Here is a 71,269-nt window from a genome sequence, read left to right on the forward strand (position 1 = left end):
ACCACACTCCATCAAAGTTCCTTCCCTAAGCTTTTCCCTTAACGACTCACACCTTGAACATTTTTCCAAAGTTGCACCTAGTAGTGAACAACCTTTACCTCAAAAGTCAAATCTCTCGTGCCATGCAACATTCACACTTACTCAAACCACTCTATACAAGAGTCAAGACTTACCTTTCCTTTGTGAATCACATGCCCTCACATCACACAAGAGAGTAGTTCCACATATGATGATAATTAGGAACTTAGATAGACAAAATTTGCTCACTCTCAAAAAGAACATTCACATGCTACAAAGATGCACCATGATTCACATTTGATGCCTAGAACTTGCCTGTAGTGTAATACTCTACTAATCGAGCCCACTCAGTCTAAGATCAATAGGATTTCACTTGGTTGTAATGTAGGCTAAAGGACGGGTAGAATATATTTGGATATAGTGACTAACCTCCCTAAGCACTTTTAATACAATTACACTAACCTTCAAGACCATACTTATGTCAACCAAACACTCCACCACTTTTAGTTAAAAACAACCCCATCCATTAGGTGCAGTTGTAACAAATCACCACTTATCAATTACTACATGTTACTCTTTTTTTTTTCTATGGTTCTCATTCTTTTACTCTTCAACACTCTTCACTTTTTCTCTATTTCAATGGTTCCACTCAAAAACCAAATCACCACCCCACACTTGTACTTTTTTCAATATCATTCAAGTGCTTATGGGAGGTAAAAAGGTTCAAACAACAAGCTATTCAAATAATTGGGTAAGGCTCGCAATGTGGTTGCCAAAGAAACAGGCTAATAGGCTCAACGAGGTTGACTAAGATGTATTACATTCAGGTGGGTTTACTTTATATGTCTGGCTCGACAAAGAAATGCCTATATCACTTCTAAAATTGAATGAAACTGCTACTTCGCTTTGCAAACATACAGGGCAAGTTCTAGGCATCAAATGTGAATCATGGAATATAGTAAAATTCACACACACATGGCACATGACTCACTCCGGATTGATTTATCAAGACATTCCCTTTTGAGTGTTCAAGTTAGATACAAACATACAATTTTAAGGCACTTTAGCAAGATTCAACCATTGAGACTAAGCGTTACACTCTAGTGTCTATTGTGTTTAGGTGTATCAATGCTAAGGGTTTCTCCTTCGATTTTAGCTCATAGCTCATTAATCCTAATCTAAAAATTAAAAAGAAACAAAATGAACAAAAACTACCTACACCCGGTTCAATCTAAACCCTTGGAAAAGAACCGTGGCCCAAAGAAAAACCAAGGGGGAGTTACTACACTACCTAAAAATAAAATAAAAATTCTTTTTGGGATTTTCTCTAGACCAACTTCCCTCAAGAACTGTCTCAAATATCCGTCATCAGGAAGAGTCCTTATATATATATTTCAACTTATGTCTTTTTGTTTTTTTCAACTTAGTCCCTCAAGAACCCCATCGAAAGAGATCCGTCGTCGGGACAAGTCACTTACCTACTTTAACTTACCTAATGAGACTATTTCTCAAAACACCAAAAACTATCAAAGAAAAATACAAAAAAAATTAAACAGCCAAATTGTTACAAATATATACATATATTGAAGTATCCCCCACCCCACACTTAAAATGTAGACATGTCCTCATGGCTTAAAAATTTAAAGAACAGTGAGGTAAAGGAAGTTCCCTGGAGGATCACTCCTGATCGGAGACGGTGTCTGGGTTCACATTACAAGCACGACCCAGAGCTCTCAGCCAGCCTAAGAATTTCTTCTCTGACATCACCTGCCGGTCAGCCAACGCATCTACGTGGGCACCCAAATCAGTGACTGAGGTACGCAACCAGCTATATCCTGCTCCAAAGATGTCATGTGGGTACTCCGGCGGGGCTGTGATGGGCCTGCCTCTTCAATTCTCGGAGGTGATGGAACCTCAGCTGCCTCAGCATCATCATCATCATCAGATTCATCATCTGATTCATCAACATTCACTACCGGCTCCATCCCAGTTCTGATTTTTCTTGCCAAGAACGAGGCTTTTAGTGATAATTTCCCATCAATTCTAAGGTCTTCAGGGACTCTAGCAAGGCGGCACAGCCTGGTGACTAGAGAAGGGAAGTAGAAGCCTTTGAGAAACTCAGGTGATCTAATGAGCGTCTCGTCATGGAGGAGCCGGGCCACATCAAAATCCCTATGAGCTATGAAACAGTAGATTGCTACACCCGTGGTAGATTGACATCAGTCGTGTTGCTGGAAGGCAATAGCCGACTGTTGATAATAGTTAGCCAACACCTAGCCTCCTAATTTAGAGACTGGGAGTTAAGTGTGATCCTGGGCTTTATCCATATGTATTCTCTGTCTGGCACACAGATAGTTTTAAGAAGAGTTCCCTACAAGGCACTTGTTCGGCTAAAAGTACGATAATCATCAGCTTCTCCCCTGAACACTGGCAGCCGATAAACCCTGTGGATGGCCTCGATAGATGCATTTACCGGAGTATTGCGCACAGTAACAACCCCATTCTCACGCTCCGGGCAGTTCGCATAGAACTCCCTGACCATCTGAACATTGGCCACCTCCGGTACCTCGAAGAAGATGTCCAGCTGACACCTTCTCAATTCATTAAAGATGTTCGGGCATTCCACCTCTAAGGCCTGTCTGTTAATATGTACCTCATGTAGCAATTTCTTTCCTGCCTTTGCATTGTATCTGTCCTCCGCTGGTTTGGAGACAAACCTAGTGATGTCAAACTGTGGTGCACTGGCCTGACTCCTAGCTCTCGAGGAGCTTCCCGGTCCACTAGCAGAGGACCCGGTGTTGCGTCTCTTCCTAGATGAACTCATTGTACCTGTCAAATAGAGGAACACCTATTAGTGAGTGTGTGAAATGTGTGACTATGGGTGATTACTCAGACTTTACCACAACCATGTCACATTAGCCCTTATAACTCCATTGGGTCAATTTCCCAATCACCTTGTGGGCAAGGCACTTAACCTAACACATATAACCCTCATGGGTACATCAAAACTCCCCCCAAATCAAAGATACTACGACACCATCACACCCCACAATACTTCATTCAACACCCACCAACATACACCTTTTCACCACATCAAACACACAACCCCTTCACCAATCAATCTCAAAAACGAAATTCAAAAGAAAAAAACAAGAAGAAACTAACAAAAATCTACTAACAATTACTACACCATTATAACATTAAACTAGCATAAACTACAACAAAATACAAAAATAAAAGAGAAGGAATACATGAGTATTACATACTCGGAAGGGTGAAGGAGTAAGAGGAATGAAGATGGGGGAAGTGGGATGAGTAAAGAAGAAGAAAAGAGGGATTTGAGATTTTTTTTTTGGGGGGGTTAGGGTTTAGAGAGAGGGGGATTGAGAGTTAGAGAGGGTGGTTAGTTGTTTATGGGGGGGAGATTGTTTAAGTGGGGGTTATAAAATTAAAAGAAGAAGAAAAAGAAAGAAAAACATAGAAAAAAATAAAAGAAATTAAAAATATCTGGTACCCACCGCGGTCCCACCGCGGCCACGGTGGGTTTAAAATCAGAGGCAGAAAGGTCATGTCTCACCGCGGTTCTACCGCGATCGCGGTGGGTTCGACGATGTTGAGGCAGAATGCCTGGCCTCTACCGCGGTCGCGCCGCGGTCGCGGTGCTGACGCTCATTTTTTTTTATATAGGAAGTTACAAGAAAACACTAATAACAACATTAGTAAGTTTCCTCCCACGCATCACCTGATTTAACGTCGCGGCACGACGCAGACAAGCGCATTTAAGGCTCGCTCGACCTCTGAGGTTCCATCAGGTGGATCTCTGACACTTCCTTTGGTTCTTTCATGCCTATGTATAGCTTCAATCTCTGCCCATTTACTCTAAATGTGTGAAAGTCTTTCTCCGAGGCAATCTACACAGCTCCTGAAGGGAAGACTTCTACCACTCGAAATGGACCAGACCATCGTGATTTAAGCTTACTAGGGAATAACCGTAATCTTGAGTTATAGAGCAATACCATGTCCTCGGGTTTGAAATGTCGCTCAACAATGTTCTGGTCATGAAACCTCTTCATTCTTTCCTTGTACAACCTTGTGCTCTCAAAAGCAAGATGTTGGAACTCGTCAAGCTCATGAAATTCAGCGATTCTCGTTGTGCCCGCAGCCTCAATGTCTAGGTTCATCTGTTTCAGTGCCCACCAAGCTTTATGTTCAAGTTCCACTGACAAGTGACAGGCCTTCCCAAACACCAACTTATATGGAGACATACCAATTGGTATTTTAAAAGCAGTTTTATAAGCCAGAGTGCATCATCTAGCTTTTTCGCCCAATCAGTTCTTGTGGCGTTCACAGTCTTGGTTAGCACACTCTTTATCTCTTTGTTGGACACTTTAACCTGTCCATTAGTCTGGGGATGATATGGGGTAGCCACCTTGTGGCATACATCATACTTTGCTAGCAACTTCTCGAAGGCTCTATTACAGAAGTGGGTGCCTCTGTCACTGATAATCGCTCTTGGTGTCCCAAAGCGGGTGAATATTCTTCTTTAAAAATCTCATTACCACTCTTGCATCATTAGTGGGCAAGCTACAGCTTCTACCCATTTGGACACGTAATCCAGAGCAACAAGTATGTACTTATTGCCAAAGGAGCTGACAAAGGGTCCCATGAAGTCAATTCCCCAGACATCAAACACTTCCACATCTTGAATCGGGTTCATGGGCATCTCATGGTGACAGGAAATGTTCCCGATCGACTGACATTCATTGCAGCCCTTCACCCATTGGTACGCATTTTTAAACACTGTTGGCCAAAAGAAGCCGTCCTCTAGCACTTTCGCAGCTGTCCTGACTCCTCCAAAATGTCCTCCATACGCCGATGCATGACATGCTTGCAAAAAGAAAAGATTGTTCTATCTCGGGGACGCACCTCCGTATCATATTATCAACACATATTCGAAACACGTAAGGTTCATCCCAATAATATATGCGGCAGTCACGATAAAACCTTTTCTCTTGTACAGAGGAAAGGTCATATGGAACTATACCGCTGGCCAGGTAACTTGCAAAGTCTGCTTACCATGGCACTTCCTCAAGACTAGTAGCGAGCAGCTGCTCGTCTGGAAAGGTTTCCAGAATATCCTCAACCTCAATTGAGTTTTCAGCTACCTCAAGTCAGATGATCAGCAGCTTGGTTTTCTGTGGCCTTACGGTCACGAATTTCGAGGTCGAATTCTTGTAATAGCAACACCCAACAAATCAGGCGTGGCTTAGACTCCTTCTGCTCAATCAAGTACCTGAGAGCTGCATGATCAGTGTATACAATTACCTTAGAGCCAATCAGGTATGATCTGAACTTGTCGAAAGCAAACACCACAGCCAACATCTCCTTCTTAATCACAGTGTAGTTCAGTTGGGCTCCACTCAGCGTTCTACTAGCATAGTAGATTGGATGCATTAGCTTGTCTTTCTGCTGTCCCAGCACTGCCCCCACTGCGTAGTCACTAGCGTCACACATGAGTTCTAAAGGTTGCTCCCAATCGGAGGCAACAATGATGGGTATGACTAGCCTCTTCTTCAGCTCCTTGAATGCTACCATGCAATCATCAGAAAACAAGAAGGGGTGATCTTTTTCTAACAACTTACAGAGAGGGTTGGCAATTTTTGAGAAGTCTCTTATGAATCTCCGGTAGAAACCGGCATGCCCGAGAAAGCTCCTGATTTCTTTGACTGAAGTTGGAGGGGGCAGCTTTGCTATCACATCCACTTTAGCACGATCCACCTCAATTCTTTTGTTTGACACCCGGTGCTCCAAGACTATGCCCTCTTGTACCATGAAATGGCACTTCTCCCAATTAAGAACCAGGTTAGTCTCAATACACCTTTTTAGCACACACGTCATATTTATTAGGCACTCATCGAATTAATTTCCCACCACTGAGAAATCATCCATGAATACCTCCATTATGTCTTCTACCATGTTAGTGAATATGGCCATCATGCACCTTTGTAATGTGGCGGGTGCATTGCATAGGACAAATGGCATCCTCCGGAAGTCATTAATGCCATATGGGCAAGTGAAAGAGGTCTTTTCTCTATCCTCAAGTGCAATGGAGATATGATTGTAACATGAATACACATCCAGAAAACAGAAGTGTGACCTCCCTACCAGTCTGTCTATCATCTGACCAATGAAGGGAAATGGGAAGTGGTCCTTCTGGGTGGCCAAATTTAACTTTATGTAGTCCATGCAAATTCTCCAGCCCGTGACGGTTCTCGTCAAGATCAGTTCATTATTATAATTTTTGACTACCGTTATGCCACCCTTTTTAGGCACACATTGAACCAGACTAACCTAGCTGATATCAGAGATTGGGAAAATGATTCCCGCATCTAACCACTTTATCACTTCTTTCTTCACCACTTCCTTCATGTTGGGGTTGAGCCTTCTTTGGTGTTCCTTGGAAGGTTTGTGGCTCTTTTCCAGCAGAATTTTATGCATACAGTAGGCAGGGCTAATCCCCTTTATGTCTGACATGGTCCACCTAATGGTAGTCTTACACTCCTTGAGTACCAGCAAGAGTTGTTGTGCCTGCACATCTAACAAACTAGATGAGATAATAACAGGTAATGTAGATTCAGGTCCAAGGAACTCATACCTGAGATGGGCGGGCAGTGGCTTCAACTCCAGCTTTGGGGGTTCTTCGATGGATGGCTTGGCTGGAGGAGTTTCTCTATTTTCTAAGTGCAAGGGCTCAAATTCAAGAGTTCTGTCCCAGAACCCTCTGCCCTCTAGTGCCAACACCCATTATGTCAGTTCTTCTCCATTCACCTCATCTAAATTCATCAGGCATGTAGCAAGAGGGTCCTCAATAGTCAGCATCTCATCATCAGTTTCGACAATTACATCCACGGCATCAATAAGAGAGCAATTGGCAAATTCACTTGGTCGCCTCATAGATTTCTGCACATTGAATGTTATCTCTTCGTCGTTCAATCTCATCTTGAGCTCCCCAGTCTTACAATCAATGAGAGCTCTCCCAGTGGCCAAGAACGGCCTTCCCAAAATTATGAGAATTTCTTCATCCACCTTGTAGTCCAAGATCACAAAATCTGCAAGGAACACAAATTTCCCCACCTGAATCAACACATAATCCAGGATACCAGAGGGTCTTTTTACAGTCCTGTCAGCTAGCTGCAACAACATAGAGGTGGGTCTAGCTCTTCCAATCCCCAGCCTCTTATAAATCGCCAGGGGCATAAGGTTAATGCTAGCCCTTGTCACACCTCTTTTTTCCGTCCCCGCGAGGGGTGAAGGAGTTTTTCCAATTAAAGGACAATCGAAACGGGATTTGTTTGTTTATTTTAGAGTCGCCACTTGGGATATTTAGGGTGTCCCAAGTCACCATTTTAATCCCGAATCGAGGAAAAGAATGACTCTGTATTACAGTCCGCGAACCAGAAATCCGGATAAGGAATTCTGTTAACCCGGGAGAAGGTGTTAGGCATTCCCGAGTTCCGTGGTTCTAGCACGGTCGCTCAACTGTTATATTCGACTTGATTATATGATATAATACATATTATAAACTTATGTGCTAATTTTATCCTTTAGCCGCTTTTATTGTTATTATTTTACGGAGAATTGCAACATTGTGAAAACGTATTTCAAACCACGTCGCAATCAATGCACTCGTGGTTATCAAAATATTTCGACTCCGTTGAGATTTGAATTTGGGTTACATAAATTCACACCCATATTTAAGAAAATAATTTGTTAAAGACGCGCCTAGAGCGACTAGCGTATTGTTGTTTTGGGAAAGGCCGTAAAAGTTCACTAGACGGCCAACTCCGATGTTCTAAATAATTAATGCATACATTTGTGAGGGCCCCGCAATCTACATATTTTACTAGGCGAGACTAGTCTCATTTATTTTAAATGGACAAATCTTAAAGCGGACTACATTTTTCTATTAAAATTAGTCTCTAAAATAAAGAAGAAAATCCTAATTAATTACGAGCTTTTTTTTATTTATTTATTTAAGAAAGCATGGCATACTAATTGCTAGATTAATACAAATATTGATGAAAAGGAATTTTACTCAAAAATTCGAAATTATAAATAAAATAAAAATTCGACAACTAATATTCAAAAGAATCAAATATAGCTAGATTAAAACTCGCATTGTTATAAAAAAAACTATTGAGATTAATTATTCACAACCATTTGAAACTAGATTTAACCATAATTACTAATACTTATTAGAAAGTTTATTAAACTTAAACGTTCTTCTAATCTTGTTTAAACTCAAATCGTGCCTTAATGCCTAATTCATGAAATTCAGTTTAAATTCATACCTTAGCTAAATTTAGCTACTTGTTCACGATTAACCTACTGTTGATAATCTTAAAACCTTCATAACTAGTGAATTAACCCGTTTTGCCAAACTGATTCATTAAAGACTAACTTATGTTATTTTCTCTTATTCCAATTATTATTCAGTAATACATGAAACAGCCTAAATACAATCAATAAAAGGAACAAAGAAAAGCGACATTAAAACTTCAAAATTCAATTCTTCATATGTATTCATGCTTCCACATTATTAGCTTGCAATAACTAGTGTTACAGTCGTGTACCTGATATTGGAAGCAAAAGAAAAGGGAGATCAGCAGAAATTCAGTAGCATACAACAACAGCAACACCCAGCAACCAGCAATGAGAAACCAGTGACGGATTTTAAAACTCAAGATAAAAATCCAGAAACACCAACAACAATCAACGGACAGAAGCCAAGGGAATCTTTTCAGAGTTGAAAGACTAATTAATGTTCAACCCTTAATTTCTGAATACGTATATCAGAATATTTAAATTGTATATCAGGTGTATACTATTCTTCTTTTGAATTTCCAGAATGTTTTTCTTTTTATTTTTGGAGTCTTAGTATTTTCGGAATTTTTCTCTCTATCTTTTTTCTTCTTTCTGTCCTCTTTTTTCTGTCTCTCCTTCTTCTTTTTTCCTCTCCCTTTCTCTCTCTTCCCCCCTTAAAATCTGATCAAGTCTCCCTTATTTATCTTTCATCCCAAACCATTTAATCCATTAATAAAACAACTCACTTTCTCCTACCAAACCCACTACTACATAAAAAATACAATTATTACTTATTTAAACAACTTTTCTTGAGCCCCGCAATCCCACTATGTCTTGTTCCCCACTTTTGATTAAACAAGTACATTATCCTCCCCTCCCCCCCCCCCATTATATCTTGTTCCTCATGCTTATATTAAACAATTGCATTATTCCCCATCATTATATCTTGTCCCCCCATTATTGATTATTTTAATATTATTTTAATCTTAATGTACAAAGCACTCAAAATAAATAATTGTTCAGAATTTTAATTCCAAAAATACCCCTCTGACCTTACTGAAATTACCATTTTGACCCTGAAAACATTGTAATTTACCAATCTACCCCGTCAGCTATAACAAGTTCAACTAATCAATTCTAACCAAAATATAGCAGCTATAACCAATTCCTAATCAGATTTTATGAACAAACTCAAACTATATGATGAACAACAAAGAAACAACTTGAATTATTTTGACTGAACAATGTTTTTACACAACAAACTTATTTTCAGATTCACCAACAATAACAAACAAATATATTCAAAGCATGAGCTCAAATTCAAATTAAACTTTAAACAAAATAAATAAACAGATTCAAATCACTAAACTCAAATAATCAATTGATCTTTAAATTAAATCCAACAAATTATAACAAAGATACATGATTCAAACTAAATCAAAAAATTAAAAACTAAAACATAAACTCACATTAAATCACTGAATTAACATGAACTTTAAACAAAAAATGAACATGAATTATATCTAAATTAAATAACAAAGAACGGATTCAAGCGATTTAAACTAACATTGTTCTATATTAAAATTAAATCCTTTTAAATTAATAAAACAAACTGAAAAATAATTAATTGAATCTTCAACTCAAATCTAACAACATTATAATTAAACTAATCAATTTCTACCTAAAAATAAACAAGAAAAATGAATGAAAACAAACTGAAAGATAAAAAAAACGATGAACATGAAATTAATATCAAACTATTTGATTTCAAATCCGAAAAATATCCAACAAAAATACGGAAGAAATAAAACTTAGAACAACTGACCATAAATGACCAACGACGAACTCGAACGAACTTAAACGAAACCAACGAAACCTTGACATAAACGGACTTGAAGACAACGAAGCAATAGCTGCGACAACAACCATGGTGAAAGAAAAAGAAGATGAAGCATCAGCAGCGACAGCAGCCATGGCGAACAGTGAAAACGCAGCAGCAACGATCTTGAAGAAGAAGAAACACGGGCAGCGACGAAACAATGAAGCAGCAGCGCAGCAGTGCGACGAAACTCTCGTGGTTGTTTGGACGAGCTTGAAGATGCAGCCATGGCGGACAGTGAAGAATGCAGCAAAGATCTTGAAGAAAAAGCAACCAACGTGATCTTGGAGAAGAAGAAGCACGGGCAGCAACAGTGGTGGCGGAAGAAGCAGCAAAAACAGCAGCCATGGGGTTCGTTTGGACGTGAACTGAGTGGTCGTTTGGTTGGTTATGGCGACGTGGGGTTCGACGGAGGGTTGACTGCGTTTTTATTAAAGACAGAAGATGAAGGAGCTGTGCGTGTGTGAGTGTGTTGGAGGTGTGAGGGACAGGGGGAAGGGCAGCAGCCATGGCTGCCATGGGAGGGGAGCTTGGGGTGTTTTTGGAGAAGAAGAAGAAGGAGAGGGGGCGGGTAGTTTTAGGGTTTCTTATGTTTGGGTTTCAACAAAAAATGAAAAATGGGAGGGGGTTGGGCGGATAGTTTAGTTATGGGGCAGACCGGGTCGACCTGTGTTGTAATGGACCGGGTCATCGGGAAGGTTGGGTATTTTTTTGGGCCTGTGGTTTGAAATTTGGAGAAGAGGCCCAATTCCGATTTTCTTTATATTTTTTGCTCTATTTTCTTCTACTTTCTAATTAATAAAACTAAAATTATAAATTAAGTTATAAACTAAATTAACTTATCAAAAAATACTAATTAATTCCAAATAACTATTATCGCATATTTAAATAGCAATTAACGATAAAATCGCACAATTTAGACGTTAAATGCTAAAATGCAACGTACATTATTTTTTTTTTATGATTTTCTCATTTTTGTAAAACAAACTTAAATAAATACTAAACGAAAATGCGACATATTTTATTTTTTTATAGTTTTTTAAACAAATAAACATGCACAGACAAAAAACACAAATAATTATACAAAAATACCACAAAAATTCAAAAATTGCACACCAAGGAAAAATCGTTTTATTTTGAATTTTTTGGGAGTAATTCTTTCATAAGGAAAAAATCACGTGCTTACTAGATTACAAAGTGCCTTAGCAAAAGCAAAATTACCAATAGTGCATGGAATTGTAAAGCTCCCTGGGTCAGACAGCTTTTCCGCAATTGGGCTAGTCACCATTGCACTACAGGTCTGAGTAAGAGTAACTGTGGCCAAGTCTTGGAAATCAAATTTTCTTGACATCAAGTCCTTCATCATTTTTGCATACCTAGGCATCTCTTTCAAATCATCAATCAATGAAATATTTACCTGGATTTGTTTCAGCATCTCTAAGAATTTCTTATACTGCTCCTCTTTCTGGTGCTTAGCCAGCCTCTGAGGGAATGGTGCAGGAGGTCTCTTCTTCTAAATGATTTTGGACTGCTATTTATCAGCTGCCACCTTAACTACTTGTTCCTGAGCTGTCTCAGCTTCTTTCTTAGTCTCAATCTAAATGTTGTGTTCTTTCTGAGCAGGTTGGACTATCACCTCTGTCAGTTTCATTGACTCATCTAGCTCAATGGGCACTGGTATGAGAGTCTCAGCCTGTCTGATTTCTCGAGCCCTTTCTTTCTCTGTGTCTAAATCTCTGCCATTCCATAGACTCACTGCCATCAACTGCTTCGGACCTTGATCTTTGGGGTTTATTTGAGTGTCTGCAGGTAATGTCCCATGAGGATGATTGTTTAGAGACATTGAAATTTGGCCCATTTGCACTTCAATATTCTTGATAGATGAATCGTGTGCATCTACTTTCTCACTAATTTTTGCATTATACCCAATAACCTGCTGCATCATTGCCTCAAGTCTAGCAAACCCATCTTCCTGTCGTCCACCATGTTGCTGCTGAGGAGGGTAATACCCATGCTGCTGATTTTTATTGTTATATCCCTGTGACCGTGGATAAGGTGTCATATTATTAGGAGGTCTCATACCTCCCATGTTCCCATTATTGAACTGTGGTTGGCCTGGCCTGTACGGCTGATTTTGCTGGCCCCAATTCTGACCACCCTGTCTCTGGCCTCTATAATTAGACACATAGTTCATGTCTTCAAGGTAGTGATGATGATCATGTTCTGCATTCCACTGGTTACCAATTGGTTGAATAATGCAAGATGTGCACAAGCCCCCATTGGTAGTATCTATAATGTGTACCTGCTGTTTTTGCCCTGACTCTTCCACCTTTTTAGTGAGTATACTCATCTGTGTCAATAAGGTGGCCATATTTTCAGCCATAGAGTTGGATGGATCTAAGGGCACTAAGTGAACCACTGGAGTGATAGGTGCATTCCTGGTTGTCCATCCCGAATTTTGCGCCATCTTATCAAGCAGACTGTGACCTTCTCTCTATGTTTTGCTAAAAAATGCTCTACCAGCTGAAGCATCAACAATGTTCTTCACGCTATCTGACAATCCCATGTAAAACTGCTGCCCCAACATCAGATCTGGAATACCATGGTGCGGACATATAAATAGCATCCATTTGAAACGTTCCCATGTTTCATGCAGTGTCTCCATTGGTCTCTGTTTAAAACTCAAAATTTCATCAATTTGTTGAGCAGTCTTGTTCGGTGGGTGAAACTTGTTATGGAATTGCTTGACTAACTCCTCCCAAGTGGTTATGGAATTTATGGGGAGTGAGTTTAGCCAGGTCTGGGCAGCTCATGTTACTGAGAATGGAAACAATAACAGCTTGATTGCTTCCGGAGTTACGTTGGGCTGCCTTTGGGTTTTGCAGATTGACAGGAAATTCTTCAAGTGCTGTTGAGGATCTTCGACTTGTGACCCCGAAAATAGTCCCTTGTTTTGCAACAAATGCAGCATGTTATTCGTGATTTGGAATGATTCAGCTTGTATCTACGAGACTACAATCGCAGTGGCCGGATTTTTAGTTGTGGGTTGTGCCCAGTCATAGAGAGCAGCCCCTGTCACAAGAGGTGCCACAGGTGCTATTGGCACTGCTGGGTCTACCACGTTGTCCCCCATGTCTGGTTCGATTTGTTCAGTTACTTGTTGTTGTTTGCTTTTATGGTTAGCCCGATTCAAGGGCTTGAAAACTTTCTCGGGATCTGATAATGCTTCAAATACTTCACCAGTTCTCGATGCATTTCTAGGCATGCACCTGTACAACCAAGTCAACAAACGTCAAAATTTCAATGTAAAGATTGGGTATAGAGAAAACTGACTACACTAAGAATTTTGTACTTCTTTCAATTGTAATTGATAACACCGTTAATTCCCCGGCAACGACGCCAAAATTTGATCACGTCCAACAATACCTTATAAACAGGACACGCGGACGTTGCAAATATAATCTAAGTATTTAGCCCAGAGTCGAACCCACAAGAAATTAACCTATCAATTATTTTCGTTAGACTTACTAAATTCTCCGGAATCAACTTCCCAAATGTTGTCAATAACAATTGATGGTATTTCTATTAACTAAGAATGAAAGTAAATAAGCAACTGAAAACTAACTATGATTAAGTTGTAAACAATTAAGAGAAGGTTCTAAGGTTATGATTTCCCTTATTGATGGAATCCCTTCCGGTTATGTTTCATATAGATTCACCAAATCATCTCTATCAATCATGAGCACTCCTATTACCGTAAATTTCTCCCGAGTAATCACAATAATTTACTAGACGCACTCTCCCGAGATATGCTAGTTGGCTTTGTTTATTACAGCTCACTTTAGATTGCACCCAAGGCGTCGTTATCCCTAATCCCGCCTTTAAACCCGCAGTTATTGATCCCTCATATACTTTGGGAGTGGTGTTGTTCAATAATTACCTAAATATGCACTCTCTCTCGAGTTATGCACACTAAATAGGCACAACTAATTGAGGATCTTGTCAATTAACTACAACAAACACGTAGTTGAACAAATAGAGATTAAACTGGCAAACTATATTAACATCATAAGAAGTTCATCCTTTAATAGGTTTCATCAAAACCTTAGACTAAGGAATTAGCTACTCATGACAAAACAAGATGAAACTACTAAATTATTCATAATGTGTAATTGCAAGAAAATAAAAGATATAGAAAAACTCTAATGTTTGGTTGATCTTCTCACACTTGTTCTTGCCTCCAAAGTAGTCTAAAAATAAGCTTAATCCAATCTTGGGCGAGTTTCTATAGCTTATAAGGGTTTGGAACAAGTTTTCCCGAATTTACACTTTGGTCCAAAAAATTTCTGACGCGTGAACAGTGCACCGCGGTCGCGGCTCGACCACGACTCGACCGCGGTGGGAGCTGATCATTCTGCCTCGAGATTTAGTCTGTCGCGGTCGCGGTGGAATTTGCTCAGGCCATTTTCTCGCTTCTTTGTGCTCGGGTACTTCTCGAGTGGGCATTTTCTTTACATTATTACCTCCAAAACACTCTGTGGTGCTTCCTCACTTAGAATATTCCTTGTATAACAAAAGAACACCATTTAGAGCATTTTGTTGGCAATTTACCTATAAAACAACAATAAAGCATAGTAGTATTAAGGTGTAAATATCATCTATATATCCTAATATCACTTGGTAGGTTGTTAATGAAACGTTAACCCTTTCCTTTAATGAATTGAAATTATTCTTATTACGCGTTAACCAAATGTTCCACAAGCTTATAGGCAAGTATGTTTTCGGGCTTAAATTGTAAGGAAGGATTAGTCCTTTAGAGTTAATAAGGGTATATAGCCAATTTTTAGTACTTTGTATGCCTCGTATATATAGAAGAAGATTTTAAAGCCCTAATTCCTCCCAATAGGCAGTAGCATTTTCGCAAAGAAGAAAGATATGTTTAATATTTTCTTCAGCACCTTGGCAGTAAGTGCAGGTGTTAGTTTGTGTTAAATGAATATTGATAAGATAAGCTTTAGTGGGTAGTCTATCGTGGTCTAGAAGCCAAATAAAAGTTTTTATCTTGGGCTGGATTGGAAGCTTCCATATCCACAAAAAGTTAGAAGGATCGGCTAGTGATGTTGTGATTTTGTTTGCCAAATTATGGTACATAGAATGAGATGTGAAAGTACCTGTTTGTGTTAACCCCCAGTACGGAGTGTCCTGATTGTTATGAACTTGTGAAATGTAAATATGTTGTATTGGATGAGTAATGTCCTTAGGTAATTCAAAAGGTATTTTTTTTCAATCCCAACCATCTTTGTTTAGAAAAGAGGATACTTTAATGTTCTTCTGATTTGAAGGCAGTGGCCCTTGTATTAAGGAACGAATGGTAATTCCAGCATGTAACCAAGGGTCATCCCAAAAATTAATGTGTTGGCCTATTCCAATTTTCCATTTTAAACCATTTTGGCATTGTTCCCATCCTTGTAATATATTTGACCAAATCCTAGAGTATTTAAAGGCCTTTTTTCTAGTTAAATATTTATTAAGGAGCAGCTGAGCCCATAATGCCTTAGGTGATTTAAAGATTCTCCAAGCTAACTTAGCAAGGAGTGCTGCGCTTTTAATTTCAAGGTTTTGAATACCTAATCCTCCCAACTCTTTTGAAGGAGTGATGATATCCCATTTTAAAAGGTGAATTTTTTTCCTTGTAGTAGTGGTACCCCATAGAAAATTCCGCTGGTATTGATTAATTTTAGTAATAATCGTAGTTGAAATGTTAATATATTGCATAATATGGTTGGGTAAGTTATTTAAAGTTGATTTGATGAGCGTAGCTCTCCCTGCTATCGTCAGGAAGTTAGTTTTCCATCCTGTAAGTCTATTTTTGAAGTTATCCAGAAGGAATTAAAAATCCTCTTTTTTTGGTTTTCCTTGGAACATTGGGAAACCTAAATATTTTCCAAATGATCTACCCTCTTTGATACTGAAGGAATCCACGACAAATTGTTTATCTATTGGCTTGCAATTTTTGGAGAAGTAAATTTTTGATTTATCAAAGTTAATTTGTTGTCCCGAATGATGCATAAATTGATTTAATACATCAACAATTGCATGACAGCTTTTAGTAGTAACTTTTGAGAACAGGATAATATCATCCGCGAAGAATAAATGTGAAAGTATTGGTCCCTGTTTAGAAATCTTGATAGGTTGCCATTGAAGATAGTCTGCAACTATTGAAATCTTATGTGATAACATTTCCATACATATTATAAATAAGTAGGGCGATAATGGGTCGCCTTGCCTTATTCCTCTAGTTGGTGAGAAATATTGAGTTCTGGATCCATTAATGATGATTGATATAGAAGATGTAGTAATGCACGACATAATTAAAGAAATCATAGGAGTTGGTATATTAAAATAGTGAAGAGTTTGTTTAATGAAAGATCATTCCAGTCGATCAAACGCCTTTTCCAAATCCAACTTTAGGATCATGGCTGAAGACTTACCTTGCATTTTTGCAAGATAATTTAAAGTTTCTTGCACGATTATGGCATTATCTCAAGCCCTTTTTCCTTGTTAAAAACTAGTTTGTGTAGGTCCAATTATTTTAGTGACAATAGGCTTAAGATGATTAACAATAATTTTGATGATAAGCTTATACAAAGTATTACAAAGACTAATAGGTCGAAATTGTTGTATTGTTGAGAGATGTTTAATTTTTGGTATTAAACAAACTAGGGTTTTATTCAATTCTTCAGGAATAATATTAGTGTTGAAAATTTCTTCACAAAAATGACTAACTTTCCCTCTAAGTTCTGGCCAATACCTTTGATAAAAATAAGGGTGCAGACCATCCGGACCCGGTGCTTTATAAGGTTTAAAGTTAAACATAGCTTCCTTTATCTCCTCACGACTAACTGGTGCCCCAACCAATTGAATGTCAGTATGAGATAATTTACAAGTGCCAGGGTCCCAACGAGAATTAGTAGTGCTTAAATCTTTAGTATTGAACAAAGATTTGTAGTAATCTAGAATCAAATTATGTAACCTACTTTAGGGATTCACCTAGCAGCTTTTAATAGGAAAGCTCGTTCCACCACTTCGACAAATTCTTTCGCAGAACTCTTGGACTGGCTGAAAGGGAAAGGGGAAACTGTACAAGGTATTTTTCACTCGTTTACGGGACCAGTGTCAAAGGAAAGGATTGTTGCACTCTCTTGCTTGAATGAATCGACATTTGTGGATGCTTGTTCATTCGGGATTCTTCTATCTATATTTAGAACTACTGGATCAACTACTCCGGCTTTTAGCCTTTGGAACCTGTGGAACCCTAAAGTCACTCGCCCGTTCAAACTCTTCTGTCCATCCCATCTAAAACCCTTGAATCAGTGAATCCGGGGACAGAGACCTAGCCCCTGCTTTATTTAAACAGCTAAGATAAGGTCTAAGACCGTCTCTTCTTTTCCACATCCTCATTCCTCCTTCTTTCCGGATACTTAAGCTTCTAATGGCAATTCTAAATTTTGGAGGAATAGACTAGTGGGGTAATGAACTGATGCTTGTATGACTGCTAGTCTAGCTAGAATTTTTCTTTTTTCGTGGAATATATAACCAAAAGTTTGCTTATTCCATCTAGTTGCTACTAACTGAAATTTTCGAATAGTGTCAAACAAAGGTTGATCTTCTAACCAAACATTATGAACTAATTGTTGAAAATATGGGTGTGAAGCCCACATAGTTTCAAAACGGAAAATGTTATGATGTATAGTTGTTGGGGGGTCTAAAGTAATTAAAAGAGGGCAGTGATCGGAATGAGTACGAGGTAAATGGTTAACTAATACTTCATGATATAGGTTTAACCAGTCATCGTTGGCTAAAAAACGATCAAGCCGCTTTAGGATTGTGTAGCCATGTCTACATTTATTTGTCCAAGTATATCTACTACTTTGAAACCCTAAATCTATTAACTTGCAAGTATTAATAAATTTACCAAAATTATCAGATCTTTTATTATTGATAGGGAGGCCACCAAACTTTTCTTTTGGTTCTAAAATTTCATTAAAATCACCCCCAATTAACCAAGGCATAGAAACAGTGTTATGCAAATTTAGTAGATTATACCAAAGTATATTACGTAATTGATAATAAGGGCTAGCATATATCGCAGATAAAAGCCAAGGTGGTTTATTTGGACTTACCTGGACCACATAGTGGATCTCTTGTTCCGAAAGCCTCCTTTCTGTAACATTGATACTAGCTTCATTCCATAACACAAGTAATCCACCTATGAGACCATTTGCTGGCACTTGTGACATATTTGTAAAATTGAAGTCATCACGCAGCCTAGTGTGATCTTGCATGTGAGTTTCAAGTAAAATGGCTAACACTGGCCTGTGATTATCTAAGAGAGATCTAAAATGCCTGCGGAACTCTGAATTGTGTGACCCCCTACAATTCTACACTAGGAATTCATATAAGAGTTAGGAGAGGTTATCTACTTCATGGGAGGTGGAACCATCGGACTGACTGCCTAGGTCCTCGTCAGATCTAGACTCAGAGTGAGAGGTAGCTGTAGAAGTGTGGGAATGATCACCATCGCATACTTTCCTACTTCTGGATTTGTTGTTTGACGAAAATTTAGGTTGCATGCTATCATTTCTGGCGGGCATTTGAGAATGAACTTTTTTTTGAACTGTTCTTCTAGGTTGTAGAGTTGAATTCCCTTTAGCCACTAAAATTCCATCTTTATTGCCCTCATTTCTGCTAGTATCTCTGCTAATTCCTGTCTTGTTTGAGCATCTAGTGCGGGAGGAGATAGATGAGGTGTGTGCTGTGAACTGTCCTGTGGTGTGAGGCTCTCTAATGTACTAAGAGGGCTCGTATAGGGAGAGAGAGGGTTGAAAGTGTCTAGTGCCTGATTGCCCCATATGATGAAGAGGATAAAATGGGAGAAATTGGAAGTTCTGGTGCCCTAATGGACTCATAGGAGTCAGAGGATATTGCCATGGAGGTTATGTTGAGGAGGATGCCTGACTCTCTAAGAACAGTAGGGTCTGTGTCGAGTACCATTGGTTTTGGTTGTAAGACTCCATTCCTATCTTCATTCCCTCGGTCATTATCTCCGCTAGGTGAGTGGGATTTTGAATTAGCAACACAACTTTCTGGTTGTTCAACTCCATAGTGAACACTAGGGCATAACCTTGCAGGCCCATCTCTAGCCAGGATTGAAGAGGTTGATCCATGGACATCTGTTGAGATGTATAGATCATTGGTGTAGAGATGTGTGGAACCTGGGGGCCCTACATGATCAGCCTTGGTAGATGGAAGAAGTGATTGTTCACCTGCATGTTCTCCCTAAAAAATTGGTTTCGACTGTTATTGATAAAAGTTGGTCTCTGCATTGGGAGTGTTTTCAGAAGAGGGAGGTATTGGTGTAATATTTGTTAAAGGGGCTATGGTATTATTATCAAGTGAATTAAGAGGCGGATCTAACAAGGAAGGTTGTAGTGGGATAGATTGAGAATAGGTAAGAGCGGAGAACTCACGTGAACTGTAATCATTATGTTTGCATGGAATAGTAACTTCATTGCTATCCGAAATTACTGTGGCGTGCAGATTGATTAGTGAACTATTTGGTAATGAGGAGGACATGTCTGAGGATGATAAAACCATAGGTGATAAGGCTGTATGTGATAGGTCCATATGAGGAGGTGTAATGTTACGTGGAAAATCTATCCTATGTAGATTTTGTTGCTGAGGAAACATGGTACAGTCATTAAAAAGATTTAGAGGCTTAGGTTGTGTATAAGATAAGTTAGAGTTGGGTTAGGTAATCTTCTGATTGGGTAAGTAGGGTGGCTGTAATGATTTAATGTCGAAATGGTTTAAGGTGGGCTCTGGTTGTGTTTTTGCTACTTTGTCATGTGAGCCGGCCTGGTTTGGGTTACTAGTCGATGGGCTAAAGTCCATGTGGTCATCTTTTGGTCCATATTGCCTATTAAGTGGACTAAATTTATTAGATAATTCCTTAATGGGCTTAGATAGCCCATCTACATTTAGCGGAAAAGAGCAGCCCAAAGATGGGCTTTTAGGGTTTGAAGACTTACTTGGTAGTAGGTGTGCCGGCGTTACTTCCAGCGGTGGAGTATTGATGGTGATGTTGCTTTGTCGTTGTTTATATGAAGAGTTGAATTTTTTTGGAAAAGTAACTGTTTTCCATTCTGTTTCAGGTTTGGCAGAAGTAGATGGTTGGCTTTATTGATGATTTTGTATAGTTTCAGTGTTATTCGGACAGCTCTAAATAAGATGACCTAAATGGCCACAACTAGTGCAAAGTATACTTATACCCTTGTATAGGAGGCTTTGCCTGTGATTTCCTATGTTTCTATGTGTTTTTAGGGGTCTCTCCAAGAGTACTTCAATGCAAATACGTGCATAGCGTCCCCTTGTAGTTGTTGAAGTACATGTATCAATCTTTAAGAGTTGTCCTAACTTAGATCCAACATCGTTGTAATATTTCCACATCATTAAACTCCGTTGGTAGCTCAGGGAGCCTTACCCAGATTGCCGAGTAGGTTAGCTGTGTTGACGATACAATAAATTTGGGTTCCCACTTACGTACTGATAAGAAATGGTTTAGAATGAACCATGGAGCTCCCTGTAGAGCTTTTAGCATGTTTTCTTCCCGTTGAAATTTGATAAGAAAGAAATCTGACCCCAAGTCAATAATAGGGAGTTCTTCTGTGGGTTTCCAGATCTGTATGAGCTTATTCTTTAGCAAGTGGTGTGCGATTCTTCGTCCAAAAAGCCTGATAATTACTGAGTATTTCCAAGGCTCGTATAATCGCGCCTTATCGGTTGTGGAAATAGGTATAAAAGTATCATCTTCATCTGTATTTTGGATGAATTCATCAGACAGGTCAGGCTTAGGTAGTGGTTGTTGGTGGTTGCTAAGAGATGTAGAGAGGTATTTGTTAGCCAGAAGTGTTTGCAGGAAGGTTGCTGGCTTGTGTTTAGTGAGGTTGTCATCTATCTGCGTAGAAGTGAGATCGGGTGGTTCTTCAAGTTGGTTATAAGATAAAAGAGAGTTATTAGGAGTAGTCATGTTTAGGGATAGGTTGTGGTTGCTAGCAGCAAAAGTTGTGATTGTTGGTGGAGTATCTATGGCAGAAAGTTAAACGGAAGAAGAAGGGAGTTTACATGAGAGCGTTTTTTCTTCCCTATTAGAACATTGATTCGAATCCAATACATTTTATGTTGGAGATAACGTTCATATATTTATTTGGATAACAAAACTTAGAAGTTGACGAAATTTACATTGCCCCTGGTAATGTGAAAAAGAACACACTAGGAGACTAAACTATGAGAAAAAGGAAAGGTATGTATTATTTGGAAATATGAAAGGTTTAGTTCTTGCCTCAGAAACATAAAATAAAAAAGAAAAGAAAATTTCTCATGCAATAAAAAGTTTAGTGGTAGTTCATCTTTTTTTTGGGTCCAAGAACTTTTAGATAATTACATAATATATATAATTTTTTCGGAAACACAATTTATAATCTACAAAGTGATATCATTAGCTTCTTAGAAACGCTTGAAATTTTTCTAAACAAATTATGTACATGATTAACAACTTCAAATGACCTATGTATAGTGCAACTGAAAAATACAAACACAAATATCAATGATAAAAGACTATAAAATTAGTCCTCTAGGAGCCTTATTATCTTTTCTAAACTCAATTATTATTTTCAGACAATAGTGACATGAATTAATATGTGAAAATATAATTAAATTCTAAAATAAATGTAAGAAAAAAATTATGTGAAAGTAGAATTTAAGCCTAAAAAATATGTAAGAATATTACAATTGGAAAACAAAGGTATTCAAAACTAATAAAGTATGTTATAGGCAAATGAAAAGAAACAACATGGGCAATGATATGAAAAAATTCAACAACTCTTTATATTCGTTAAATATTTTAGCTCAGTGCTAGCTCACACTTCAGTTTTCACCCTTTTTGCTTTTGGGGTCCACAGTACTCCTCATTTTCTCAGGTCCTCAGGCTCAGCTAAGCTCAACATCTCATTTGTTTACATAAATAAATAAATAAATTAATATACATTTGAGGCCTGTTCTAATAAGTAAATTGGAGAAAGCCGGTTCTGGAATCGAAAGCGAATAGACTTAGAGGATGGGTTCGGCGGGGAAAGCAATCTACACGGTTGGTTTCTGGATCCGAGAGACAGGCCAAGCCCTTGATCGATTGGGCTGCCGCCTCCAAGGCAACTATTACTTCCATGAACAACGTAAGTATCACCTTCATCTCCATTTATTCAATAGAATAAACTAGGGCTTAGGTATTTGATTATTTCACACATCTGTTCAAGTCGGAGAACGCACGCTTTCAATTTTATAAATTTTGTTTGGTTGCTGCATTTGCTGTGGTATGTTGTCTGAACAACAACAAATTATGTTGTTATGTTGATACATCATGTACAACTGCTTCGTAGAACGCTAAAGTATAAGCGATATGCATTTGATCGGTGTTAATATTTTCCTCCATTCAGAATAGACATTCAATGCGGTCTAACTTTGAAACTGTAGTTTCCAATGTATTTTACTGGTTATCATTCCCAAGAAGATGGTTTAGTGGTTGAGGCATAGGTATAAAGGATAAAAACCTGGAGCTTAGGTTGGAATTCCCTCTATAACACTCAGTATGAGCCTATTGTGTAGCCTTGGTAGACAGGATTGCCTGACACTTGTGCTTGCGGGCTGTAGTAGGCTGTCTGATGAATTAGTTGGGCTGTATGCGAAGCTACAATTTTTGTACAAGAAAAAAGGTTCATTACAAGTATTTGCTGATCCAAGCATATCGAGAATGATCATATAGAGTAGCTATTCTGAAGGCTGCTCATTATACAAGTACTTATCATATATCTTACTATATGTCTAACAATAATCTGAAGAGCTAGATTTAAACTTTGTATCTAACCTAGTTCTACATAGTTCCGCTTACAATGTTGTGATTAGCATAACTACCTCAAGCCAATTGTGATAAACTAAACTGTCTATAAATATCTTCGTCAAATATGGAAGAAGCTGTTCGCTTAGAATCTCAGACAAACATTGCCATTGTTGACTGTGATGATCTTATTTGTGCTCATATTTGCTCACAATCAGCCAATCCCACTATCTGAGTTTTGCATTCTATTTTATATATTTTGGCTATACTTCTAGAATTATTTCCTCTTCCAACTTTCTTTCCTCTGTTCTGTTATGATATGTTTTTCCTCTTTAGTCAAACCACATATTTTCATATTTCATCTTGATGTGCTATGTACAATATGGAGTACATCTTCCTTTAAAGTTTTTGAATCTCTACCTCCTTTTGTTTTCCAGTGTCGAGGCATAGAACTTTGATGAACCTGTTTGACAAAGTACCAGTTGTCGAAAAGGATGCATTTGTGGCCCCAAGTGCCTCTATAGTTGGTGATGTTCACATTGGTCGTAGTGCTTCTATTTGGTATGGATGTGTTCTGCGAGGTATGTTCTGCTTCTACATACCATGTTAGTTTCAGTGCTTAAAATATCTCTTGTAGACTTAGTGGTGCAAATATGCCGCCATTACTGATCGTTTTTGAAGCATCCTTTTTTCTACATTGTAAAATTTTCCTGGAGGTATTTGAGGAGGGGTGAGCAAATCATTTTTCCTTGTCTCATGAAGGCTTTGTTCTTGAATTATGTGAACGCGTAAACTTTTAGAAGACAACTACATCATGGGGTCCTCTAGATGGTTGAACCAACAGAATGTCCTATACCAAATCTTTATTTATAAAATGTTGTTTGTTGAAGGTTAATTAGCTTAGCAAAGAGAAATTGCTTATTTCCTGAAAAAAATCTTTAACGATGTCCGATAACCTTCTAAAAAAAAATCAATTTCAAGAAATAAGTATTGTATCATATTGAGACAAGAAATTCGTCTCAAGAAATCATCATTTATGTACCAAGAAGTCATTAAGTTCTGAAAAACTCCAGTACAGTCTCAATTTTAAAATTGGGATGCTGATTTTCATATCAATAGATAACTATTTTGTATTCAAATTTTTCTTTTTCTTGTGTTGGATACTGGATTGTTGATTTATCTTTTTTAGATTCTTGGATTGAGCATTTCCATTGATCTTACTCTTTTCAAGGCTATTCTCGTAGATCCATATGTTGTTATTGTTTTTCTGGAAAAATAATCTGCAAAGTTTACCCTTCCCCTACAAATCTACTAAGCTTGATGACTCTATGTTGGGCAAATTTTGGTTTATACACACTCATTGCGGTTACTCTATAAAATGCTTTGGAATTGTGTGTCGTGTTTAATGCATGCTGCTAACAATGAATGAGTGAGTATGCTCACAGGTCTTACATTATTGAATAAGATTTTGTTCCTTTTCAGTTTTTAACTTTTCTTTTTGGTTATTATGAACCTACATCTACCTCCTCATATATTATCACTTCGTCTTTTCAGAGCACCTTAAGGAGAAGAATATATACTCTTTTTTTTTTTTGATGGGTAAATAATATATTATGTAAATATTTATAATATATGCTCTGCCTTGGGCTCTAATTCTGTTAAAAAGTTTGGGCTTCAATCAATTATAATTACATGGTGTTTTTTTTTTTTTTTTTTTGGTGTGTGTGTGTGTGTGTGTGTGTGTGTGGAGTGCCCTGGACATCTGTGGTCTTTGGTATGCTTGTTCTTGCTCAACATGAGATTCCATGCAGGTGATGTGAACAATGTTAGCATTGGAGCCGGAACCAATGTCCAGGATAATTCTCTAATTCATGTAGCTAAATCAAATATTAGTGGAAGGGTTTTGCCCACGACTATTGGGAAAAATGTTACCATAGGTGAGAATTAGCTGGCAATTTAGGGCATAATATACATTCAACCATGAATTTTTTTGTAAGCTTGATGTTTGACTTTTGACATCACACTGTAAAGGTCATAGTGCTGTATTACATGGATGTACTGTTGAAGATGAGGCATTTATCGGCACGGGTGCAACTGTGCTTGATGGGGCGGTTGTAGAGAAAAATTCTATGGTTGCTGCTGGTGCCCTTGTCAGGCAGAATACAAGGATTCCATGTGGAGAGGTATGTGGCTGCCTTTATGCGACTCATTTTGCCATTATCTTGGGTAGCTTGCATGCGTAAAGGTTTCTGCATGGGTATTTACCAATAGGTGTAGAAGTAAAATTCTGTACATACTGATTCTAGAGAATAGGCGAAGATGAGTTAAGATGCTGGACTGGTACAAGGGAATTCCTAGGGCAAAATCCTTTCCATGTTTTGTCTTGCTCTCTCTGCTATTATGAAATATATAATTCTCTTTTGTCGCAAATTTAACTTGCTAACACGTGTAATTATGACACTAAAAAACACAGGTCTGGGGAGGAAATCCAGCAAGGTTCTTGAGGAAGCTCACAGAAGAAGAAATAATGTTTATCTCCCAGTCAGCCATGAACTATTCCAATTTAGCGCAGGCCCATGCAGCCGAAAATGCAAAGAAGTTGGATGACATTGAATTTGAGAAGGTTCTGCGGAAGAAATTCACTCGTAAGGAAGAAGAGTATGACTCTATGTTGGGTGGTGTTCGTGATACACCTCCAGAGTTTGTCCTGCCTGATAATGTCCTACCAGACAAGGCACCAAAGGCCTCCTAAGTGTGGGTTCCGACTGGAGTTCCCCCTGGGTTTTCTGATGTTACCGGGCAACTCCTTTTGTTTTGGGCGGATTAAGGTGCAGATGCCTGCGTTTAGTTTCCAATAATTGAGGCCAGGCTGAAATATCAAAGATCAATATTGGTATGCAGCTCTAGCATTTTTTTACTTACCATGTCTGGCTAACCAGAGCCTATTGAATGTTCATGAGAAACCAAAGCTACAGTCGAGCTTAAATTTTTGACTGTTTAAGCAATATGAGAAACTCCACCGGTTATCCTCCTCGACCTCAATTTCTTAATTGCATTTCCTTTCTAAGAAGCTTTAAAAGACACATATAGTGTCACACACCGGGTCATTGCCAATGGAGGTGGCAGCCAATTAAAAAAATCATAATCCGATTTATGTTATGCTATATCCACAATAAGTGAAAACCTGAAAGAGATTTTAACACTGTTAGTCCCTTTGTACATTTGTGCACCCCTCAAAGCTTTATACATTTGTGCACACAGCGTGAAATTTTTTCTTTTAAGTTTGCTTACAACAAAACATTAAAGTTCGTACATGAGAGTAGAGTAGTCAAACTAGTTAAGGCCCGCAATATAAATTCTCTATCTATTTGGGTTTCTCCTATTACAACATTCTCTTGTTAGTTAGATTGCCTAGTAAATTTTTGTACGTGGGAGGCAATAGGCATTATCCTTGTATTAAATTCTTTATGTAGATAGTTTGAATTGCATATAATTTTGTAAAGTGGTAAGATAAAATAATATATACTCTTCTTAATGACTTCACTTTTTGGTTAGCAAGATATAAGAAGGGTTTTACGTCAAATTCCTAACCACACCTAAGGCAGAATTCTGCTCAAAAGAACATGGACATGGTCCAATGGAAGGGAATGCTAAGCTAATAATGCTAACTATCCGAATTCGAAGGGGCATAATTTCTCTGTGATTGCAAAATGCATTCTCTTTCAAATTTTTTTTAAAGCATTGTTATTGATTGGACATTGCTAGTCTTGACTTTTTTGATTGCCATATCTTGTTACTGTATTTTTGGTCTACGAAGGATCTACTCCCATGATGCCATCAGTGAAAATTTTGAAGAGTTAGAAATAGCAATTTGATTTGACATGAGAAAATATTAAAAATAAATACCTAAGTGATAAAAATCATGAGAAGAGGGACTAGAGAGTGGACAGTGGTGATTTGTATGTTGAGGACAAAGGGCTGCACGCTTGTGTTTATCTGCAGTTCCTGTCCATGCAATCATGTTATCTTCCAGCAACTTAATTAAATGTATATCTAGACGCTTAATCTACAAGATTAAACTAATAAGTACACACTGTTTCTATACATGATTAAGTTTACAGACAATGATTGGAATGAGTGTTTGGCTTTAGCAAGATGTGACTTTGAATAAAGTTAGCCAACATATCGGACCCCAGAACCACTCCCCCTTTAGCCTTTAGGAGCCTTTTCTTCTTCATAGCCTCTTGCAAATTGCTATTATTCACATTTGCCCTCCTTTTACTATATCTTTTCCAACATAAGGAAATGCAAAAGCATTCATCATTTGCCCTCTTGGCAATTCATAATTGGTCGGTTGATGCAAAGAGTAACCAAGAAGAAGAGCCTATTTCTTCTTTTTTAGACATATTAAAGTAGTAGAATAATGACATGTTTGGATCTAAATCTTGTCTTTCCTATGCTACAATTCTTTGAATCTTTGAACAAAAATGCTGAAAAAGAGAAAAAATCTTTCTCTTTGTATTTAGCTAATTGCGTACTGTTAGAGGATGAAATGTAAAGTAATCCAAAGTAGAGATCCTTATTGTCCTTGTAACAGCACTAAAAGAATACCAAATAATAAGGCTTGCCTTTATTTTCTAACATTTTAACTTATTTTTTTACATAGATTTCTTTCTCCTAGTTGCTTAATGACGTGGTAGGTAAATCGGTTCTTACTTTTGGCATATCTTGAGTTCTTCCAAGTTTGTCACATCTATGTTTTGGTTTATATATCCAACATAGTTGTTGACCTTTATGAATAATTTTAATTGCATCATGTTAATGTTATCTGTTTCACCCAATTTACTTCGCTTCCCTATATGGACACACACATAGTAAACACACATAACAACTGAAAAATACCCTTATATACTCTTAGTAATTGCTATAAAGAAACAATGGAATTGCTTATGTATATATATCGCACACAATATTTATTTCATGTGTTCTATATCTACGACCCCAGTCTATATCTTATCCGATTTGTGAGATTTTGCTATTAAGAATACACCACATATATATATATATATATATATATATATATATATATATATATATATATATATATATATGATAATAATGCCCTGGCAAAGAGCACAAAATATTCATTTGCAATTATTATGACGGTTGAGTTGATTCCGACGTTGTTTGATAAGAAAATCTGTGGTTTTAGTTGAATAACAGAGTTGGCAATAAGAGTTGTTGGTCCCATATATGACCAATTCTATCAAGTTTTATTATAGAGCATATTAGTTGGTGTTATTAGTACAATAGGTTTTTGTTGAAGCATATTTTAGTAATTATAAGGTACAAAGCGTAACCTAATTAGTACCATCATTGCAATTTCCTCGATTTATTTTGTTGTAAATGGTCATATTTCTACATCAAGAAGAGTTGTGAGGGGGCCATCAGAATCCCATCCCAAAAATATTTAAAGCACTTAAACGAGAAACCGCTTAGGTTCACACCTCATGTATCTTTGTCTATCTAATTAATGTGACCCACGTTAGCCATCTACCAAAACAGGTAATACTCTCTTAATTATCTGGATTTCAGTAGTCTCATTATTAGGAAAAATACTCTCATGTATCCTCAATATATAGTGGGGAGACGACAATGTAAAAATACTTTCATCTTCAATTTCTTCCTTCTTTCCAATATCTTTTTGCGTATTTTAGCTTCTCTTGATGTTAGAATTTTAGAGGAAAATTGTTGTCCAATTATGTCTTTTTTATTTGTTTAATTTGTTGACTAGGTGAAAAAAAGAATACTTTGTGCTTGTCATGATAAACAACTTTGACTTGTTTTTTTTGTGTGCTTCTTTACAAGAAAAAAGGAAAGAAATACAACAATCTAAAGTTATTTTATCATGACAAGCACACATTCTTTTTCTTAAGGAATGACAAAGTTTAAAGAGATAAATATACACAGAAGTCAAAAAAAATTAACACGTAATATATACATATAAATAATAAATTATACATATTTAAACGGTGTAATTTTTCGACATACAAGTCTCAGTGAACACTACTGGGAGCTATGTCTCTCTCTATATAGAGTAGAGACTAAAAAAAAATTGACAAGAAAAACGTGTATTTTTATGTGTATATTCTTGTCTGTATTGGGTGACATTGTTTCACAAGTGAGGCCAAGGCCTGGCCGGAAATTTTTATTTTGTGTCTCATACAACTGACACTAGTTGTATGAGATAACTTTTTTGTCTCACAGTTTTGTGGACCCAGAATTTTATGGACCCAGAATTGTAAGATTGAGGTCCACAAATTTGTGAGACAAAAAGGAGCCTCATACAACTAATGTAAGTTGTATGAGATACAAAATAAAACTTCTCGTTGTTTGAAAAATTGAAATACATGGAATGGGGCCAAGTCTACGTGCAATCCACAATGATTAATAAGTCTGACCCTGACAGTTGCTTATTTTAATCTCGGGCTCGTTTGATACGAGGGACAAAGAATAATTAATCTCGAGACTACATTTAAGAAGAGTTTATCTCATGTTTGGTTGGGAGAAAATTATGGTATAATTAATCCCAAAATTAATTATCACAGAATTATAGTATTTTTTTATCCCCATGAAAAGATGGAATAACTATCCTGGGATAACATCTTTCCAAACGATCCCTTAATACTTTATCTTTTCACTTATAAATATCTGTATTATACTCCATTTATCTTCTTAAAAGATACTACGTAATAACCTTAATTATAAGAGTATTTTTCTAATTTATCCTAACGTTTCATTTAGTTAATACTCATTCAATAAAGGTGTTTGACTCAAAAGACGTTTGACTCTTTTGGACAAATCAATCAAAGATGAAGGGTAAATCGTAGTCAAACTTAATTGATTACAGACCAAGAGATTTCATAATAATAAATGTCTAGGGGATGACGAAAATATTACAATCCCGTTAAGATTTAATATTGCCTTCTTCCTCAGTCCCTGAGGAAAGAATATTACAATTGCTTTTTTTTTGTACAAGATACAAGAATGGAGCTTTGTTCTTATTTTCCTTCTGTGGGAAAAAAATGGAGAAGCCCCTCCCTTAAAATATATATATATATATATATATATATATATATATATATATATATATATATATATATATATATATATATATATATATATATATATATATATATATATATAATTGAAATCCTTCACCCTCAGCGTGACTTGACGCGCTCGGGCCAGTGGTGCGTTCTGGTCGTGATTCTAGGCGTTGCTCTTTTTGATTTGTCGAATATTGTGGAGGAGAAATGAAGTGGACTCTATTGACTTTCATTACCCGATTGTTAAAAAGGGGGTCGTGGGCAACCTGGTCGGGGTGGTCAGATTTTGACCAATACAGTTAGTCCCCCCGTCTATCGGGGCCGTCCTTTGTCGGGCTCGACGGACGGATCATGTTTGCAGTGTAGTCGAGAGGAATCTGACCCCCGACTTTCTGTTCCTTAGTCGCGTTTTGTGGACTTTTTGGCGGAGTGGAGGTGTTGTTTCGATACTCGTGGACCGTTGCGATGGTCTTGGGATCGAAACGTCGGTTGGCAATGAAGCGTTAGTTCGTGGATGCCACCATTATGACACCTGTACCTAGGAAACTGAAACGTATCGTGCCCTATCAGATTCAAATGGCGACTCTTAGATTTCGTGCTAGGGGAATTTATGTCTCTTATAAATAGGGGAACTTGTCATTTGAGTATTTCACTTCATCATTCATTTGAAAGAGTTCTTCAGATATTGTTTTTTCTGATACCCTGAATTCTTGCTTACCTTCTTGCTCACTGCGACCTTTAATCTTTTCTTCGTATCACTTCTTTCGGAGAGTTTTCTTCTAAAAATGGCTGGCGATTCTTCTCGTGATAATCTTCCTGTCGTTGATCCGGTAACAGAGAGCTCTGTTCAGGCCACCGGAGAAGTGGATGCGGTAGAGGATGAGGAGATTCCCCCGGTAGATGAAATTCTGCCTTGCCCAGGTAGGGACGCAACTGACTTCAGTTTCGGCAGTGGAGCGGAGCCGGAACACGTCACTTCCATTGTGAGGGAAAGGGTAATTGTAGAGTTGAGGGAACAGTGGGGAATCCCCAGTTTCGTCGAGCGACCGACAGAGGGGGACGACAGAATTCACTTCGACCGCCCCGGATATTGTGTGTTCTACGCCTACTATTTCATTGTAGGGTACTCACTTCCTCCCCCATGTCGGTGGTAGATTTCTGCCGCTACTACGAGGTGTGTCCTGCTCAGCTTTCTCCTTATTTGTACAAGTTGTTTCTCATGCTGCTCAAATATGCGGAACTTGCCGGTCGTGAGGTCACTTTGGGCCATATGCTTAGCATTTTTACTCCACAACTGATTCGAGGTACGATGATTCATGCGCGTCCTCGGGGATCAAAGGGTCTAGTAGTGAAGATGGACGATAGAACCAATCGTCGTTTCTATGAAAATTACTTTTATGTGCGGACCGAGCATATTGTGGCGGACCCGACGGGATTCCCCGAGAGATGGAACTTTGCCCGTAAGTTTGCGTCTTTAATTAATGAAATGTTCGACCATTTTCCGTGGATGCTAAACTGCTTTGTTTTTCTGCAACTGAGAAAATGCCCCAGCCGCCTGTTGAAGGGATTCGCGAATGGGTGGAGGCCATTCTTTGTTTCCATGAGAGGTTTGGACGCATGTCTCTTACAGGTGAGATGACATCCTTATCTACTGTCTTTCCCCCCCTTTTTTGTTGTTTAGCCTCTTATGTATCATTCGTCATTGTCAGGGAGGGTTCGGAGAGCAAGGGCCCCTCAGCTAGCCTTTCGCCAGTCGGCTGCATCCGCTCGTCTTGTCGATGTACCTGTTGCACGCCCTTCGTCGAGGGCTGCTTCGGTTGAATCCGCGGCCTTGGTTACTCCAGTGAGGGCCGCTTCTCAGGACGAGGTCGCGACTAGTGTCATCCGTTCTACGAACGAGTCACCGTCGACTGGGGAGGAGGAAGGGCCATCGAAGAGACGGAGAGTAGAGTTTGAGATAACGCCTCCGACAGTGATTCACCTGGATGATTCTCCCCCGACGGGTTCAGCAGAAGGTATTACTGCAGCGTCTCCCACAAAGGCGGAGCGGATTGTTGAAATTGGCGTCGGTGGTCAGCGCTCAGAAACTCCGGCTGCCGCCGTGGCTCAGCGAAAAGTCTCTGCTGTTACTGGCAATCAACGCCTGGTCATGGTAGAGAACCATACCTCTGGCGCCGCTGTTGTGATTTCAGACGTGCCCTCCTCTTCTGCAGCGGATCGTGCTCCTTCTTCGGCAACGGAAAGGGGAAAAGGCATGATGGTTGACAAGTATGAGTCCGAGTCAGACCTGGATCCTGATGATGTCAGGATGTACGAGGAGGGCCTTACTCATTCGATGGTTCACACGGGGGGCTCGACTCGTATTCTTCAGATCCCTTCCGGTGTTAACCTCTTGGTAGAGGGGGGGATATAGTGCCGTAATTCAACCTTTTATGTTTAGAAGCTAAGAATGAGTCCATTCGGGATGTCCCCGATGCTGAGTTGAGGGATGAGGTGGCCGTCATGGGCTTAAGGGTACGTTGCATTTTGTTTTTGCTTTAGGCCTTTTCCCCTATTCGAAAGTATTAGTTTAACCCCATCCTTATGATTTTCAAACATATATGGTGGAGGTACAAAGCATTTGCAGGGCCAACGTCTGGGCAAGGATTTTCTTGAAGATGCTGGAGAAGTACCGTCGCTACCGCGACAGATGTCGTGAGATGCATGAGCGGCTGAGGACCGATCCCCGTAATCGGGCTCTCGGCGAGGAGATGGAAAAAAAGGACCAGGAATTGATGCAAACGATCTGTAGTAAGAGCGAACTCGGGGAGCAGCTTCGCATTAAGGACGAGGAGCTCGAGTTGGGCAAGGGGATCGTGGCGGGGTGTGAGCATTTGCAGGGTAGGTTGAGGTCAATGCAGTCAGAGATGGACCAGAACTTGGTCAAGGTTGAGGCGATGAGTACAGAGTGGATGAGAAAATTGACCGCGATGGAGAGCAAAGTCATTAGTTTGGAGAACATTGAGAGAGTTTGGTCTAAGGCTTTGGCAAGGGCAGCGGCCTTGGAAGACACCATCCACGTACTCCAATCTGAACAAGAGTTAGAGAGAGCGACAGCTACCCTTAGGGAGGCGAGGCTTGAGGAACGCATTGGACCGATTGGTCAGGAGGCGTCGATTCTGGGAGATCGAGTCGCGGCCTTGGAGGCGGAAAATGCACGACTACAGGTCCGAGTTACTTCGTCCTCCGCTGTCATTCCTCGCCAAGTGCATGAGCTCTGGGTTTATGCTAAAGCCCAGCAGGACATCTATAAGAGTTTGTGGGAGGCGGGCACCATGGCCGAGGCTGCTTACGAGGAAGCGCGAGCGAAGACTCGTGAGGCTCGCATCAACTGTGGATACGATGCGGCGACACCTGAAGCCAATGGGGGTGCGGATGATGATAATGATGAGCCTTGTGGAGATGGTGACGATAGTGGCGGTGATGATAGCGGTGATGACGCCAAATGAAGAGTGTTGTCATTTGTCTTTTATTTTTATTTTATTTGTTGATAGTCGTCTATTCGTTCCATCTTCTTTTTTTCTTCTTCTTTCCCCTTTTTTTATTGGTCGGCTTGGGCCATATGTAAGTGGCGAAATCCCGCACTATGACATTGCATAAATAAAAGTTTCTTTCTTCGCTATTTGCCTTGTACTTCACTTTTTATTCTAACTATCCATGGCCTCGGAGCGAGACAGAGGCTCGCCCGACGAGTCCCGATTTTTCTTTTCTTCCAGTGGTGTTCAAACGTTTTTTCCTTTTTGGCAAAGGCCCTTGGCCTTAAAGGGAGTTATTTCGAACTTATCGAAATTACAGCCCGTCGTCGTTCAAGCGACGTCGAGCCTTCTTTTTTTCTTTGATGGCGAAGGCCCTTGGCCTCAAAGGGTGTTATTTCGAACTCATCGAAATAACGGCCCGTCGATGTTCGAGCGAGGTCGAACCTTTCTTTTTTCTTTGATGGCGAAGGCCCTTGGCCTTAAAGGGTGTTATTTCGAACTCATCGAAATAACAGCCTGTCTACGTTCGAGCGAGTTCGAACCCCTTCTTTCGTTTGATGGAGAAGGCCCTTGGACTTAAAGGGTGTTATTTCGAACTTATTGAAATAATAGCTCGTCGACGTTTGAGCGAGGTCAAACCTTTCCTTTTTCTTTGATGGCGAAGGCCCTTAGCCTTAAAGGGTGTTATTTCGAACTCATCGAAATAACGGCCCGTCGATGTTCAAGCAAGGTCGAACCTTTCCTTTTTCTTTGATGGCAAAGGCCCTTGGCCTTAAAGGTGTTATTTCGAACTCATCGAAATATCAACCCGTCAACGTTCGAGCGAGGTCGAACCCCTTATTTCATTTGATGGCGAAGGCCCTTGGCCTTAAAGGGTGTTATTTCGAACTTATCGAAATAATAGTGATGGCGAAGGCCCTTGGCCTTAAAGGGTTTTATTTCAAACTTATCGAAATAATAGCCCATCGACGTTCGAGTGAGGTCGAACTTTTCCTTTTTCTTTGATGGCGAAGGCCCTTGGCCTTAAAGGGTGTTATTTCGAACTCATTGAAATAACGGCCCGTCGATGTTCGAGCGATGTCGAACCCCTTCTTTCGTTTGATGGCGAAGGCCCTTAACCTTAAAGGGTGTTATTTTGAATTTATCGAAATAACAGCCCGTAGACGTTCGAGCGAGGTCGAACCTTTCCTTTTTCTCTGATGGCGAAGGCCCTTGGCCTTAAAGGGTATTATTTTGAACTCATCGAAATAACGGCCCGTCGATGTTCGAGCGAGGTCGAACCTTTCCTTTTTCTTTGATGGCAAAGGCCCTTGGCCTTAAAGGTGTTATTTCGAACTCATCGAAATATCAACCCGTCAACGTTCGAGCGAGGTCGAACCCCTTATTTCATTTGATGGCGAAGGCCCTTGGCCTTAAAGGGTGTTATTTCGAACTTATCGAAATAACAGCCCGTCGACGTTCAAGCGAGGTCGAACCTTTCCTTTTTCTTTGATGGCGAATGTCCTTGGCCTTAAAGGGTGTTATTTCGAACTCATCGAAATAATGGCCCGTCAATGTTCGAGCGAGGTCATACCTTTCTTTTTTCTTTGATGGTGAAGGCCCTTGGCCTTAAAGGGTGTTATTTCGAACTTATCGAAATAACAGCCTGTCGACGTTCGAGCGAGGTCGAACCCCTTTTATCGTTTGATGGCGAAGGCTCTTAGCCTTAAAGGGTGTTATTTCGAACTTATCGAAATAATAGCCCGTCGACGTTCGAGCGAGGTCGAACCTTTCTAGTTTATGAAGGGTCGGGCATCTTCCGTGAAGTCCCAATTTGTTTGGTATTGCTTGCATCAGATGGTTCAACACTGGTGGACACGAGGCATCAACGTTTCACATAGGCTCGCGTTGTGCGCGCATTATACTTTTCCTGCCTGACTCCGGCAGTTTAGCTCGGAGATGATGCCGACAGGGAGGGCTTCGACTGCATCGAAGTGATTTTTGTTCTTCAATCTAGATGTCCTTGCGTACATTCGTCCACGCAAATCTTATATGCTTACTTTGACGAAGTGTGGGAGGTGAGGGTGAGATGTTCTTCGCTCCCATCCGGTGGTCTAGTGGGGGGGGGGGGGAGTTGGATTGTAGCATCGTTTGCCTTGTTCAGGATATTCGCAGCTGATGTGGCGAGGAATTCCAGGTTTCGTGAATTCATTTGTTTCTCCTTCCCTCAACGCGCTATTCCCATGTCTCGCGTGAGTTAGATTCTCCTTTCGTGCATCTCTTGGTGAATGATTGTGTTTCTCGGCTTTGATCTGGGAAAAACTAGGAGTTTTCACTAGGAAATCCTCACAGATGGCGCCAAATTGTTTGACTCAAAAGATGTTAGACTCTTTTGGACAAATCAATCAAAGATGAAGGGGTAAATCGTAGTCAAACTTAATTGATTCCAGACCAAGAGATTTCATAATAATAAATGTGTAGGGGATGACGAAAATATCGACAATCTCGTTAAGATTCAATATTGCCTTCTTCCTCAATCCCTGAGGAAAGTTTATTACAATTGGTTTTTTTTTTTGCACAAGATACAAGAATGAAGCTTTGTTCTTATTTTCCTTCTGTGGGAAAAAAATGGAGAAGCCCCTCCCTTGAAAGCCTTCTTGGGCTATATATATATATAATTGAAATCCTTCACCCTCAGCGTGACTTGACGCGCTCGGGCCAGCGGTACGTTCTGGTTGTGATTCCAGGCGTTACTCTTTTCGTTTTGTCGGATATTGTGGAGGAGAATTAAAGTGGACTCTATTGATTTTCATTACCCGATTGCTAAAAAGGGAATCGTGGGCAACTTGGTCGGGGTGGTCAGATTTTGACCAATACAAAAGGTAAATTTGGAAAAAATAGTTATAAATGTCTAAAACATCAAATATTTTCAAGCAAATCCAGTTTATCAAATTACATTAATATTTTTGGGACTAGAGATATTAATATCCAAATCACCGAGGAAGTATTTTCAAATAATCCTCGAATTCGTTTTCTTACTATAAGAAAAAAAATTTGATTTAGTTTTTTGATTAAATTTTAACCAAGAATTTTTGTCTGCGTCATTTCCTTCTTGATTGGTATTTTCAGTTTCTACAATTTTTTTTAAAAAAATTTCTTATTGAACCTGGAGAAGAGGAAAGATTCAATTATTAGCAATGGTCTCGAAATTCTAATAATGTACATTACAAATTACAATTCAAATTCTGACACGTTGAGCACTAAAATGGAATTACAATTCAAATCCAAAAATTGTTTTACCATAAAACTGTTTGGAGAGTTAAACAACTTTTACAAAGAAAATTAGATAAGGCTCATTTTCATAATCTAAACTCTCCATTTGTTTCCATTTACGTGATTTACTTTCGTCTATTTTAAAAAAAAAAATTAAACTTTTATTTTATTCTAATTTATAGTCACTCACATATGACATATTTATAGTTTATTTTAAAAACTTCATGTTCAGTTAAAGTACATTATATAAATAGGAACAGAAGGGGAGAAAACCTTGAGTTGACTGTGGAGGTTGAAAAGCATAACGTAACGTCCCCAGAAAGCTGCCGGAGTTAGGCGAATGGCCACGCCTACTGCCATCTTTGTCTTTCTTCTTTTTCCCCTTTTCCTACTAACGATAATCGCCGATCACTCTCAAATATTTTAACCAAAAAGTTTTCCTCGATATTCAAAATTCTTAAAATGTTTCAAAAAAGCAAAAGCAGCTTCCTCTTTCTTATAATTCCCATACTACCCCTTCATTCTTCTTTCTTGACTTCACGCTGAACAAGTAGTACTGTTTTCTCTTCAGAGTTCTCCACATTTCTCATGGAAAATCTCTCACATTCATTTGCTAAAAAGAGTTTCCACCATGGAAGCGGGTTTATTACAACAGCAAGCAAGTCATTATACGACGACGTTTTTGGTGGCCCCCCGAAGTTCGGGGTACCAACGCTAGCTCCTCGTTACGAGGATTATACTGAGATTTTCGGAGGTTTTCACTCTTCTCGTGCTTCCTCTATTCCCATTTTGGATCTTCCGGTTGTTGAGGACGAGGGTGATCAGGTGTCATTCGATGTACAGAGTTCTCATTTTGACTATTCTGAGATTTTCGGAGGGTTTAATGTTGTTGATTTTGCCCTTTCTTATGAGGATTTGGTTCGTCAGTCTACCTCTGGTTATGATTCTTCTGAAGAGGCCTGGTATGTTCATTTTTTTTTTGTGCATTTGGAAAAAAAAAAAAAAGCTCTATCATGCACTTTTTGGTTTCAATTTCCCTTTAGTTTTCCAATTCTGTTGAAAAAATGTGAGCTTGTTTATATTTCAACAAATGAACATATCTAAACTGTTGCGCCTAGGCCGGCCGGCGGGCCTTCAGATGATAAAAATGTCAGTAAAAAAAGGAGTCTAGAATATTCTAACTGGATTTTCATTCTTGCAACAAGTACATGAATTCAAATGTTTATCTAGGCAAAGAGCTAATTTCTTTATTTGAAAGTCGTAATTATCTTGTTTTTTTGGGTATAAGTTATAGGTGTCTTTTACATGTCTCTGTCTGAACTTAAACAAATCAACAGAATGTATCAATCAAATTTCATTAATGAAATCTTATTTCACTTTGGTAGTTAGGGTGGTAAGTTTTTCTTCAATTTGCCTGTTAAAATTAGTAGGATCAGTTTTATTCTTTTTTCAGTGCTCTCAAATAAGAACTGGTTAAAAAAAAAAGACTTCTCCTTTCAATGGGGTTTATAGTTTTATCTTTTATTTATTTATTTATTTTTTGTTTTCCTGATAAAAGGAGTCCAGCTCAAAGTGAGAACCTGTCAGATGAATCAGATCCTTCTGCTTTTTCTGAAAGGAGTCAGAGCTCTTCTAGTGCTGATGTTCCTCATTCATCCGATGGCATCAAGCAGTTCAACATTTCATATCACAAGACTTTCCAGAGGAGCGATGGCGTTGTATCAAATGGCATGACGCATGTAGCACATTTACATGCTATTCCCGGATATACTTACATGGTCAGTGGAAGTCAGGCTTCTCGAAGTCAAGAAGACACCGAGCCACAACCCCTTCAGGAAACTCTTGATCTCAAGCACAACGTGGACTTGAGTGGATCGGTTTTAGAAGAGAAGCGGTTCAAAAGAAGCACGTCACGAAGTATGAGCAGCAGTTATATCATTCATGGAATTAATTCAAAACTTCCGGAGACATGTAGTGAAGCTAGTTGTACTCCAGATAAGCCATTCTTAACTGTGTCAGATATCAGTTTAAGAACTAGGCCTTCAGGGTTGCCACCACCATCAAGACCGCCACCTGGCCTGGCTGCCAAGAAAGGAAACTCCGATAGACTGAATTCAAGACCCAAAGCTTCAAAAAGTTGTGCTTTTGAGCAAAAGCAAGGTGATAATTCACAATCTTACTTTGATGTGGACGTATATGCAAGTTCATCATCAGCAGCGTCTACTGCAGCTATAAAAGATGCAATGGAGAAGGCTCAAGCAAAGCTTAGAAGTGCAAAAGAGCTAATGGAGAGAAAGAAGCAAGATATAAAATGTTACTCAAAACTCCATTTGGAGAATGGTATTTTGGAAGAAAGACCAAGCAAGACATTTGACAAAGATGACATGGCACAAAACATGCGTGTTGAAGAAATGGACGAAATCTTTAAGAATACCGAGGTTATTTCAGTTAATACTGAAGAAGAAAAACATTTCAAGTTTACTGGAAAAAGTGAAGAAAGTGAGCAGGGTAATCCTAATATGTCATCTCAACCATCATATAAAGCTGAAGGTAGAGTTGCATGGAGGGAAGGTGCAGAATTTTTTGAAGTAGTTGAAACTTACCCATCTTCTAGGTCTTCTGAGAAAGTCAAGAATGAATTTGGTTTGCTGAGAAATATTGAATCACATGAATACAGACAATTTGAAGCAACCATTGACAGACTTGACCATCCAGAAACTTGCAACAGTGTTGCAGCAAAGGAGGCTCTGGATACCGAAGAGGGAAGTGAAGAAAAGGTAGGTAAAGGGTCTTACCAATGGGGTATTAAGCATCAAAGATCAAAAGAAGATTTGGGTTGTCAATTGGAGCATAAGGAGACAGTAAAAGCAGCAGAAAGCTTATCTGACGCTAGTACGAGTGAGAAACATGTTAAAGTGGAGCAGCAAGAGGGAACAAGTGAGACGCTAATCAGCACTTCTCATGAAAGCGTAGATGACAACAGACGAGGTGATCAGAATGTGAGTGGTGGCAGTAGAAGATTAGATGATCAAAAGAGATTTATAAACATTGATGCTAGGCATATTGATATAAAGCTGATGGCAGAGTCTGAGATTGAAGAATCTGAGGGAGGGCTTAGTGATGATGAGGATGAAACAGGAAATGGACAGAGAGTAAATGATATAGTCAAGCAGGAAAGGAAGAAGCAACGTGATGCAGTTTCTGAAAGAGATGAAGGCTCTCTTCACCAGGAGGAGAATGCAACGAGCCCAAAGGAGGATTTTAGATCAGAAAAGAATGATGAGAATTTGGAGTTGGCTTGTAAACAAGAGAAGAATGAGAGAGACAAAGAGACCGATTTCAAGTGGGACCCAAAGGTTCAGGATGCAAAAGGTTCTTTTGGCTGGGTGCAAGAGGAGAGCCAATTTAGAGTGGCTCTCGAGAAGAAAGAGCATGAAGGGGAACAAAATGAGCCTCATGAAGGAGAAGAAACTGAGAGAAGAGGGGATGGCGCATGTGAAGGAGAAGATGGTGATGTGGATATGACTGAGGTATTGGAGCAGCAAAAGAGTAGGACGAAATCCCCTATGCGTTCCAAAGTAGAATTTGAGAACATATCTGAAGAGTCCAGTGAGTTTGACGGAACTGAACAAGCAACTGCATGTGATGATAAGTGGGAAGAATTGCGTGAACAGACCGAAGATAGCGCGCCTATTGAGATGGTTGGATCTGTATTGAAGAACAACAATGTGGAAGTTCACACAGATGCTACGGCATTTCATTGGGCCCGCCAACAAAATGATGAGACTTTACGTGTGGACAGAATGTCTAAGAAGCTAGAGGAGAACGTTGGAAAGCTGGAAGCAACTCAATCAGCTCTTTCCCGCGAAGTAGATGAGAAATTGGAAACTGAGCTGCAAAATTGTGATAGAGAATCAGAAATTGGAGAGGCCAATCTGCTGCCTAAAGATGGATGCGACTCTGTTTGCAATAGACAAGATGTCTTGGGACATGTAAAAGACCAAACCAGAAGAGCAGATGCAATATGGTCTACTTCTTCGAATGTGCCATTGACCAATTCAAGTGAAGCTGGTATTTGCATAGGTAAGGCGTCTGATAGAATGAAGAAGACATCACCTGAAATGGTAAATCATTCTGATCAAACAAATGTTACACCTCCTGAATGTCTGACAGCGAACATCAATGGAGTTCAGTCTGGCACTAACCAGGAAATTACAGAGGAAAAGTTTACAGCTAATCACCCTGACCATAGGAATGGAACATATTCTGAGGGGGCAAGAATGAACTCCAAGGTTGTTCAGTCTGGCACTAACCAGGGAGTTACGGAAGAAAAGTTTACAGCTCATCAGGTTGCCAGGGAATGGGTCACAAACGCAAAGAAAATTGGAGATGCTTTGGCTGCTGTGCTAGAGGATGTTGAAGTATTGTCAAGTACAGACCAGAGAACAGCAACTGGAGGTCCCCACAAGAAAGAGAGAAATTCAAATAAGATCATTACTCCTGAAGCACAAAAAATGGACGAAAGACTGACAAAAGAAAGAGAATTGGAGGAAGAATATCTGAGAAAGTTAGAAGAAGAGAGGGAGAGAGAAAGAGAAAGAGAGAAGGATCGTATGTCTGTGACTCGTGAAGCTCTGGAAAGGTCATATCTTGAAGCCCGTGAGAGAGTAGAAAGAGCTTCCATGGAGAGAGCTACAACTGAAATACGACAAAGAACTATGGCGGAGGCCCGAGAAAGATTAGAGAAGGCATCTGCAGAGGCTAGGGAAAGATCTCTAGCAGAGCAGACATCTGTAGAGGCTAGGCTCAGGGCGGAGCGTGCTGCAGTAGAAAGAGCAACTGCAGAGGCTCGGCAACGAGCTTTCGAGAAAGCAATGGTTGAGAAGGCTATCCAGGAGTCACGTGAACGAGTGGAAAGATCATCTTCAGAAAAATTTTCTGCTTATTCTAGGACCAACGAAATGAGACAGAGCTCTTCTTCTGTGAGTATCTCTTTTCCTTCTTAAACATTGAAATGCATGCCAGCTATCTACTTATTGGGGTTTCTTGACAGGAACAACATGCGCATCATAGCACAGAAACCTCAAAATTGAGATATTCATATTCTTCAGCTCATGCTGGTATGTACATGAAGCACCAATACTGTTTTTCTTTTTTTCCTTCCTTTCGTTTATAGTCTAGTTCTCCTTAGGTTTTCTTAAGAAGATTAGATTTTTCTAGTGAAGCTTCTAGTAAAATTGAATGCTTTGTAGGCATTGAAGGTGAATCACCTCAACGATGTAAAGCTCGGTTGGAGAGGTACCGCAGAACATCTGAGCGTGCAGTATGTGCTTCTTAATCATCTTGTCCCTATTAGAAGTTCTTTTCTATGGTTTTTTCTTCTTTTGTATAATCTTTTATCTTGTTCTTGTTTCAGGCTAAGGCCCTAGCAGAGAAAAATATGCGTGATCTTCTAGCTCAGAGGGAGCAAGCGGAGAGAAATGTATGTCCATCTCTTTGAGCAATACTGTATATCATGAATCATCTAGATTTCATGTTGTCTCACTTGAGGATTCCTGTGCAGAGATTGTCTGAAACTCTGGATGCTGAAGTGAAAAGGTGGTCAAGCGGGAAAGAAGGCAATCTACGTGCATTGCTTTCAACTTTACAATACGTATGCTTGCTCTTCAAATTCTTTATACGGATAAATACTTTTCTTTAGCTAATCAAATACTAAGTGCTTGTGGATTTTCTTTGTATTGCCAAGTTCATGTTTAACTCTGGATCAAATGAATATTCATCAGGATAGGCGAAATAGTTCTTGATTTATATTTTACAGGTTTACCTTGCTGAGTCACTTGACTGCTTAAGTGAAAGGTGTTTCATTCTCATTTACTTGTAGTTATTTTCAAATGGAAAAAAGTTAATGTGTCAGGAAGTGCTTCTTTATTCTATTAGTATCCTTTGCCAAATTATGTTAACTTGGCTAAAGTTAAACGTTGACCCAGATGAGCCTTTTCTATCTTGCATTTTCTTTGTCTCTTCATTTAATTACCTCTTTTAAATAATTGGTGTGGGTGTCTGCAACTATCAAAACAAGCATTCCTAACATTTGCTGACAGGACAGTGGTGCAGTTTTGAAACAGAAATGTGAAAGAATGTCCCGTCCATTTTTCAAACTCTTATATGCTTCCTGATCATTTTTTACTAAATAAGAAATTTAACCCATTAAATTTGGACATGGGAGGATTTAACTAGTGAAATTGTCGCGTATGAGATGTAGTACTAATCATAGCAGTGAGAAAGCTCTGGTTGCCATCGAAATATGACTGCATGACATGTCAATAGTGAAGATTAATTTTGAGTTTTTAATAGTACCATATAGCTTCTTTTTCACACATTATCATCATATGATTTTGGGCCAAACCTCCATAATGTAGAAATTCAATGTATCCATCCTCGTTTGCAGATTCTTGGGCCTAATAGCGGTTGGCAGCCAATTCCATTAACAGAAGTTATAACTTCAGTAGCGGTGAAGAAAGCTTATAGGAAAGCTACTCTTTGTGTGCATCCTGACAAATTACAACAGCGAGGTGCTAATATTCAGCAGAAGTATGTATGCGAGAAGGTCTTTGATCTTTTAAAGGTGTGTTTTCTCATTTTTCTTTCTTTACTTATATAAATTTATCTTACCTGTCAATGTTCTGTATACTAATGCAATACTCTACTGCTGCTTAGTGGTGACTAGTTTGTCTCTTAGTTTGAATTGGTCGGAGAACGAGAATATTTACTGTATCGACCTAATCATTGTTATTGTTAGGACCTTTGTTACCATTGATAAAAGAATGTCTGGGATGTGGTAGTTTCTGCACCATAGTTTTCTCTTAACTTGACATATATCTTATACTGGAATATGGTGTGTGGTACTTCTAATTGATGTAAACCTATCACTTTCACTCAAGTTCTTGCAAGACTACATATAAAAGTGTGGGAAGGGGATAAATCTAACAACACAAACGTCTATGGCTACCACAAGTTTCAAAAGTCTTTCTTTCTTTATAATCTGAGAAGTTTAAAGTTGTATTGTTTCTATAGATGTGTCATTATTTTTGGACAATCTAAAAAGGAAAGTGTGTCGCATAAAATAGGACAAAGAGTGCAGTATTTTAGCTATACAGTAGCAGAACTTGTTGGAAAAAAAAGAACTTCATTGGGTAATTTGTAATGTGATGAACCACGTGGCTTATTTGTTTCGTTTGTTCCCCCTTCTCACTCCTTTTCTTTAAGTCAAATTCTTACTATTGTCTGTTTTCTGTAAGTTGTTACTCTAATCAGGAAGGCCTTATTAGGGGGTGAGGTAAAGACCTATATTGCGCGGACTCTCCAAAATGTAGTCGCACCCGTGTCGGATCCTTCAAAAATGCACTACTTTTGGAGGATCCGACACGTATCCGGCCACATTTTCGGAGAGTCCGAGCAACATAGGTAAAGACAGACTATCATCTTTGACCTCATAGAATTTATTTCTACTTCTCCCTTAATTTTTTATTTTTATTTATTCCAGCCAGCTTTCACACCTCCCTCTTTCCACGCTTCTTTCTCTTTTAGTATCTGCTTTGAGTTCTCATAGTTGTCATCATTTTTCTGTGTCTACAGGAAGCATGGAACAGGTTCAACTCTGAGGAGAGGTAGTGGAAGACTTGGTTGCTCGGCTGAACATGTAATTTGCACAGTAGTGAGTAGATTCTCTTTCTTATTATTTTTTTAGTTTCTGCATGTAAGCGCAAGCTTTAGAAATCTGACCTGAAAGAAAATGGGCTAACGTGGCTATTCATTGAAATGGAACTTTCTGTTAAAAGGCTGTGTTATTGTGCTACTATGTTATTGTTCTTATAATAATAATAATAATTACTATTATTATTATTATTGGTATTATCATCTTTATACTATTGTTATTATTGTTATCGCTAGTTTCCCTCCAATGATTATGAAAGATGGTAATCTCTTTTCTGCCAAATGATATGCAAGCGCCTTGAGAAAAGTTTTTCCAGAAAGTTAACACAAGATCTTGCTTTTGTAAAGCTTATAAATTGGAATATACGTCCTTGTATTTGGATCCAGATTTCCTGCAGTGATTATAGATTCTCTTTCTCTGCAAAATATACCTAGGATCTTTGATATCCTACTGTGCAGCTGCCTTTAATCAGCAAGATGAGAAATTCCATATATTCATTGAACATTTTACTCATTTAGTATTATAAAACCTCGAGCAAAATTACATTAGAGAACCAAGAAGCAAACTTGTTGCTAGGCATGCTCGCCTCTTTATTTTGTAAGATTGCCGTTCTAGATTTCCCCATTGGTTGACTTTCCTGTACCATTTGCAACTGGTGAATTCTCTTTGCCACTTGCATAGTTTTCAGCAGAAAGGGGAATGGTTTCTTTGTCACGTCCATTATCTGCTGTGCTTTGGGTAGAAAAGGGAAGCAACTGCTTCTGTCGACAAGTCTCAATGGCCCCTTTATACATATCCTCCAAAGTGTACTTGAATTGAAACCCCATATCCGTCAGCTTCTTTGGCGAAAAATACACCACGGGCAAGTCCTTATCGATGCCTTTAAACCTGTTATTTACCCAAGATTGAGTTACCGAGCCATCACTCAGTGAATGGGCCAAGTATACTTAGGCATACAGAGGAGTGGAGAGCTTACTCAGTAGGGACGTAGTACTCTGGCCATTTCTCTCGGACCATCTTTGCCACATCATAGATGATAGCATGATGGGACGCGCAGATGAATCTTCCCTCTGCCTTTGGCTGCTCATATAGGAAAATATGAGCCTCACAAAGATCATCCAAATGCACATATTGACCTTGTTTAATGATGCAGTAGTGAGCTTCATTCCCTGCATTCTCAATCTGATTAAACCAATGATTGTAAAAAACTGTTTCTTAAAATAATTAGTATGGTGTTTACTTAGAAGAGTAAGTATTCATCTTCTGTACATTGTAATAAGATATAAAGACTACACCATACCAGTAATTAGTGAAAGTGCAGTGATTAAGCTAGGTGGGAATGTAGGCGTGAGGAATGGACCAACAACCAGCGGCGGTATGATGCTAATAAAATCAAAGTTCTTCTTTTTAGCTGCTTCCATTGCGGCCTTCTCTGCCAGTATCTTGGAAACAAAATACATCTGCAATGAAAATAATTCACAAGGCAGTAACGATAAAAATACTGTTTCTATACATAGAAAGGGTGTTCCTAAAATATAGAATAACCAGACGAACCCATCCTGTCATCTTCTTAGCATATATGAAGTCCAAGTCGCTCCAGCTGGTCTCGTCATAGAAAAGCTTTTGGTGTTCTTGGGCATCGAGAGTTCCAGCCGATGAAGTGAAAACCAGCCTCTTCACTGTGTTTGCTTTAGCACATGATTCTATGATGCTTAACATTCCCCTGACTGTTGGTTTAATTACTTCATTCTGTCACGTATATAAATGTCTAGTGTTACATTAGAATTGATCAGCCAGAAATGTGAGAATGCAATAAGTATATATGAGTTACTCTGTTACTGTTCTAGCTTGATAGTACCTCAGGGTCCTCGGACTCGAAATCCATAGGTGTTGCCACATGGAATACTCCTTGACAGCCTTGAATGGCTTCATCAAAGCTTCCTTCCACTGACAAGTCCGCTTTCCACAGCGTTAAGTTTGTGTCAGCTTTTGGCAATTCGAATAGATGCTTTACCTTCTTCTTGTTCTCTACAAAAATTAATGCATTTTTACATTAGGGTCATGTCATTCTAAGAGACACTTTTAGCAATGTCATATATACACTTCTCTGGACACTCATAATGCAGTTTGTATGGATTGATTAACGGCTGGAAAGAAAAGAGACAAAAATGTACCAGGATCACGAACAGTAGCGTGAACATTATAACCACGTTCAAGGAGTCTCATGACAAGCCAAGAGCCAATAAATCCAGCTGCTCCAGTGACGCAAACCGTCGGTGCTACCGGAGGAGGAGCATGAACAGCTGCATGAGCTTCACTTGCCATTTTCAGAAATGAAAGGTAGAAGAGTGGGAAAATTTTTATGTGACTGGACTTACTAGTATTTAAATTGAACTACAATGAGATGAGCTTTATTTATTCTTATGTCGTGTTTATACTACTTGAACGTAGGTGGTGTTAGGAGTGGTAATGTTAGATGGTATGCACGTGCTCAACGCACCGTTAAGTTACTTCATTGGATTAACCAAATATGACTGACTGACTGGTTGGTGAGAGGAAGAAAAGGGCTTGTGTCTAGTGTCTGGTTATTTGGCAGCCACATCCTTATCTGCATATAGAATAAAATGTATTGTGTGTTTAACCAGAAAATAGGAATTTCGGTCAAAGCTTATTTTTAAAAGTATTCGGGTTACTGATAATCAAATAACGGAACTTTTTTGTAATGAGAAAGGAAAATTAGAATAAGAAATAACGAAACAATCAATATAAAGCAAAGTAAATAAGTATATTCTATTAATAATCAGAACGTATCCACACAAATGTCATTTCTCTTCCTTTTATAGCTATTTCTAAGTACAATGTCTCTTCCTTCTCGTAATCGAGTCATTATGAGCATTTAATGACATTAATGAAATGTTATAACTGGCAATCATAACTATTTCGTGAAGATTTTGTAACGTTTCTAATTATTCATGCTCATTAATTAAAGATTAGTGAATTTGTACTTTTTGTTGTCTTGATTCATTCCACCGGTGTCTCTTCAAATTATCAAGAGACACGAGCAACCGTTTCTTCTTATCTCTTATACATTTTGCTCGTACCTATTAAGACCCGCATCTCTTTAAGTACTCTTTTCCAGTTGTCACTTCTCTAATGATCCACGTGTCTTGCCATGTCAGCCGCTTAATTAATTCCACGTGTAATATTTATTTTTCCCAATATAGATAGTCCCTCCACTTGCCAATTATTCAGCAATTGAATATTTGGGAAGTGGATCTCTTTTATGGCGGGAATTTTTGCCGCCGTTTCCCACGTATCATTATACCTTCTTTTGAGTTGATGCATCGTATGTCACTTCCATTTAATGCCTCTAACATGTGGCAATCATCGATTGGCTCTGCAACTCTGCAACGGGTTTTAGGGCTTTTTTGCGGCTGCTCCAATCACGAAGTGAGTTTTCATAATGACGTCTCCATCATTGCCTTTTTTGTACGACGGCTGCTTCTGCATATAAATACATCTTTTGCCTTTAATTTCACGAAAAAACTTTCTTGAGTGTCCTTTGTTCATATCTTATTCTTGTTCTTCATCACGTTCAACTCCTCAATACAACTATGTCTTCCTCAAACCCTGATCCTCTAAAAGTTCTTATTGCAGATGAACTTCCTCTTGCTCCTACCAGAAGTAGGAGAAGTGGGAGGTTACGTAGTTTAGGAGCAGTATCTGTACGAGGTTCTTCTTCTCAACCTAATTCTACTCCTTCATCATCTTCTAGAACTAGGGCTTCTTTTTCACATAGATCTTCCACTAAAAATAGGGATGCTAGTGAACCAATACGTGAACCTTCAGTTGATGAGATCATCCTTGCTGAACTATCCTCCTATTCTGACAGAGAATCAATTAGAAATCAAGTTACTTCTATGACTTCTCATGATTGGGCTGATGTTTACCCCTCCCAAATTACTGAGGGTTTGATTTCCGTTGTACGTAGAGATTGTCATTGGAAATTTGATTTTCCAATTCTGGTTCCCAATGAAAACCAAAGGATCACTTCTTTTAAAGATGGCTTTTCTTTTGTGTATACATATCCCTTCACATTAGGTTTTAGGCCTCCTATTGACCTAGTCATTATAGAATTTTGCCGTTTCTTTAACGTGTGTTTAGGGCAGATTGGCCCTATTGTATGGAGGGCTATGGCATGCCTTATGTATTTGGCTAACATGGCTCAATTACCCTTCACCTTTTATCATCTAATCCATCTCTACTCTCTCAAATTATTACGTCATGGGATTTTTACTCTCATGGCGAGAAGTAAGAGAGTTTTAGTCAGCCCTGAAGATGATAAAGATCGTGGTTGGTATGCCCGGTTCGTCGCTGCTCCCACAAGTGGGTTAGTAGGTGAAGAGAATATGCCATTCCCTGAGAATTTTGCATGTGAGTTTTTCTTCCAGTTTTTTTACTTTTTTTTTTATAGAGCATTTACTTCTGGTAACTGTTTTACTTTTCTCTTTCAGCAACCATAGGAACTGTTGAGAAGATTTCTGGTTTATTGTTAACAATTGCTCCTATGGAAGTAAAGTCTTGGAAGTATCTTTCAAATAGATTTGGTTAGAAGGTTAAGACTCACGGTAACTTTCTCTTCCACTTTCTCCCTTTTCTTTGTTCTTGCCTTAAAATTTATTAACCCTTCTTTTTATTAGGGTTTCCCATTCAAGGTGTGAGTGCTGAGTCAATTGCTGCCTCTAGGCTTTCTTTAGCAAGAGCTCAGGAAATAATTTTGAGTTCCTCGTCAAAAAAAAAAGCTAACAGACCATAGGATTCTGAAGATTAAGAGGAGAGGGAAGAAGGCTCATTGATTCGTAAGCCACGAGCCAGAAGACTGGTCATTTCTGATGACGAAACTCCTCCTCCTCCTCCTCCTCGTGTGTTCTGTGTTTGATCTTAAGAGTGTTACTTTAGTAAGTTCTGATGAATAAATGCCTACAGCACCCCATGATTCTACTGAACACCTTTTCTCTAGTGGATTTGATGATGAAAGCTTTGGCTTAATTACGGAGGAAGTGCCTCTGCCTCTTTCCCTATGTCTGCTCCGGTAGAACCTCAGTTGCATGTTCCTACTGCTGCCGCTACTGCTCCGCCCGTGACTATTCTGACTTCTTCAACCGTTCCTACTATTAAAATCTCTAGCGTTGAAATTGGATCTTCTAGCAGAAGTAGGATGATGAAACAAGTTACCAATGAAGTCCCCACAGATGGTAACCTTTTGAAGAAATCGGGCCAGGCTGACGTGTGGTTGAAACCACTGATAGACCTAGTTGAGAAGTCTAAACTGGAAAGTCATCGCTCTCTAACTTGGATGAATGGTATTGTGCATTCATCTTTAAAGGTATAAACCTTATTCATTTTTTTATAAACCTTATTCATTTTTTTTTATCTCATGCGATTTTTTTATTAGCATCACATTTCTTTTTCTTACTATGTAGATCAATCTCATCGGTACGGAGATGATGAAAAGGATCATCCATACAGAGCAGCTAATGCATGACTATCATACTGAGGCAGATAATTGAAAAGAGCAATACGAAAGTCTTCAGCTTGAAATAGAAGTTTTGAAGGAAAACAAGTGTACCTTAGAATAGCAAGTAAAGGTTTTGGCAGCAGAGCTAGCAATTGAGAGAGCCTCTTCTAATTAGGCAGGCAAAGACAAGAACCTTCTTGAGTTTTCTTTTACTGAACACTTTTCTAAAGCCACAGAAGAGATCAGAGGTCTAAATGACCTGTTGAATCAGAAAGAAGTTTACACTGGTGAGCTTGTTCAAATGCTCACCCAAGCTCAAGAAGATCTCCGTGTGTCTTCCGATAGAGTTCAATTTTTGGAGAGTTCACTTGCCCCCTTATAGGCTTCTTATGATGTTGCCTTAGCTGAGAAGAAAGAGCTTAGGAATGAGATTGAGCATTGGGAAAGAGATTACGAAGCTCTTGAGGACAAGGCTGCTGTTGAAGTAAGTTGGGCTTTTTTGAATGCACGCCATGATACTTTAATGGAGGCAAGCCGGGAAGGTTTTAATTTGGCTGTTGAGATAGCAAAGATCAAGGAAACAATTGAGAAAACCCAGCAAAGCTAAAGTTTTTCTTCACCGGTATCTCACACTCCCGAGGGTGATGAGGCTAATCTTGGTGAAGTGGTTGTTCAACCCCCTTCTGCTCAAGTTGCCCCTCATGGTCCTGATGATACTGTTGCTAGTTCGGATTATGCCCCTCAGTGAAAGTTCAAGAAAATTTAAAGTGTTGTTTTATTTGTTTTTTTTTGTTGGTGGAATACTTGGTGGTCTACCCCTAGTCTTATTTTGGGGTGATGTTTGGAAGGTTTTACCCCTAGTCCATTTCAGGGCTTTTGTAAAGACAATTAGGTTAGAACTAAGTTCATACTTAGTTTTAACCATAATATTATGATATTATAAAGTTTTTTGTCCAACTTTTATGAAACCTTTATTTCGAGTTTCTGTTTTACTCTCTTAGTGGTTTGCCCTTGCCTTTTTCTTTATAAGTTTGGGGCTTTGTTTTCCACTTAACTTTAATGTTTGGGTTTTTGTTTTACCTTTTGCTATTTTAACTTTTGCATTTAAAAATGCTCTATAGATTTCATGACTTTTTGAACAAGCATGAGTTATAAAAGAGGGCCCTTTTATATACGATACTTAATGAACAAGACGTCTCAACTTCATAATGGTGTAAACATACGAAAGAAGAAATAGGAATACATATATTTTTTGAATAACTTTGAAGAAAGTCTTGTATTATTCGTACTTTAATTAATACTTTATACGTATTTAAGTATCATCCATAATTTTTTCGTAATTATTTTCTTTACAACAGATTTGTAAAAAATTCAAGGGTATAACTTGGAAACCCGAGACTAAATATAGCCTTTGACCTATACATTGGTAAATTTTTAAAATTTACATCCACGTGTGTATTCTTCATAGGTTTGAATTAGGCTTGCGTTTTTTGACTGCTCGTGACTTTGCTCTGAACTTTCGATTTGTTGGGTAGACTTTAAACTTGACTTGAATTCTGTTTATTTCCAGTCTTTTTTACTTTTTTCTCATATATACATTCCCCCAAGTGTTTGAGCTTTGAAGTATGAAATCTCGAGCAATTGATTATTCCTTTCATATGGTCCTTTTCCTGGAAAAAAAACATACGGGACTCGAAGGCGAATATAATTTAGATGATGACTGCTTAACCCTTTAAATTTTCATCAAAAAAGTTGTAACCCTAGACCGGAAATTATGTTACTTCCACGTGTCTTTCAGGTCTAATATCATCATTTGGTGTGGGCTAGCTTTTTGCCTATCATCTAAAATGGTTAGTATAATTTTAACTGTACAAAGTAAAAATCGTAATTGAGGGATACCTAATCGCGGGTATTTCCTTTCCTTAAAAGTAGTCCTTCTTTAGATAAACACCATTCCAACTCGAGGGTAGAACCTTGCCATCCATAGTTTCCAATTCATATGCACCTTTGCCAGTGATGCCTCGAACCTTGTAAGGTCCTTCACAATTTAAGCTCAACTTTCCTGCATTGGCTGCTCTTGTGGATTGAAAAACTTTCTTGAGTACGTAGTCCCCAATCTTGAAGTATCTAAGATGAGCTTTCCGATTGTAATATCGCTCAATAATTTATTTTTGCGCAGCCATCCTTGTCAAAGATGTTTCTCTCCTTTCCTCAAGCAAATCAAGACTTACGTGCATCTCCTCTGCATTTGACTCTTTGGTTGCTTGGGTGTACCTCGTACTTGGATCTCATATTTCAACTGGAATTAAAGCTTCAGCACCATACACAAGCGAAAATGGTGTCTCTCCTGTACTTATTTTCGTTGTCGTTCTGTAAGCCCACAGGACTCCGAATAACACTTCTGGCCACTTACCTTTTGATTCCTCTAGTCTTTTCTTCAAGTTATTAATAATAACTTTATTCATCGATTCAGCTTGTGCATTGGCCATGGGATGATAAGGTGTTGAGGTAATCCTTTTAATTTGCCAACTTTGAAAGAATTCTGTGATTTGCGCACCTATGAACTGCGGCCCATTATTGCACACAATTTCTTTTGGAACTCCAAACCGACATATGATGTTTCGCCAAATGAAATATCTAACCTCTTTTTCTCATACCTGTTTGAAGGCACCTACTTTTACCCACTTAGTAAAATAATCAGTGAGTACTAATAAAAATCATACCTTGCCTTTGGCTTGTGGTAATGGTCCCACGATATCCATCCCCCACTTCATAAAAGGCCATGGTGCGACAACTGGATGTAATAATTCTGTTGGTCGATGCATATTGTTACCATATCTTTGGCACTTGTCACATTTGGCCACAAAAGTTTCTGCCTCTTCTTTCATTTTTGGCCAGTAACAACCTGCTCTGATTAAAGTTTTTACTAAGGACCTTCCTCCAATATGATTTCCACAATACCCTTCATGTACTTCTCTCATCACGTACTCCGTTTGAGAAGGTACAAGACACCTTGCTAGAGGGCCACCGAATATTTTTCGATATAAATTGCCTCGATCCAAACAATAACGAGAAGCCTTTCGATGAAGCGCCTGAGCCTTTTTTTATCTTCAGGTAGTATTCCGTGCTGCAAGAAATTGACAATATCGTTTTTCCAATCCCAAGTTAAATTATTGAAATTTACCTCATTTTTATCTTGATCGAGTGCCGAGTGGAACTAATGTATTACAGAAGCATTCTCTTCATTTGTCACTTCTGCAGTGGATGCAAGATTAGCTAACGCGTCTGTTTTAGCATTCTTGTCTCTCGGTATCTTCACGATTTTTCAAGTTTGGAATTGTCTAATCAAATCTCGTGTCTTCTCCAAATATTGTTTCATCCTCGCCTCTCTAGCTATATAAGTCCCCTACATTTGATTGACTACAAGTTGCAAGTCGCTTTTGATTATGACATGTTCTATTCCGAGCTCTCGTGCCAATTCTAAACCTGCAATCACAACTTCATATTCTGCTTCGTTATTATTAATAGGGTGATATTTTATGGCTTGTCGTATAGTTTCCCCTGCAGGTGGGATTAGGACAATGCCTAAACCCGCTCTTTTTACATTTGAAGAGCCATCGGTAAACAGGGTCCAAATACCTGGATTAGACCCGTTAAATACCTGCAGTTCTTTTTATGCTTCTGTTACCATGCCTGGGCTAAAGTCTGCCACGAAATCTGCTAAAACTTGTGATTTTATTGCAGTTCTAGGTTGATATGTGATGTCATATTCACTTAGTTCTATAGCCCATTTAGCTAACCTACCCGATAACTCTTGCTTATACATTATATTACGTAAAGGGTAAGCACGGAGATAGCATGACACTGAAAATAAGGCCTTAACTTTCTAGATGACATAATTAATGCTAAAGCAAGTTTTTCTAAATGAGGATATCGAGTTTCAGCATCCAGTAAAGTCTTGCTAACATAATAAATCGGAGATTGTTTACCTTTGTCCTCTCGAACTAGTACGACACTTACCGCTGCTTTTGAAATAACGAGGTAGATGAGTAGCTTTTCTCCATCCTTTAGTTTAGCCAATAAAGGTGGGTTCGACAAGTATGTTTTTAAATTTCTGAGCGCTTGTTGACATTCTTCAGTCCATTCAAATTGACTTTGCTTTTTCAAAACTGAAAAGAACTTAAAGCTTTTCTCTGAAGATTTAGAAATAAATCTTCCCAACGCTGCTATCCTAAATATCTTTGTACTTCTTTTTTTCCCGTGAGTATATCCGGTATTTCTTCAATAGCTTTAATCTATGCGGGATTTACTTCAATCCCGCGGTTAGAAACAAAAAAACCTACGAACTTACCTGACGACATGCCAAATGCACATTTCTCAAGGTTTAGCTTCATATTGAATTTGCGGAGAATCTAAAGCATATCTGACAGATGTTGAAAATGATCCCCTGCCTTTTGTAATTTGACTAGCATGTCATCGATATAAACCTCCATGGTTTTTCCCAGATGTTCTTGAAACATCTTATTTACTAAGCTTTGGTACGTGACTCCTGCATTCTTTAAGCCAAAAGGCATTACTTTATAACAGTAAGTCCCCCTGTCTATAATAAAGGAAGTTTTTTCTCCATCTGAAGGATCCATTTTTATTTGATTATATCCTGAATAGGCATCTAAAAAACTTAATAGTTCATGTCCTGCAGTAGCATCAATTAGTTGATTTATGTGTGGTAATGGAAAGGAATCTTTACGGCAAGCTTTATTCAAATCAGTATAGTCAACACAAACTCGCGACTTATCAGTCTTTTTAGGAACCACTACAATATTATCTAGCCAATTAGAATATTTTACTTCGCGGATAGACCCGATTTTTAATAACTTTTGTACCTCATCCTGAATCACCTGATTCTTGAAGATCCCTTGCTTCCTTTTCTTCAGTTTGATAGGTGGATATGTTGGATCTTCATTCAGCTTATGGGTCATCACCTCCGGTGGTATACCTGTCATATCTGAATGTGACCAAGCAAAGCAGTCTGTGTTACCTTTTAAAAATTCAATTAACTTACTCTTCATCTCCGGGCTGAGGTTGGTTCCAATGTAGACTTTTCTGTCCGGCCAATGTACGAATAACACTACAGCTTCCATTTCTTCGATTGTTGTTTTGATGTTTTCATTTTCTTCTAGTTCTTGAATAGTATCAGGCCTTGAGTCTATATCTGTTTGTCCATCCACAGTTGAGGTCTGTGTTGCAAAATCCTCAACTGAATTCTGTAATTGCTATTTTATGTCATTTTTCGCGCTTGAATCTGCCACTGAGTTAATGCTTCGGGAAGCCTGTTGATCTCTACGGATTTGTCTAATTCCCCATTGTGAAGGGAACTTGATAACCTGATGTAGAGTAGATGGAACAACATCTATCTCATGAATCCATGGTCTGTCGAGAATCATATTGTATGTCATGTCCATATCTATCACTTGGAATTTATTAACTTTAACTACTCCTTCTACGAATGTAGTAAGTATTATCTCCCATTTTGTCACAATGCTTGAGTTGTCAAAACTAGACAAGGTCCATACTTTGGGCACCAATTTATCAGCGGCTTGTATCTCGTTTACCACTCTTAAAAGAATGATATTTACAGAACTACTTGGATCAATCAAAAATCATTTTACGTTAGTATTATGTACAAGTAAAGATATTACCAGTGCATCAATATGTGGGTTCAACACGCCATCCGCGTCTGCATCATCAAATGTTATACTATCTTCTTCTAAAATTTGACGAACTCGCTTCCCGTGGGTGCTGTGATTTTTGACACCTTGTTTGTTGTCATATATGTTACGCTGTTGATCTCCTCCCCTCCACTTATGACATTAACCTTTCTCTTTGGCGACGGTGGTTTCGGAGGTTCCTGCCTATTCTTCATATATGCTTGTTTACCTTTTCCACTAAACAATTCGGTTAAGTAACCTTGCTTTAATAGGTGCTCTACTTCACCTTGCAGTAGTCTGCAATTTGTTGTTTTGTGACGTGATCGTTGTGAAACTCGCACAAAAAATCGGGGTTTCTCCTGTTTGGATTCGATCTCATTTCTTTTGGCTACCGCACTTTATCTCTCATGCTTCTTAAAACAGCCACCAACTCGGACGTGCTAACATTAAAAATGTACCCTCCAATTTTCTCCTTTGAGCTTCTATCGTTATCTCGCGTATCCCGCGTATCTCGTTCCTTCCCGAACCGAGACGACGAACCTGAATCTTTGTCCTTTGATCTGGAATCATACCTTTGGTTCTCTTGTTTTGCATGTGAATCCCTTCCTGCTGGTCCCATATAAGGTTCATACATGTTTTTACCGGACCTTTTTATGTTTTTGGCCGCCTAGAACTTACCCTTTCACCTTCGGGGTTGAGTGATAGTGTCTTCTTCTATCCGTAGCTTCGTGCTATACCTGTTGTAAACATCATTCCAAGATGTTGCGGGAAATTCTCGTAAGCTTTCCTTGAGTCTCCTTGTGGCTTCCGAGCTTTTTTCATTTATATTAATGGAAAATGCTATAGCCGCCCAATTGTCAGGTACACTTGGCAACATCATCCTTCCACGCTGGAACCTGTCTACAAATTCCCTGAGCAGCTCCGTATCTCCTTGTTTTATTTTGAAAATGTCTTCCATCATTTTTTCGACTTTTTGAGCTCCCTAGTGTACTTTTATAAATGAATCTGCAAGCTCAGCAAAAGAATCAATGGAATTTTCAAGTAAAAGTGAATACCATGTCAATGCTCCCTTCGTGAGTGTTTCACCAAATTATTTGACCAATACTGATTCAATCTCTTGTTTGGTCAAGTCGTTGCCTTTCACACCAGTTGTAAACGCAGTTACGTGATCTCGTGGATCAGTTGTCCCATCGTACTTTGGGATATCGGGCATCTTGAACTTTTTTGGAATTGGCAAAGGAGCTGCACTTGGCTTCCAAGATTGTTGAGAATATTTTTCTATATCTACTCCTTTGATTATAGGTGGCACACCAACTATCTGCTTTATGCGATCGTTTTGCTCCTTGAGCTGTTTCTGCAAAGTTAGTACCAAACTTTGCAAATCAAAATTAATTGGGATACCTAGTCCTCCATCGCGAGATTCGCTGGGAGCTCCTCTGCTGCCAGAATTAACGAGCCCCGAGCGTGGATTCTCTACGGTTGCGGTATTGTTTGGAGGTGGAGTTGGTGGCACAATTGGCAACCTATTGACAAAAGCTTGAAGAGCATTGTTGACTTGTTCGGCGATTATTTGCTTCGACGCTGCATCAACAACTTGATCGTTCTCATATTGGTCATTCATATTCGATTCAGATCTGTCAGGAGTCCCCTCTCGAGATTGTCGAGGAGAGTGTTGCGGTGAGGGGGCTGGAGTTCCATCACCTTGTTGATTTTGCTAATTCAACTTATGTTGTTGATTTTCTTGATTTTGTAGGTTTTGTTGGTTATTGTCGTTGACGTTCGACATGATTTTTTGGCAAAAGGATTGATTTGGTAAGTAAAAAGATTATTAGATTCCTGGCAATGGAATCAATTTGCTTAACCAGAAAATAAGAATTTCGATCAAAACTTATTTTTAGAGGTACTCGGGTTACTGATAATCAAATAACGAAATATTTTTGTCATGAGAAAGGAAAATTAGAATAAGAAATAGCGAAGCAATCAATATAAAGCAAAGTAAATAAGTATATTCCAGTAATAACGTATCCACACAAATGTCATTTCTCTTCCTTTTATAGCTATTTCTAAGTACAACGTCTCTTCATTCTCGTACTTGTTGCTCCCAAACGCACACGCAAGTATACGTGGTCGACAAGTAATATAGGATTGTAAGTCCAGATATCGTACCACAAGGACTTATGATTAACTATCAACTAAATTAAACTAAACAATTAATCTATTCAAGTGAATCTTAAAGTATGAATATTTTACTAAAATTCAATTCAGAGTAACAAATTAAGAGATTAAAGAAAATAAGTGGCAAATTATAGAGACGAATTCAATGTGAGTGAATATTCTAGAGTTATGGGTTAGCTAACAATCCCGTTGAGTTTTTCACTTAAATCGTCTAATTAATTTATCTAGTTTATTGATTGACGGGGTTAATATTGCTCGTAGCCTTCTCCCGAAGTACAACTCACATATTCAAGCTAATCTAAAGCCTATATTCCTATGGAATTAGAATTAACAAGAACGTATTAATAATTCCCATATAGTAACCAAGCAAGGCGATAAGGTATATTCCTATCCTAACCGCAAATCCGCCCCTCCCCACCCCCCACCCCTAAGAGTTAAGATCTTACTCTACTCAATCTTATATGCAATCTAGAATTCTCTCTCCCGAGTTCAATCCTAGATTCGTAGATAGTATTCAATTGGTGATCAAGCAATCAAATAATTAAGCGCAAGATTAAATAAATAAACCAATATGATAAAATAAGAAGAACAATCCAAGCTTCAAACTACAACGTTCATATAGCACCCAACAACTCTAGAACTAATAAACTATGAAATTAAAGGAAGAGAAGAGAAGAAAAACTAGCTAGAAGCCTCCTCCAAGCGTGGTGTGTGTTCCTCTACGTGAATTCCCCTTCCAAGTATGTTAGATCTCTCCAAAGTGGCGTCTTCCCCTTGACAAATAAGTTTAGTCTTACTTTTATATGTGTTGGGTAGGTTTAGGGCCGAAATAACTGTCTCCCGGGCAAATTTGGAGAAAATTGGCGTCACTGGCTCCACGGCGCTGTAAAATTTTACATTCTGTTTTTGCCGCCACAGGTAGCGCTAGGCGCCACCTGTGGCTACCTGTGGCGCTGAAATGTCCAACTTTCCTGTTTTTGTCCGTTTTGGCTCTAATTTCGCACATATCGCCCCCGATTTCTCCCGGATCATTCCTACACATAAAAACACATCAAATTAATATAAATCAATACATTTCACATCCTAAATTCATGAAACAAAAGTAAGATATGAGGCGATATACATACAAATATATATACTTTAAGCAAAACATCAGTAATCGAGTCATTATGAGCATTTAATGACATTAATGAAACGTTATAATTGACAATCATAACTGTTTCATGAAGATTTTGTAACGTTTCTAATTATTCATGCTCATTAATTGAAGATTAACGAATCTGTACTTTTTGTTGTCTTGATTCATTCCACCGGTGTCTCTTCAAATTATCAAGAGACCCGAGCAACTGTTTCTTCTTATCTCTTGTACGTTTTGCTCGTACCTATTAAGACTCGCATCTCTTTAAGTGCTCTTTTTCAGCTGCCACTTCTCTAATGATCCACGTGTCTTGCCATGTCAACCGCATAACTAATTCCAAGTGCAATATTTATTTTCCCAATATACTGTACTGAACAAACATTCTTACTGATCCATATGCCAGTACCTTTTGGATTTTGGAGTAGTCTTTGGAAATTGAGTGATTATGAAAAATTTGGTTAGCGTGTCCACCTTTGTTTTACCAAATTCTCAAAATAGTCAACAAATTAGCGGATTAAAAATTAATGAATTGATTGAGTTCATCGACCTTTCAACTCACATGCATGGTGCGAAATAGATCACGAGAATTAATATCGCCATCTCCAAAATTTAAATAGCTTGGGATTGACAATTGCGGACAAGCTTTACTGAAACATAATAATACTTCCTTTGAACACTAGTAATAATCTTGTTACATTTTTGACACAATCATAACAGTAATTAGTGTACAATTTTTCCATTTTATTTCATATGACCATATATTTCTCCACTCATACCAGAGCAGGGCTCCGTCTTCTCAAAGCACTAGCTGTTTTTAGCGGGACGAACTGAGGAAGGAATCTAATGACGATCTTTACTCTCTTGTTAACCATTAATTTGACTTTACTTGACCTTTTTCCATTTTGCACGCACCATATCTTTTATTTTCTTATTCGTGTTTTTTTTTTCTATTTTGCTCTCATGGATAATTCAACATAAAAGTGTATATATAAAATTATTAAAATTAATAGAACACAATGTAAATTACCAAAAAAAGAAGAAGCATATATTAAGGGTACGAAATGGAAAGAACTCTTGATTGGAAAGGTACTGCCGGAGCAAACCAAAAGTATAAAATAAGAAATAAGGAGCGGATGATAATTACCTCCGTCAACACTCAACATCTTAAAATATATTAGCGAAAATAAATAAATCTTAAAGTATTGGTTTGCTAATACTTTAATATATGTGCTGTAAGCTAACGAACGTTCTATCAGTTCAAACACGTTGGTCTTTACTAATAAATGCAAATTGATTTGTATTCAGCAAACAGAAAGAAATAAAGAGAAAAGTTAAAAATTGTAGTCATTATGGACCGGTCGATGCATTAATAGCCGTTGGGTCTAGATGAATGTGGCGGCTTCAACATCTAATTCATATTTTATAGCATGCCTTAGTGGAATATTCAAGCTCCATAGTCAAACTTCCATTATTATTGTTGTTGACCAGATGTACTCCATTATTAGGATTTTGATTTTGGCAGGAGAAGTCAAACTCGAAAGTTTTCCAACTTTCCGCAGCTTCTTTAACTAAAGTGTAAAATACATCAACTAATACATACGACTTAAATAACACTCTTAATTGATTAAGGCGGAAGCGCCTTGTGCTCCATTGATAATAATGGAGCCAAAGTTGAGCAGAAACAGAGTACGGTTCCAGCTGCCGCTAAATTCTTTAGCTCTTCATCCAAGAAGGTGACGTCCGAGGACAATTTCCGAGCGACTAGTCAACTAAAGGACAAGTATATATATAGAATTTGGAGGGGATCATGATGTTCTAGTCACAGTGTGTGTATATATATACGTCAAGAATGTTGGTTTGTTTGCTCTATTTCTTCTCACTTCTCTTTTTGAGACATTACGTAATAGGTGTTGGTTGTTACTAAGTACAAATTTATTGCAGTACTGCGTGATTTTGGGATAAGGTTAATTCAACTTGTTGGCTCAATTGTCCTGCAAATCTCTGATATACTTATTCAACCCGCGAGTCCTCGTTTTATCAACATTTTCAAACAGAAGTTACTATATCCAGAATTATTCTTACTGAGCCCAAGAAGTGATGTGGAGAGCTGTGTTATAAAGCAGGAATTGATAGTGGACAGAACCATATGCTTTTTTGTTTTTTCAAAGTCAATCCAGAACCAATAAGATCAAAGGGAAAGTCACAGAATAAAAATTGTTAACATGTTTACTATATCAAAAATGTTTTCAGGTTATGGAATGTCATTCTAAGCCATCTTAAAATGTCAAGAGAGTTGGTAGAGGACATTCATACAAACATACACTCATTCATGAATTTCAACAGAGGCCTAGTGCCTTACAAGAACATAAATAGGCATGTTTTTCTTTTAGATAGACTTAAATCATCAAAAACAGAGCTAAAAGACACCAGATCAATCCCTAAAATAGTCTTTCAAGAACAAACATGCACATAATTTGAGATTAATAATTGTAATGCATATTGAGCAACATAGGCTAAACACTTTGAACTTAGAATTCGCCTTTAGTCTTTATTTGCTGGAATATGAACAATTAGCTGTCCAATTTTACATTGCAGGGCAGTATTAGGTAAGTTAAGGAAGTAAATGCTTCCAAAGGCATAAAAAGATTTGTAACAGATGTTAGATCCATTGGAAGGGTATGTTACTAGATATATAGATTGCAATTATAGATAATGCAAATCATGACTAGGTATAAATAAGAAATTTTTAGGTTACTTCAGGTAGCAAAAAATCATTAAGTTGCCTAATTAACCATTCTAAGTTACTTCAGGTAGCAAAAATCATAACTTGCCTCACTTTCCACATTGCCTAATAAGTTTACCCCTTCCAAAAAATTCTCACTCTGAGCTTTCAAAAATAGCGATAATATATAGTTGAGCTTTTTGTAATCGTAATAATATGTGAAGTAACTCAAAAGAATAACTTTTAGTAAACAAACTCTTAATACACAATGTAGCTCAAAGTTGCTTAAAATTTACTCTTGGTTATTCATTTTCCTGTATTCCAAAATACTAGGATTACCCATGCCCAGTGTTTATACCAATTAATCACCATAATGGGACCGCAACGCAAGATGAAACACATGACTGTAAGGATACATTGCAATTTCAATCCTTTCACAGAATTATAGGCACTTCTTTAACCAAATATCACAATCCAGCGCAATGTCTACATCCACCCTTCTTTACCTAGTACCAGTATATCGGTTTAAAGGAGCTGAATGGCCAGCAGGAGATACTCTTTTTATTCATTTGTTACTTACTGATCAATTATTCAGCGGATAAATGATTCATCACATGCAGAGCTCAAACAATCTAAAGCTCATAGGTTTTCAACTAGGAAAGAATTCAAGTATGCATCAATCAGTAAATACATGACATATATATCAAAATATTTATATAAAACTTTATCACATAATTATATTAGTATAATAATTTAAGGAAAATTACGATCATTTGAAAGAAACAATCTAAAGTTTATAGGAGTAATGAATATGAGTTGGTAATCAAGAAAAAGTAAAATTAGTGCATAAAACATAAAACTTTCGAATAAATACCTAAAAAGAATTGGGTTGGAGGACATATCCACATGGATTGGAGGCCCCTAACAGCTATGGAAATGGAACATGGAGATTGAAATTATTGTTTGGAATCAGAAACACATGGTATTGCTCTCTATTTCTAGAAGTATTTTTGGCGACAACATTCAGCATATGCCAACACAAATATTGCTGATAAAAGCCTTCCTTCTTGTAGTGGCAGCGAAACAGTTGTGGACATTCTAATTCCAAGCTTCTACTTCATAAGATTAGTTTTGCGCTCATTAGATGTCTAAATGCAGAGAAAGACCAACTGGACTTCACAAAAGAAGTGGACATGTCTTGTGAGAACAACATAAAACCAGCTTCTTCGAGCAATAATGAAGATCCGTCATTAAAAGAACATGGATGAACTCCCTCAGACGTTCTTGAATGTGTCAAAATTCAAAATACATCTGATGGTCCAAAATCATCGGTAGAAAGACTATTACTTGGTACCACAGAGAAAAACTGTAGCTTCAGTCAAGAAGAACTAAAGGAGGTTGAAGAGAAATTGAAAAAGGCCTTTGTTGTGTTCTATCAGAAACGTCGCAGCCTAAATCTGTACAGGTTCTAAATCTAAGATACACTTTGGATTCTCTTTCTGCATTTATTCTGACTCTTTTTTCAATTGATGTAACAGTTTTATAAATCTCTCAGCATTTTCTAAGATCCTGGAAAATATGAAAAGGTCAGACACTCATCAGGTGCATATATAGCTTTCTGAATAAAACTTCAACCTCGGAGTAGGCTACAGAGTTGTATTCTGTGGCCAATCATAGTAATAATTGTATTAGTATTATTTTAGATAACCACAAATGGACCATAAATTGCATCACTTTACTTCAAGAAAAGCAATGAGATCTTACATGAAAGTCGTGGATAACTCCTATATTGGAAGTTCTCATAAATAACAAGACGAATTACAATTTCATACATCACTGTTCAAATTTTGAACCCTAGAAACGAATCGAAATTAAGTACTAAAGTAAATAAGAAGCTCAAAAAAAGCACAAACACAAGTAAAAATTGGGGAATGTGTAAAAGCTAGGGTTTTGGGGAGATGTGAATATATACCTAGCAGCAGGTGTATGAATAGGGAAAGGAGAAGAACCTTTGGGTAGGGGTGGAAGAATGAGTAGGGGATGACTTTTACAAGTTAATACTAAGAAAAAGTTAATCACACGACATATATATTGGCAAAGAAATTTGGTTCTTAATTATCAACTTACCGGAGAGGAGTAAAGGTGGCAGCAGGAGTGGTGGAATGGTTGAGAGCAGTTTGGTTGTGACTTGTGAGAGAGAGGAGATGAGCGAAATAAAACCTATTATTTCTTTTTTTTTTTATTTTTTCTATTACAGTGGGCGGCAGCTTTAGTCGATTTTTTAGTTAAAATATCAGGAAAATTGAAAACTATTTATTAGAAGTTCCGACTACTGTAGTCGGAAGATCAGTCAACTTTTTTTATTGACTTTGTCCCGATTATAGTAGTCGGAAATACTAATTCGCGGTATTTGGCGCCAAATTTTACTACTACTACTACCGCCGAAATGGCAGTCGCCTACAAATTTTTTAAAAAATAAATTATACTTTTTCGATTACTGTAGTCGGAACGGAAAATAGTATTTTTTTGGTAGTGTTATAGGTAGGCTAGGACTCTTATGCAAATACTTTAGCCCTAAGGACTTTTCCATAAATTATAATTACCCTAGGGACTCATAATATATGGTAATTTCTTTCCATCAAAGAAACTACCATATATGCATAACTACATAATATTATCTGATATATTATTTCCTTTGGAGGACAAGGTAAATAATTTATTACCTAGAAGAGACGGTAATTTCTAACATTCTCCCACTTGGCCCACATATTAAAATTAGATAATCCTTTATGAGAGATAAACATATAATATGGCCATAAACTTTATCACTCAATTAAAAGTTATGCAATAATCACTTTAACTAGAATATATTATTACACGAATCATGGCGGTCATGCTTTTAAACAAACATTTCCTTCCATGTATTACAATGCACAATATATTCTAACAAAGTGTCTAACAACTTTATGAATGAACTTAATATAAGTCATTCAGAGTCCAACTTTATTGATCCAATGATCACAAATAATATATGAAAATTCAAAAGTGTGCACTGTCATATATATCAAAATAGTCATAATGTCTAGACAAACTGTTAGAGAGTAAAGCAAGACTAAGTTGAGCTACTAAGCCTCATATGGGTTACATGATCCTTGAAAATATTAGTCGACAGACCTTTAGTCATAGGATCATCAATCATCAAAGTAGTACTAACATGCTCAAAATTCACATCTTGCTTCTTCACATAGTTAACCATCAAGTACTTTATGTCGATGTGCTTGCTTCAGCTGCCACTTTTATTATTCTTAGAAAAGAAAACTGCAGCTGAATTGTCACAAAAAATTCTCAATCGCCTTGAAATAGAATCGACAATCCTAAGGCCGGAAATAAAGTTTTTCAACCATAATGCATGTGATGTAGCTTCATAGCATGCTATAAATTCATCCTCCATTATGGATGTTGCAACAATGGTTGCTTGACACATCTCCAAGACACAGCACCTCCAGCAAGAAGGAAAATGTATCCTGAAGTAGATTTACTAGTGTCCTTTCATCCACCCAGATCAGAGTCTGAATATCCAATCACCTCCAATGAGTCAGAGCATTTGCATGTGAGCTTAAAATCCTTGATTCCTTGCAAATATCTCAAGACCCTTTTACCAGCTTTCTAATGGTCAAGACCAGGGTTAATTTGATATCTGCCAAATATTCCTACCGCAAAAGCAATATCAGGTCTAGTACAGACCTGTGCATACATAAGGCTCCCAACAAGCGAAGCATAGGGAATGTCTTTCATTTGCTCCTTTTCCAATGCATTTTGTGGACATTGATTCAATGAGAATTTGTCACCTTTAATTATGGGTGCTGCTATAGGTGAACAGTTCTTCATCCCGAATCTTTCCAGAATTCTTTCAATGTAGGCCTTTTGAGACAGTCCAAGTAATCTTTGGGATCTGTCTCTGTGAATCTCTATGCCAAAGACATAAGAGGCTTCACCCATATCCTTCATCTCAAATTTCTGGATAAGGAACTGTTTAGTCTCGTGCAGCAATCCCAAGTCACTACTTGAAAGCAAAATATCATCCACATATAGGACTAGAAAAATATATTTGCTCCCACTTATCTTAAGGTATATACACTGATCAATGATGTTCTCCGTAAATCCAAATGAAGAAACAACATTATGAAATTTAATATGCCATTGGCGGGAAGCCTGCTTTAGCCCATAAATGGATTTATTCAACTTGCAAACAAGGTGACTTTTATCCTTATCACAAAATCCTTTAGGTTGACGCATGTATACCTCCTCTTTAAGATCTCCATTTAGGAAAGTTGTTTTCACATCCATTTACTGTAACTCTAAATTAAAATGAGCTACTAATACCATGATTATTCTCAATGAATCCTTCTTTGATACTGGAGAGAAGGTTTCATGGTAACCAATGCCTTCCCTTTGAGTAAAACCCTTGGCTACAAGTCTGGCTTTATATCGTTCAATATTGCCCGATGAGTCTCTTTTAGTTTTAAAGATCCACTTGGAACCTATGGTAGAGGATTCTTTTGGTAATTCAACGAGATTCCAGACTTTATTTTTAGCCATAGATTCTAACTCTTCTTTCATGATATCATACCAAAGTGTGGAGTTTTCTCCACTCATGGCTTATGAAAACGAGCATGGATCATCTTTTAGTCCAATATCATAATCAGACTCTTGGAGATATACAACATAGTCGCTAGAAATAGCTGACTTTCGAATTCTTGAAAAAAATTTCACTCCCACTGGTTCAGACACTTCTTAGTAGGTTCAGGTAAAGCGGGTTGATCTTCATGTGGCTCCTCAAGTGGTGGTGGCTCTTGAACTTGTTGTTGTTCAGATAATTCATGAGAATTATTTTGAGCAACATTCAAGTTCCCAATATATAAAGGTACCACAGGTGGTTCCCTTATTTCTTCCAATTCCACCCTTTGAGTCAAACCACTCCCACTCTCTTCATGCTCCTCAAGAAATTTAGCGTTTCTAGCTTCAACAATTTTAGGAGAATGAGAAAGACAATAAAACCTAAATCCCTTAGAGTTAACCATATAGCCTATAAAATAACCGCTTATTGTTCTTTCATCCAACTTCTTTTGTTGTGGGTTATAAACCCTCACTTCAGTTGGACATTCCCAAACGTGTAATGGTTTAAACTAGGTTTTCATCCTTTCCATAACGCAAAAGGTGTCTTCGGGACAGCCTTGGATGGAACTCTATTTAAAATATACACAGAGGTTTTTAAGGCTTCACTCCATAAGGATAAAGGTAAACTTGATCTGCTAATCATGCTTCTTACCATGTCCATTAATGCCCGGTTCCTTCTTTCTACGACACCATTTTGTTGTGGTGTTCCTGGCATGGTATATTGAGCAATTATACCTTCACTTTCAAGGAACTCAGCAAATGGACCCTTAACTTGTCCCTTATCTGTGTACCTACCATAATATTTTCCACCCTTATCAGATCTTACAATTTTGATCTGAGCACCAGTTTGTTTCTCTACTTCTGTTTTGTAAACTTTAAAAGCATCAAGTGCTTCTGATTTGTTAAACAGAAAATAGAGATACATATATCTTGAATAGTCATCAATAAACGAGATAAAATATCTCTCATCATTCAAACAAGAGGTAGGAAAAGGTCCACATATGTTTATATGTATCATCTCAAGTAATTGAGAACTCTTTTTGGCACATTTAGTTGATTTGTTGGTATGCTTACCCTTTATGCAGTTCACACAAGTTCCAAAGTTAGAAAAATCAAGAGCTTTTAGAACTCCATCATTAACCAACCTTTTGACTTTATCAATAGAGATGTGTCTCAATCTCTTGTGCCAAAGACTAGATGAGTTCTCATTGATAATACATCGCTTAGTGCCAATTTCTTTATCAGGCAAAGTTAAAACACTGCATTCAAATGTGGGGTCTAGCTCAAGTTTATATAAATTCCCATTCAAATTTCCAAAACCAATAACTTTATTATCTTTCAAAAGTTTCACAGAAGGATAATGAAAATTCAAATCATATCCATTAATCGATAGTCTTGAAAGAGAAATTAAATTTCTAGAATATTTTGGAACATAAAAAGTATTTTCTAAATCTAAGTGAAAACCATCCTTCAAAATGAGCCTATAAATCCCCACTCCTTCCACACGTGAACGCGTCCTATTGACAGAATAGACGTATTGTTCACTTCCTATCGGCTTCCTCTGAGTTAGAAAGCCCTGCATGATTTTGGCAATGTGAATTGTAGCACCAGAATCAATCCACCATGTATTATAAGAAACTTTGGTAAAATTAGATTCATAACATACAAAGGTAAAATTACCTTTCTTCTCAAGCCATTTCTTGTATTTCAGGCAATCCTTCTTCCAGTGTCCCTTCTTCTTACAGAAACAACAAGCATCTTTGTCAAAGGTGTTTTTCTTCTTCATGGGAACACTTTTGCCCTTCTTTGCATTTCTCTTACCATAAATCACCATATTAACACTTTCAGGTGTCCTATGTTTCAACCTCTCTTCTTCTTGAACACACATGGTCAAAAGTTTATTGATTGACCATTTATCCTTATGTGTGTTGTAAAAAATCTTGAACGGACTATATTCCGCAGGAAGTGAGTTGAGCATGAAATGCACAAGAAATGGTTCAGACATATCAACCTCAAGGGACTTGAGTTTAGCAGCAATGTCTCTCATCTCCATAATGTGCTTACGCACTGTACGACTTCTGTCAAAAGTCATACTTGAGAGCCTCTTCATAAGGGTGCTGGCCAATGCCTTGTCAGAGCTTACGAATTTTTCATCAATTGCCTTCATGTAAGCTTTGACTTTATCGCTATTAGGGATAGAACCCCTATTGCTTTGGCTTATGTGGGATTTTATGAGCATTAAACTTAAACGATTAGATCGCTTCCACCGCTCATAATTAGCCTTAGCAGCTAGCGTACTTGATTCCATGGGAATAGGTGGTTCATCCACACGGAGTGCCAACTCCAAATCCGAGCACCCTAAAGTGAGAAGGACTTTCTCCTTCCATTTAGCATAATTGTCACCAGAAAGCATTGGAATTCGAGCATTCTCATTAAAAATAGCGATAGGAAAAGCGGTAAAGACTGCAAAACAAGGATAAACATACATAAGCTATGAAGTACAATCCATCAAGGTGAATCGCGTAAAATACCGATTCTTAGTAAATTCTAGACCTTTCTGTGGGCAGTGGTTGCAACCCATGCATAGAATTTACTTTACTTTATTAGACTAGTAAACCAAAACACATAGAAATTAATCTGTACCTGTGGACATAAGATAATTTCCAACTCAAAAGTTTACTATTTCATTCCAATTAGTCTCACCAAAATAGTTACCTCCCTGTATGGCCGGGTTTTCCATTTTAATAAGATAATCGGACAAAATAGATGTTATTATAATATTAATTCTAATCACAAAACTTTATGTAATTAAACAACTTAGTTTCTTTTATATCAATTACTCAAGATGTTGTGGCTACTCCTAAATACATAATACAAAAGAAAATTTCAAAATTGACATCTTACAATAATAAGCCTTTATAATTAACTTTCACTAGAATATTGATTTGTTTCAAAGTGGAGATACAAAGTATAGGTAGGATGCCTATATATCCTCAAATAATTCTTATAATTAAACTAAATATTATAAGAACTTCCAAAGATTTCAACGAACACATATGTTATATTACATAACTGAAGACCAAAGTGTTTGTCAAAGTCTCACTAGGCAATTCCTCCAGATTATTAGTACTTTGAATTGATCAGTGCTTCAAGAACACTTCAAAATTCCTTGTTTTAAAAGGCAACAACTAAATACTTGTACCAGAAAATAAAGTTTAACTTTTGAAAAGATAATATACGAACCCTTCCAAATTCATTACGAAACATTGAAACACATAATGAGTAGATACAAGGCAGACTATATTTGCACTATGTCTTAGTAATATAAGACAAAAACGTGATAATTAAAAGCAAACAAATCGTGATCAATACTTTGTCAATGCATATGCTATCAGGGAGTATTTAAACAATCAACAAGTGGACAAGCTTAAAGAATCTGAAATTTTTAATGTCTTTAATCATTCTACATCAAAGTTTTAAAGAGCAAGACTACATAATAGCTATTATGAATTAAAGCAAGCTCTCCTTTTAAACTAAGGATAAAATCATAAGTTCGACAAATCACACGAGAGTCAACTCATTCACTCATGTGGATTAAAATAGTTCGAGCAGTTGAGACACAATTTAAAAGTTAGAACCAATTCCATCTAACAAAATATAACTCCATTGTCGACAAATCAAAGACGGATTGTATTATATATATAAAACTAAACACACAGATTTGAGCAAAACGAGATTTGCATAGTTATGAACACAATCTCGATACCGAACAACACGACCAAACGACCAAAGGTAGGCTCTGATACCACATGTTGAAATATAAACACATACACAGAGCCAACGCAACGGAAATGAACATTGTTGTTCAAGCGTTGTAGGGAATCGCCTTTTTAAACTTTTAGCAGAAAACCTAGAGAGCCTTCTAGCCTGTGTCTATCGTAGGATGCCAGACTGATGGAGTCACAAGCGTATTTATAGATAGGTTAGGGACTCTTAGGCAAATACTTTAGCCCTAAGGACTTCTCCATAAATTATAATTACCCTAGGGACTCATAATATATGTAATTTCTTTCCATTAAAGAAACTACTATATATGCATAATTATAGAATATTATCTGATATATTATTTCCTTTGGAGAATAAGGTAAATAATTTATTACCTTATATGTGGGTCACACTAGAAGACTCTAGAAGAGACGGTAATTTCTAAAAAAAACGTAAGCTAACGAACTTTCTATCAATATGTTTTGTTTTCTCTAAAGGGGAGAGTACTCGTTCAAGCATGCACGTTGGTGTTAAGTAATCAAATAGTTTATCCAAATTGATTTCTTTTCAACAAAAGAAAAATATAGAAAATAAAATAAAAATATTGTCTTTAACATCTAATATTCCATGGTATGCCTTGTTGGAATATGCAAGCCCTATGGTCACACTTGCATAATTATCATTGTTGTTTTTTGACCATATATGGTCAGAGTTCCATTATATTAATTACTTGGATTACTTTAGCACGAGAAGTCAAAACAAGGAA

At 38.0% G+C, this 71,269-nt stretch overlaps 4 protein-coding genes, 1 long non-coding RNA gene and 1 other non-coding gene across 9 annotated transcripts; 3 read left to right on the top strand and 3 right to left on the bottom strand.

The window, feature by feature from the left end:
* Positions 1-11,323: 11,323 nt before the first annotated feature.
* LOC142179504 (uncharacterized) lies at positions 11,324-22,114 on the bottom strand. Of its 3 annotated transcripts, none has more exons than XM_075249941.1 (2): positions 18,445-22,114; positions 11,324-13,530 (listed from the first exon to the last, which is right to left on the bottom strand). In XM_075249941.1, exon 2 carries the CDS (start codon positions 12,726-12,728, stop codon positions 11,859-11,861), a length of 870 nt encoding a protein of 289 aa, XP_075106042.1. In that variant the 5' UTR covers positions 12,729-13,530; positions 18,445-22,114; the 3' UTR covers positions 11,324-11,858. The 3 variants fall into 3 exon arrangements, 1 of the variants encoding a protein (XP_075106042.1); XR_012707847.1 differs by lacking the exon at positions 11,324-13,530 and adding an exon at positions 14,301-14,824; XR_012707848.1 differs by lacking the exon at positions 11,324-13,530 and adding an exon at positions 14,301-14,872.
* Positions 12,859-12,965, top strand: LOC142179665 (small nucleolar RNA R71). Its single transcript, XR_012708210.1, has one exon. It is a non-coding gene; the product is annotated as a small nucleolar RNA R71 (small nucleolar RNA).
* Positions 22,115-22,278: 164 nt separating the features above from the next.
* On the top strand, positions 22,279-26,246 carry LOC107809930 (gamma carbonic anhydrase 1, mitochondrial-like). The gene is made up of 5 exons (XM_016634629.2): positions 22,279-22,551; positions 23,648-23,791; positions 25,022-25,147; positions 25,242-25,393; positions 25,684-26,246. Exons 1-5 carry the CDS (start codon positions 22,437-22,439, stop codon positions 25,960-25,962), a joined length of 816 nt encoding a protein of 271 aa, XP_016490115.1. The 5' UTR covers positions 22,279-22,436; the 3' UTR covers positions 25,963-26,246.
* Positions 26,247-37,316: 11,070 nt separating this feature from the next.
* LOC107797231 (uncharacterized) lies at positions 37,317-47,222 on the top strand. Of its 2 annotated transcripts, XM_016620103.2 has the most exons (9): positions 37,317-38,048; positions 38,645-42,068; positions 42,140-42,206; positions 42,339-42,409; positions 42,503-42,568; positions 42,650-42,739; positions 43,535-43,711; positions 44,722-44,800; positions 46,927-47,222. In XM_016620103.2, the coding sequence occupies exons 1-8, from the start codon at positions 37,675-37,677 to the stop codon at positions 44,755-44,757; spliced, it is 4,305 nt and encodes a 1,434-aa protein (XP_016475589.1). In that variant the 5' UTR covers positions 37,317-37,674; the 3' UTR covers positions 44,758-44,800; positions 46,927-47,222. The 2 variants fall into 2 exon arrangements, with proteins under 2 accessions (XP_016475589.1, XP_016475588.1); XM_016620102.2 differs by lacking the exon at positions 46,927-47,222 and having other exon boundaries at positions 44,722-44,988.
* Positions 45,315-47,172, bottom strand: DFR2 (dihydroflavonol-4-reductase). Its single transcript, NM_001325630.2, has 6 exons — positions 46,975-47,172; positions 46,659-46,828; positions 46,355-46,549; positions 46,101-46,260; positions 45,777-45,969; positions 45,315-45,688 (listed from the first exon to the last, which is right to left on the bottom strand). Exons 1-6 carry the CDS (start codon positions 47,123-47,125, stop codon positions 45,412-45,414), a joined length of 1,146 nt encoding a protein of 381 aa, NP_001312559.1. The 5' UTR covers positions 47,126-47,172; the 3' UTR covers positions 45,315-45,411.
* A 15,680-nt stretch (positions 47,223-62,902) lies between the features above and the next one.
* On the bottom strand, positions 62,903-64,330 carry LOC107797229 (uncharacterized). The gene is made up of 2 exons (XR_001650636.2): positions 64,189-64,330; positions 62,903-63,630 (listed from the first exon to the last, which is right to left on the bottom strand). It is a non-coding gene; the product is annotated as an uncharacterized LOC107797229 (long non-coding RNA).
* Between the last annotated feature and the right edge of the window lie 6,939 nt (positions 64,331-71,269).

Source organism: Nicotiana tabacum, chromosome 3, assembly GCF_000715075.1.
Source record: "Nicotiana tabacum cultivar K326 chromosome 3, ASM71507v2, whole genome shotgun sequence".
In the NCBI taxonomy this organism is placed as follows: domain Eukaryota; kingdom Viridiplantae; phylum Streptophyta; class Magnoliopsida; order Solanales; family Solanaceae; genus Nicotiana; species Nicotiana tabacum.

Excerpts from the sequence above, each read along its gene's own strand:
- LOC142179504 (XM_075249941.1), bottom strand. The coding sequence starts at position 12,728 with ATGGCGCAAAATTCGGGATGGACAACCAGGAATGCACCTATCACTCCA.
- LOC107809930 (XM_016634629.2), top strand. The coding sequence starts at position 22,437 with ATGGGTTCGGCGGGGAAAGCAATCTACACGGTTGGTTTCTGGATCCGA. Across the intron at positions 22,552-23,647 it reads CTATTACTTCCATGAACAAC|TGTCGAGGCATAGAACTTTG; the intron begins GTAAGTATCACC and ends TTTGTTTTCCAG. Across the intron at positions 25,394-25,683 it reads CAAGGATTCCATGTGGAGAG|GTCTGGGGAGGAAATCCAGC; the intron begins GTATGTGGCTGC and ends TAAAAAACACAG.
- LOC107797231 (XM_016620103.2), top strand. The coding sequence starts at position 37,675 with ATGGAAAATCTCTCACATTCATTTGCTAAAAAGAGTTTCCACCATGGA. Across the intron at positions 42,069-42,139 it reads TGAGACAGAGCTCTTCTTCT|GAACAACATGCGCATCATAG; the intron begins GTGAGTATCTCT and ends GTTTCTTGACAG. Across the intron at positions 42,740-43,534 it reads TGCTTTCAACTTTACAATAC|ATTCTTGGGCCTAATAGCGG; the intron begins GTATGCTTGCTC and ends CCTCGTTTGCAG.
- DFR2 (NM_001325630.2), bottom strand. The coding sequence starts at position 47,125 with ATGGCAAGTGAAGCTCATGCAGCTGTTCATGCTCCTCCTCCGGTAGCA. Across the intron at positions 46,550-46,658 it reads TCGAGTCCGAGGACCCTGAG|AATGAAGTAATTAAACCAAC; the intron begins GTACTATCAAGC and ends TATACGTGACAG. Across the intron at positions 45,689-45,776 it reads GAGTACTACGTCCCTACTGA|GTTTAAAGGCATCGATAAGG; the intron begins GTAAGCTCTCCA and ends GGTAAATAACAG.